Source organism: Pseudonaja textilis, chromosome 12 (genome assembly GCF_049901715.1).
Source record: "Pseudonaja textilis isolate UNSWEBS1 chromosome 12, rPseTex1.2, whole genome shotgun sequence".
NCBI lineage: Eukaryota > Metazoa > Chordata > Lepidosauria > Squamata > Elapidae > Pseudonaja > Pseudonaja textilis.
Genome location: NC_142001.1, coordinates 11,103,635 through 11,156,730, shown reverse-complemented (window position 1 = coordinate 11,156,730; position 53,096 = coordinate 11,103,635). Strand labels below are relative to the sequence as shown.

General features: G+C 42.6%; 1 protein-coding gene across 1 annotated transcript; it reads left to right on the top strand.

The window, feature by feature from the left end:
• The first annotated feature begins 1,727 nt into the window (after nt 1-1,727).
• On the top strand, nt 1,728-52,653 carry F8 (coagulation factor VIII). The gene is made up of 26 exons (XM_026702991.2): nt 1,728-2,033; nt 10,351-10,451; nt 11,503-11,625; nt 13,058-13,270; nt 13,932-14,003; nt 14,665-14,769; nt 15,552-15,773; nt 17,108-17,375; nt 18,538-18,709; nt 22,467-22,560; nt 24,402-24,613; nt 25,832-25,982; nt 27,497-27,706; nt 28,553-30,881; nt 32,058-32,223; nt 33,277-33,489; nt 34,514-34,742; nt 36,721-36,903; nt 37,826-37,942; nt 39,611-39,682; nt 40,799-40,884; nt 42,243-42,398; nt 46,303-46,447; nt 47,619-47,767; nt 49,594-49,770; nt 51,196-52,653. The coding sequence occupies exons 1-26, from the start codon at nt 1,903-1,905 to the stop codon at nt 51,352-51,354; spliced, it is 6,255 nt and encodes a 2,084-aa protein (XP_026558776.1). The 5' UTR covers nt 1,728-1,902; the 3' UTR covers nt 51,355-52,653.
• The last annotated feature ends 443 nt before the right edge of the window (nt 52,654-53,096 follow it).

Sequence of the window (53,096 nt, the reverse complement as noted above, 5' to 3'; positions counted from 1 at the left end):
ATTTTTCTTCTCTTTTCTTGTTCTGCACCCCAAATTGAGGTGCTCCCTTGAGCCCCCACTTTTTTCTTAATTTTTCATTTCTCTTTCTCTGTATTTTATCTTTTGTTGAAACTTAATAAAGTCACATTTTTAAAAAGAGAGAACATTCCTCAGCCTAACCCTAATTCCCAAGACAGCTAAGTCTGCATTTAAAACAGTAGAGATACATGACATAATCTCCAATTTTAATTATGAGTAAAGGCAGAGACTTGTATTAAAGAATGCATTGTTTACTGGCTGAGGAACTCTGAGAGTTGATGTCTACAAGTCGTAAATTGCCAAGGTTAGAGATGCTCAACACTGAGAATTGTTGCATTTTCATTTGCTATTATGGATCCCCTCCTGAGCATTGAGGTCAATGAAATAATCTCCAAGATTCCTTCTTGATCTGTGATTCCCTAAGGTTGTCCTTACAAGAGTTGGTGCAGTTCATTTGCTCTCATTGACCCAGAAGATCTATTCTGTGATGACGATCATAATATCTACGATTTGAATATTGCCTTTCCCTGCATATTTAAATGGTGCATTACCTTATCTTGCACCTTATTACAACTGAAAACACATTTCATCAGAAGTGCCATGTTATTTTAATATAAATGTAGATGATCGCTTTTGATACCATTAAAAAGTACCGTTTGTTCATCTATCAAAGAACAGGAGCACGGAACAAACCGACCTACACAGACGCAACCCAACATTTTCGCCTGCAGTTGATTTTACAGAATGATTAAAGCCCCATAAATCCCAAAACTTTTGAAAATGATTTTATCTCGCCCCGGTGCTCATGTTTCATAAGGGAGTAACTCAAATATGAAATATCAATTTAACCTTGGCAGACAGATAGAATGCCTACATTTTGAAGTACAAGATAACTAATTTGATCTATCGGACGCAAAAAGAAAACTCAAAAGGGTTGTGGGCTTCCAGAACTCATCTGCAAATGTGATTCCTAACCTGCTCCAAAAAGAGTTTTTATCTTAAGATACAGACTAACAGAGTTGGAAGGGACCTTGTAGGTCATCTAGTCCAACCCCCTGTCCAAGCACACCCTGCACCATTTCTGACAGATGGCAGACCAGTCTCTTCTTGAAAGCCTCCAATGGTGAAGCTTCCACAACTTCCAAAGGCAACTTCAGTTCCATGGGTTGATAGTTTCTCACTGTCAGAAAATCTCTCCTTATTTCTAGGTTGAATCTCTCCTTGATCAGTTTCCATCCATTCTTCCTTGTCTGGCCTTTGAGTGCCTTGGAAAATAGCTTGACCCCCTTCCTCCTCTCTGTGGCATCCCCTCAAATATTGAAGCACTGCTATACTGTCTCCCCTGGTCCTTCTCTTCACTAGACTAGCCAGGCCCAGTTCCTGCAACTGATCATTGTATGTTTTAACCTCCAGTCCCCGAATCATCCTGGTTGTTCTTCTCTTCACTTTTTCTAGACCCTTGACATCTTTTTCATAGTGTGGTGGCCAAAACTGGATGCAGCATTCTAGGTGTGGTCTTACTAAGGCTTGATGGAGTGACGTTAGTACCTCCCTTGGTCTTGATTATATCCCTCTGTTAATGCAATTTCGGATTGCACTGACAAGATGCTTCTAAGAGTTGGAAACCTGCAGTGAACAAGAGGTTAAACTTTCCTTGGTTGCTTTTCCTTTTCCCCTCTCTCATCCTGTTTCTCCCCACCCTGCTGTTCACTCATAACTTCCAGCACACTGATAGCGTGTGTGAAAACATGTTTCTCTCTCCAGTGGCAGGTCAGAAGACCTACTGGTGTTTCACAGCAACCTGAGGATGGAGTTTGCTGAATAAGTCCTTCTTCTCCAGGATTTCCCTCTGAATCAGACACCATTGGCAGATGTTGGTAGACCATGTGGAAGTTGCTTTCACTCAGACTTATTTTGCTGGGCTGCATCTTTCAGGAAAGCATTGGCATCACCAGACGATATTACATTGGAGCAGTGGAGAAGGAATGGAACTATAGGCCCACCAGACAGAATGGGTAATAATACAGCAACAATATGTTATCTACTAAAGGTTTGGGGACTGTAGTTTCAGTGCGGAGTAGAGTTGGGAGGTCCTGCAGAACTTGGGAACATCAACTTTCATCTCCACTAACCAATTCTACCTGTGTCAAAAGATTGTGGTTCCAGTTGCCTCGAGGATTATAGAGAGAGGTTACGGTTTGATGATATGGTATTATGTTATAGTTTTGTGCGTTTCTATCCTTAATTTGTACCACTTGGCTCCTCCTGTTCAGTTTCTGCTTCTAATCTCCTTAGCCCTGCTTGACTCCTTTCTGCTGGATGCCCCAAGAGTGAAGGGAAAGGAAACATTTATTTAATGAAGTGTTGGCAGCCTGCTTGGCATTGTGTTCAGCAAGTCACAATCTTGAAGCCTTTCTAGGTACCAGCCGCAGATGATGAAGAACCACTTGGTCAAATAAAATGGAAAAGGGATGGAAGGAGCAGGGTGATTCATGGAAGAAGGTTTGCTTCAAGTGGCTACTATTCAGTTTTACTTTTTGGAAAGGGAGCAGAGTACAATGATAGGTGGACTTTTTGGATGTAGGAGGTCCTGGGTTCTACCCATGACATTTCCAATTAAGATAGCTCAGCGGGTGATGGGGAAAATGTCAACTGGAGGCACAAGAGAGCTGTTAATGCCGTTAGCTTATATGATGCGCTCAAGATGTTCCTATGGGAGTAATAGCCTAATGAACATGTGGATGATGAAGAAGAACACATGCTGGTCTAGAGGAACCAGCAATTTGTGCTTCTTTTGTGGGATTTTCTTGAGGTCCCATCTCATAATGTTGTGGTCAAGAGGGGAAAAACAGAATAGAATTAGATCTGGATTTTTCCAGTTCAATTCAGAATAGAACTAGAAGGGACCATGGAGGTCTTCTAGTCCATCCCCTGCTCAAGCAGGAGATCCTATACCCTTTCAGACAAGTGGCTTCCAGTCTCTTCTTAAAAACCTCCAGTGATGAAGCACCCACCACTTCTGAAAGCAAGTTGTTCTCATTGTTAGAAAGTTTCTCCTTAATTCCAGGTTGCTTCTCTCCTTGATAAGTTTCCATCCATTGATTTATTTTTTGTCCTGCCCTCTAATTTAATTCAAGTTAATTTAAGTTAATTAGCTTCTCCTTTTAACTTCACAATAACATTGTGAGGTTGTTCTCATGAATCGTTCAAAATCACCCAATAAATTTTGCAGTTGAAGAAGGATTTAAACCTAGATCTCAACAGAATGTCTGTAGTTCAGGGTTGAACTGTGGAATTCTTCATGTTCTCCGAGTTTAGTTATTTGCTTGCAGATGTTTCATTGGCCAATTAGGTAAGAGTTTTAGGGCACCAAGAAATCCAGAAATTGAAATCCCTACCTTGTTCCAGCTTTGGTTCCTGTTATGGTCCATTCAGCTCCTCAATTACTATTCTGCATGAGAATAAAGCACAGGCCATTGCTTCTAACATGCTCATCCTCTTCAATTTTCATAGCAGTTTTGAAAAAAAAAAGTATTGCATGATTCAAACTAATTAATTAATACCCCAAGAATCGCCATCCTTAAAATATCAATGAATTACCTAATTTTGCTATATTGTGCATATTTTTTATTTATTTATGGTGTACAGTAATGTATTGCATGCACACATTTTTGGTATTCAGTAATGTATTACAGTAATGTATTACATGCATTACTTAGGATCCAAACCTGAAGAACAGAAAAATTATTTTTAAGAAAATACCAGAAATAAAAATGCTGAAAGTCAGTTGATGACAGATATTTAATGAAATAAAGCTTTACTTCCATGATCTACAACTTACGAGGTTTTCTGGGGCCAATCATAAATAGTGTTAGAATGAATAGCCCTTTGGAGACTGTACTATAAGTCGGTGGTCCCCAACTGAGCACAAGAATTACTCTGAGTTAAGGACACTGAAGGAAGGTTGATCAGTACATCAAATATTCTATGTTTCCTTTAATTCATCTCAAGAATATCTGCAAGAGAGCAAGAATGATGCCAAGAACATTATCTAGAGCTATCTAAACTCATCAGGGTCTAGTTCTGAAGTTCTTGTCCAGAATGGTATAAGGTCTCAAGCCTAAGCAGAGAGCTGGAGTAGATGATAAATTCCTCGTGTGTCCAATCACACTTGGTCAATAAAAAAATTCTAATTCTAATTCTAATGACTTTAAGGTTCCTGTTATCCTGTATTGCGATCCCCACTTGGTGACCCGGCTGGTGGCGGGGGGGGGGTGCAAATGGAGAGGGGAACCAAGCTGGCAAGTTGAGCTATATGTGTGTGCGCACACTCTGCACTGATGTTCACACAGACCTGTTCTGAATAGGCTACAGCCTGGTCGTGGGCTGTGGCCCAAGGCTTGGGGACCCCTTCTGTAAGATTTTTCTGAAGTAGACCACATGATCGTACAAATAAATTAGGTTTTGTAATTTGTCAGACGGAAAACTTTACGTTCAGTCAAAAAGAGTCCAGAAAGATGGAATGCAGATGTGACTACACTTAATCCAGGATGTTGTTTAAGGGACCATGACAGAATATGTTGCTGCTGGGTTTACAGGTTCCAAATATCTATAAAGAAATAACCTCCAACTCGGTTGTTCTATTCTATTCTATACAGTCACTAGAAGCTTTCAAGAAGAGACTGGGCTGCTGTCTGTCAGAAATGATGTGGAGCCTCTTGCTTGGGCAGTGGGGTTGAACTAGATGACCTACAAGGTCCCTTCCAACTATTCTATTCTATTCTATTCTATTCTATTCTATTCTATTCTATTCTATTCTATTCCATTCCATTCCATTCCATTCCATTCCTTTCCAACAAGGGTTCATATATCACCACAGGGTGATATATGAATCCTTGCACACCACAGGGCTATGTCTGCTTGCAAATGCGAAGAAGCAGGGGTGGGGATTCAACCAGTGTAACAACCAGTTCGGTGAGCGTGCGCACCTTTTGCGCACACGCAGCATTTACAACTCATCTACTGCTGCAAGCCCTGTGTGTAAAACAGCTTACACACTGCAATCTGCTGTACTACGCAAAGCAGCTGAGCTGGAAAACCCAGAAATAAGCACAGACTAGAGCCAGGGCAGGTGGGTAGGCCCAACAGCTGATTGTCAGAGCAAACTGGTTTGTTCACAGCTGATCTTCAGAACTACCAATTCATTCTACCGAACTGGTAGAATCCCACCCGTGCAAAGAAGTCTATGGAGATTCTCTTGTCTATAGAGATCTTCAAAATATTTTAGGGCAATCTTTTTTTTCTCTTCTTTATTATTTTGTAGTATTCCTAATTCATCATGAAGCTGCTGTATTATTATTATTATTATTTTTCAATTTATAGGCCAGCCATTTCCCCGGCTTATTTGCATTTTCAAAATAATTTTGTTTCATAAATTTAAAATCCCTAACAATATCAATAGGTTTAATTTGTGCTTGGCCAAATTCATTTGTTCCTTAATTTGATTACTCCCTGTTTTTGTTTTTGTTTTTTTGCATTAATTTTTCTAAATCTCCAATCTCTAATTGTAATGTATTTTGCTGCTCCCGTTTCTCCTTGTTTCTTTTTGCAATGTAAGATATTGTTACCCCTCTGGTATATGCTTTCATCATGTCCCATAGGATTTGCAAATATGTTTGTTGTTTTTTATTTATATCAAAAAATATTGTCAATTCATTTGAATTTTTTAAAATAAATTCTTCTAGTAATATCTGTTCAATGTCCATCTTTTTCTTTTCTATTTCTGGCCTCTCCAACTTACTTTAATGGGGTCATGGTCAGCCCAGGTGTTTGGGAAAATTTCAATTTTTGAATATTTCTTTACCTAAGTCAATATTTGTCCATACCATATCAAATCTTGAATAAGATGTATGTGGATTTGAGTAAGTATGTAAATTTTTGTTCCATGGGGTTTAATGTTCTGCATAATCTATTTGGTGCAATTCCTCCATCTTATCAAAAAATGTTTGTGGCAGTATATTCCTTTTTGTCATTTTTTTAATTATCACAGACATAGTCTTTTATAGTCTCTGCTATTCCATTATAGTCTCCGACTATGCATATATCTTTCTGACCTGTCTCAACAATTCTTTCATGAAGTTTTTTGTAGAATTCTTTTTGGTTTTTGTTAGGTGCATATATATTTACTAGTAGCATCTGTCTTTGTCCTATTTTTATCTCTTGTATTAATATTCTACCCTTAATGTCTGCATAAATTTGCTTTGCTTCTATCATTTCTCTGATATATATCACCACCACCCCCTTTTTTCTTCTTCTACGGAGATTCTTAGTCATCCAGGCCCTGGTTGTCCCAGAGTTGCTTTTTTTTCAAGAGGCAACTGTACTTTCTCATTTTTCTTTGAAGACATTTCGCTTCTCATCCAAGAAGCTTCTTCAGCTTCTCTCAGAAATGTCTTCTGCTCTCAGAGATTTGGGACAAAATGCAAAGAAGGTATCTGGAAAAGTGAAGAGATTAAACAAAGCCAAGTCCAGAATTAAGGGATAACAGCTCATCCAGAGGAGGGGTGAGAAATCAACCTACAAAAGGGATAATACTTTTGGACCAAGTGAAATAGTACCAAAACCTTGAAGAGGGTTTTTTGTATTATGTTGAATTACAACAACAACCAAACATTTTGCAGCATGGTAGAAAAGAGATAGTATGACATGGTTTCAGAAAAACAGAAACTATTATTTAAGAATAGAAGTAATTTTATGGTATCACTACAATCGATGCTCTCTCTTCCCCCCCCCTCCAAAAAAAAAAAACACATTATGCAACTGTTCTTCACCCGATTGTACCCAAATTGCCAAGGACTTCCTTCTACAGGGATCACCCATTCTTCTCCCCAAAGGTCACCATTCTGTTTCCTAGCCAGAAAAGACCAAATTGTGATCGGGAACTTGTACACAATGGCATGTAGTGTTATTTCTGGCCTCGATACGGAATTTTGCAGACCGACCACAACAAATCCTGCCAAATGCTCCAATCACTCAAAACGTCCTCTCTTTTTTTGCAGGTTGGCTTTTTCGGAAATGATTACTATTTTGACTTTGGAAAGTCTTAACTGGAGCTTTGGAATCTGCCCTTCCGTATATTCCCCTTGTACTCTGGACTCTGGGCTCTTTTAGTTGTGCTTTTGTGGTGCTGCTTAAATTAAAATCTGGTCTGTTTCTAAATTCTAAAAGAAGGAAATCCTTTTGTTTCAAGCAAAACTACGTTTTTGGGGGTGGGGAAGGAGGTACTTCTATAAGATTACCTGGCCTGATTCCCCCCAATCCCCCAGTTCAATTGTCTCGAATTCTCGGAGACTACCTGGAAAAATCAAAAAATCCCTGCAGTTTTCTTGGCAAAGCTTTCCGGACATGCTTGGCCTTTGCCTCCGGCTTTCTAGGGCCCAGGGAAAGTGACTGGCCCAAAGACACCCACCTGGCTTTGTGCCTAAGACAGAACTAGAACTCAAAGTCTCTTGGCTTCTAACTTGGTGTTAACCACGACATCAACCTGGTTCTCCCTGTGCTGATTTAAAAGTCCTGATATGAAACTCAAAAACTGCAGCTCCCCTTTATTTGTTTTGCCGTTGCTCCTAACTGCCCGGATTTCCTTGGCTGATCTGAGTCATCCTAGAGAGAAACTCTTGGAAACTTGCCTGACCTCTGATAGCTACCGGCCCTCCAGTGTTTCTAATACTACCAGTAACAAGGTAGACATGCTGGGGTCTGTTATCTGCTTCCTTCCTACATGCCCTCCCGGGTACAATAAATGTTGGAAAGCAGAGCATGACAAAATCCTACGTCAACTATGGAGAAATGTTAGAAAGCATGTTTTTAAAAGTATCTATAAAAGAGAAGATTTGTAGCTGAGGGATGAAATGAGAGGTCTTTGATGCTCCCTGAACTTCGGTTGTTTTCTTGAAGATGTTTCATAACCCATCTAAGCAGTGGTGGGATTCAATTTTTTTTACTACCAGGTCTGTGGGTTTGGCATGGCTTGGTGGCTGTGGCTTGGTGGGGGTGGCAGGGGAAGGATATTGTAAAATCCCCATTCCCTCCCCATGCCGCTAACCTGCTTTCCAGCTCAGTTCTCCTGTGCAGGGCAACCAAAGAAGACCCAGCCGATCAGCTGGAACTCAATGGGAGGCAGAGTATCAGAGGTGGTGTTCAGCAGGTTCTGACCTGTCCTGGAGAACCGGTAGCAGAAATTTTGAGTAGTTTGGAGAACCAGCAAATACCACCTCTGACTGGAGATTTTACAGTATCCTTCCCCTGCCATGCCCACCAAGCCACGGCCAAAGAACCGGTAGTAAAAATATTTGAATCCCACCACTGCAGAGAATAGATGGGGTTGGCGGGGCCAGTCAGAGGTGGTATTTGCCGGTTCTCTGAATGATTCAAAATTTCCACTACCAGTTCTCCAGAACTGGTCAGAACCTGCTGAATGCCACCTCTGCATCTAAGTAACACCATCAGTGCTAAAAGAGAGTGTGGTTTGTGGAATGATGGAGGAGCAACGGGAGGAGGGTAGTGGTTATCTAGTTGGGTCATGAAACGCCTTCAAGAAAACCACCAAGGACCCCTCATTAACAAAAAACAGTATTCGGGTGAAGTGTTTCACCTGGCCATCTACCCTTGGCATGGTACGCTCCAAACAATGCACCTGAAACAGTTGAGTTTCTTGAGGTAGTGTAATTTCCAATGGGCTGGAGATTACAGGAGAGGTAAAAGGAGAGCCCTCAAACCTGGACCATTTCCCTAAATGCCCCAATAATGCTACCAGGGTGTGGTTGCAAAGCCTATTTGCAAATCCTAAATTTGAGATGTCCTATAACCATGATGGCAGACCTATGGTATGTATGTGTGCCACTTTTGGCACATACATGCCATAGGTGGCACACAGAGCCCTCTCTGTGGGCATGCGAGCCATCACTCCAGCTAAGCCTTGCCATGCATGCATGTGCGTGCCTTCTGCTGGCCAGTTGATTTTCAGGTCTCTGCTGTGCATGCGTGGGAGGTGGCACAATTGCACAGGGTATGCACATGTATGCATGAGGGTAGGGTTAGGAATGTGCGTATATTGCATTTCGGGGGTGCGCATGTGCTTTGGGCACTCAGTGCCAAAAAGGTTAGTCATCACTGTCCTATAACTTTACGTCACTGTAGGTAGCGGCACCTAGTTGACCTGGGCTAGTTTTGGGGAAAAAATGAAACTGGAATTAGTCTTGCTAGGTATTGAATCAACACCCATGAATCTGGATTAAGTGGAGGCAAGGAAGCATTCCAAAAGAAAGCAATACTTTCCTACTATTGCCAGAAAAAACTCCAGGATTGTGACTATGGAGCAGAAACCAGACAAAGCAACATGAAAGAGACATTGCTTTGATATGTCTTTGTGCTATACATCAACTTTCTCCTTTTTCTCTTCCCAGCTTTTTCAACCTTCCCAAACTGGGTGTTATACCCCACACTGCAAACCTGGGACTGTTGGGTAATGATGGGTGAGGATTGAGTTGAAGTCCCTAGTGTCAGACATGACTGGACAAGGAAATGTTTACTTTTAGTATAAGTTTAGTCTGGCAAGATTCTGTCTATTGGTGCGAGCCTTTAAATAACTGATCTTTGGCTAGATTGTTCTATATCATTCTTGGGTTTGACAGAATTAGGATGGTTTAAATGGCTTTGTAAGATGAGTTAGGGATTAATCTCAGGATACTAGGAAGCTGAAATGAGCAGTGATTTGAATCCATTGTGATCAACGCCAATCTCGGATACTTGGGACCTGTCCTGGATATCTTGAGAATACTATTGTGGAAGATGCTCCAAGCCACAACTCTGGTGGGTCCTCATCACATAGGAACAGCTGCACACAGAGATGGGGGCATTTGGTTTTAGTTTAAGCTAACTCTCAGCAAAGCAAGAACACAACAAGGCACCCAAAGGCCAGACAAGGAATAATGGATGGAACTTGATCAAGGAGAGATTCAACCTAGAAATTTTCTGACAGTGAGAACAATCAAGCAATGGAACAGAAGTTGCCTTCAGAAGTTGTGGGAGCTTCATCACTGGAGGCCTTCAAGCAAAGACTGGACTGCCATTTGTCAGAAATGGTGTAGGGTCTCCTGCTTGGGTTGGACTAGATGACCTAAAAGGTCCCTTCCAACTCTGTTAATCTGTAAATTAATAAACTTGGGGCGTTCCACTGTGACTGTTAATCTGTTCCTCATAACCATGTAGGATTTGAAATGCAGACCCTAGTCTCAATTTTCTTCTTTGACTAACTCTTTTTTAATTTCTCAGATTGTCTTCCTCCACCCCAGGCCCTCCATATAAGAAGGCGATTTATTTGGAATATACAGATTCTACGTTCAGAGAAGTAAAACCCAAACCTGCTTGGATGGGTAAGCTAGGGAGTCTGTTTTTTTTTTTTTTTTTTTGCTTACAAGATTCTCAGCTCAATTGGGGAATCTTACTGGAGTTATTCCTGCACTTAAAAATGTCTTAAGTTGTTTGATTGCTATAATGCAGAGTCCATGCAACTTTTTAGAAGACTATTCAGGAAGCAGAATTGCATGTGCAAAATACATTATTTTATTTACTAACTGGGAAGAGGTGGGGCGAACATCTTGATAATTGTTAGTGAAACAGCTACATTAGCTTCAGGTGTATTTACCGATGTGTTGCCACACGTTAAAAGCAATGAAATAACAAACAACAAATCCTCTACATTAATAATGCGTATTTGCTTACCAATATAAGGAAATTAAAAGAGCAAGAGAAGCCTGGAAAATCATGTATGCCTTGTTTACCTAGGTTTGTAAATGAGAACAAGCTACATATGTACTTGAGGAAGATTTATCACAGGAAAAGAAATTCAATCAGCAGATGATGATGTAATAGTAGCTGTGAACCTATAATAGTGGTGTGTGAATCAAAGGTTTTCAAGTATTTGTAAATAATGAAAGAGCAGGTCACTTTCACCCAAAGAAATCCAAACCCATCCTTGGAATTTCTCCCTGCTCAGTGTCAGAGGGGATGGAGGAGAGATCTAGATCCCAATTCCCATCTCATCTTTCCAGTGGTGGCATTCAAAATTTTTTACTACTATTTCTGTGGGCATGGCTTGGTAGGCATAGCTTGGTGGGCATGGCAAGGGAAGGATACTGTAAAATCTCCATTCCCTCTCCATCCCACTTACTTGCTTTCCAGCTCCGTTCTCCTGTGCAGGGCAACTAAAGAAGACCCAGCCAATCAGCTGGGACTCGGGAGGCAGAGAATAGATGGGGTTGGCGGGGGCCAGTCAGAGGTGGCGTTTGCCGGTTCTCCGAACTACTCAAAATGTCTGCTACCAGTTCTCCAGAACTGGTCAGAACTGGCTGAATTCCAGCTCTGCATCTTTCCTTTGCAATCAGCAGAAGTTCAGCCTGTACCAATTTTTCTTCTTTTCATCAGGTCTTTTGGGGCCCATCGTCCAAGCCGAAATCTATGACAAGGTGATCGTGACCTTTAAGAATATGGCTTCCCGTCCCTTCAATATCCATGCCAAAGGTGTATCTTACTGGAAAGCTTCTGAAGGTGAGAGCAACACCCCAATTGTCCCTCCTGCATGCTCTTCAAATTCTTTCCACTGTTGGCTAGAGGCGTGGTGGTGCAAGGGTTAGAATGCAGTACTGCAGGCTAATTCTGCTGACTGCCGGCTGCCAACAGTTTGGCAGTTCGAATCCCACCAGGCTCAAGGTTGACTCAACCTTCCATCCTTCCAAGGTCAGTAAAATAAGGACCCAGCTTGTTTGGAGACAAGAGGCTGATTCTATAAACCACTTAAAGAGGACTGTAAAGCATGGATGACAGTGCTTCTACAGAGAAATTATTGCGTCTGTCATCTGCACCTCTATAACTGTCTGGTTTGGTTCTGCAACCCAACAAGACAGACACAGACTCCAACAAATAATTAGGACTGCAGAAAAAAACAATTGCTACCAACCTGCCTTCCATTGAGCACCTGTATACTGCACAAGTCAAAAAGAGGGCTGTGAAAATATCTACAGACCCCACACATCCTGGACGTAAACTGTTCCATCTCCTACCTTCAAAATGACGCTATAGAGCCCTGCACACCAGAACAACTAGACACAAAGACAGTTTGTTCCCGGATGCCATCACTCTGCTAAACAAATAATTCCCTCAACACTGTCCAACTATTTACAAAGTCTGCACTATTACTACTATTAATCTTCTCATCACGCCTTATCACCCATCCACTCCCACTTGTAACTGTATGACTGTAACTTTGTTGCTTGTATCCAGGGGTGGGATTCAAATTTTTTAACAACCAGTTCTGTGGGTGTGGCTTGGTGGGCGTAGCTTGGTGGTCATGTTATTGGCTGGGTGTGACCAACTCAATGTCATTCACATCGAGGCATGCATGTCCTCGCCTGGCCTCTCGTGACTGTGGGGATGCTGCAACAGTTGTAAGTGTGAAAAAAGGTCATAAGTCACTTTTTTCAGTGCCATTGTAACTTTGAATGGTCACTCCACACAAACAAAGTACCAGCAAAGGAGGGAAAAATAACTCCAGAGAAATTCCTGAGACAGGAAGTCTAGTCCTGCCAAGAATGGAATAAGGGTTAACGGAGAGGCAGTTTCTGTAAGCAACACCAGAATGTTTCCTTCCTGCCTTCCTTACAGGATTAGGCCAGTAATTTCTTCTAACAACCGGTTCTCCAAACTGCTTAGAATGTTAACAACCAGTTCTAGCAAATAGGTGTGAACTGGTAGAATCCCACCCCTGCTCGTATCCTTATGATTTATATTGACTGTTTCCTAGTATGATTGGATTGCTTATTGTACCTTATGACTACCATTAAGTGCTGTACCTTCTGATTCTTGACTCTTGACGAATGTATCTTTTCTTTTATGTACACTGAGAGCATTTGCACCAAGGCATATTCCTTGTGTGTCCAATCACCCTCAGCCAATAGAGAATTCTATTCTTATATGCTTTCAGGAGCAGGCTATGAAGATCTGACCAGCCAGCTAGAGAAAGAAGACGATGCTGTGGAACCTGGTCACACCCATGTCTATGTGTGGGAGATCTTAGAAGATCAAGGGCCAACCGGATCGGACACACACTGTTTAACTTATGCCTACTCCTCTCACGTGGACAGTGTCAAGGATATTAATTCTGGATTGATTGGACCACTGTTGGTCTGTAAGCCAGGTGAGATCAGGTTCTAGAAGTAAACCATCTTCTTGAGAGTCTATTGAAGATTTTCAATCATCCAGGTCACGGTTAAAAAAGCACCTTTGGGACATCTTGAGAACTACTTATCCATATTCCGGACTTTCTTCAGATTCACATGGACCTGCTAGCATTCATCAAGTCATTTTTAGTCCCTATATTCATACCAGATTCACTTGCAAACCCAATGTGGGCACTTCAAAAATCTTGTTTTCTTTCTGGAAAAGCAAGATAATCCTTTGTATGACATTCCAAATATCCTCCTACCATAACACCTGGCATTTAGACAGCATTTTTTCCTGAAACATTCCAGTTTAATCCCATGTATTACCTCATGCATGATTTTAGTTATGATAGCACTGTGAAATTAGGGGAAAACATCATTATTGCACAGAGCATAATATAGAGTGTGTAAGGACTGAGAAATAAAACTACTCCATGAACTTGTAAGTCCTTCCAAAGTCCAGCTACCTGAGTATAACATGGATGAGCCTTTAGGTGATGTAGTAGAAGACAGTTAAGATCTTTTAGGATTCCTGTTTTGCCCCAGTTTAGAAAATTGCCATTTGGTTTAAAAAAATCTGTGGAAAGTCTTTGTGTCATTTTGTTTTGATGGTTCTACAGCGTTTCTCCTTTGCAGGAGCTTTGATGAGTATGAAATCCAGGGGAAAAATACAAGAATTTGTGCTGCTGTTTTCTGTATTTGATGAAGGTAAGAGAAGAATGAGGGGGAAGGAGAGAAAAGAATATGCTTATGCTCACCCTGTATTTGTGTTTTTATTCTATTGAATAAAGTCATCAGCGGTTAATACACCTTTCTGTAGGATTTAGGCTTCGCTTGTTCCCGATTCTTCATGTCCAACCAATATTCTAGATTGGAGTCTCCAGCCTTGGCAACTTTAAAACTTGTGGACTTCAACTCCCAGAATTAAGTGGGAGTTGAAGTCCACAAGTCTTAAAGTTGTCAAGGTTGAGACCCCTGTTCTAGATAGCATCTCTTGGTTATTTGCATACTGTGCTATCTAATTTAGCAGATTCCAAGGGGATTCTTATTTCATTTTTATTTTAGTTTAGGACTGGCTTCTACACTATATAAGGGTGCAGAACTGGACAGAAAAACAGGATACCAATTACATGGTTTATGGCCAAGGTCTGTTTGTCTTCCAAAACTAATTCCTCCTGCCCTGTAGGAAACTGGTGATAAGTTCTACCTGAAAAGGTTTAACGTGGGGTCTAATTCTGATTTTCCTAAAATGGGCCTGTAGGGCAGAAACAGTGGATAATGGTGGGCTCTTTTCTTGACAATTTGGAGTTCCTTGAATTAAACTCAATAACTTGCATCCTTCTCTCTCCCTCTTCAATGCCTCCATCAGACAAGAGCTGGTATTCTCCTTCTCACATCAGAGGAAACTCACAGTCTCCGCTGACTCAACATCAGTTTCATACCATCAATGGGTTCAGTCATTCTTCTCTGCCTGGTAAGAGTCTGGCAAAAAGGACAGAACATTTGATAAACCATGTTAGCCAATACATGACATTGGAGATAGGCCATATATATGTGATGGATGATAGATAGATAGATAGATAGATAGATAGATAGATAGATAGATAGATAGATAGATAGATAAGGTAGGTAGGTAGGTAGGTAGGTAGGTAGATATAGATAGATAGAGTAGATTGATCAAACATGGAATATTTCTATTTCTCACAACTTGAAGAATTTTTTGGTCTTTGTCTGTCTGATATAACTGGAAGTCATCTCTGGGATTGCTCAAAGAACCATTCGGATCATGTCACTTAATAACAATCAACTGAATGAACTAGAAATAAAATGAATGAATAAAATAATAAGAAAACACAACTCTTCCAAAGATGCTTTCCGTTCTTCATTTTTTGTGACTGTCCGTCTTCGTTTATCACTCTTGAACATTTATTTTGCAAGTTTTGCTCTAAGTATTCACATTCGTTTACATTTCTACCAACGCATGCATTTTCCATTTGCCCTAATATAATGCATTTTGTCACACTATTTCTAGGAGCAAATGCATTGATTCCCAATATATTTATATCACCATTAATCATCCTTATTATTAGCAAATTGCAGGGCATAATACTGTGAAGGGCAAGTTTTGAGTGCTAATTTGAATTTGGATTCCTTGCTTGGTTTGAAAATACGAAGTTGGAAGCTTGCACTCCTGCACGTTGCCTTGAGTATTACTAAGCATCTCACCCAAAACGTTGTTCTTTTCTTTACCTGCAGATCTCAGGCTGTGTGAGAAGAGGCCTGTCTATTGGTATGTCATTAGCCTGGGCAGCCAGCCTGAAGTTCACTCCATACTTTTTGAGGGTCACAGTTTTCTGGTGAGAGAACATCGCCTTGCCACTCTGGATATCTCCCCCGCCATTTTCCTCACAGCTGAGACAACACCCAGAACCAACGGCACATTTCGGATGTTCTGCCAGATTCCATCACATCAGCGAGGTACCTGTTTTAAGAAATTAAACAACATGATTGATGGCATCAGAGCGGCACAGTGGCCTAGGGGTGGAGCTCTCACCTCACAATCAGGAGGTTGTGAGTGTTCTGACCCAGGCTTCGTCAAACTTAACAAAACACAAATTGAATTTAAATCAAAACCTATTTTAATGCGACACGCACAGTCTTTGGGACCCTGCAAGGCATCCTACCCCAAGAGGCTGTGCCAGTGCAACAAGTCTCACAAAGACTCATTTCTGGCAGATCTGGGGGGAGAGAAAGAAAACTGCTGCTTCTACTGCTTTCCTTGCATGAAGCCAAAAGTCTCTCTCTCTTTCTCTCTCTCTCTTTCTCTCTCTCTCTCTCTCTCTCCCGAGAACAGAGCTGGAAACAGTGCAATCCCAAATAATGAATGATCAATTGGTAGGAAAACCAGATGGGGAATTTTCCTGCAGACTTTTTGGGGGATTTTCCCAGGGTCTCTGGTCCATGGGATTTAAAATGATGAGCTTGGTGGTCCCTGGTGGTTGGCAACCCCTGCTGTAGAATACTTGCCAACAAACAGATTTCCAATTAAGGCTTAACATAAACCAACCCAAAAACTCGGAAAAAAACGACCAGAGTACAGAGCTTCAAGATGGACTTGGAGATTACTGAACTGCTTTGCTTCCTGCAAAGCTCTTCGTCATTGAGGTCTGACTTTTATCCCTTAGGGGAGGGGCAATCACCTCCCAGCCTTACTCCTGAGTCACTCCTGCTTCAGCTACTCTCACCTTCTAGCAGCCCTGTGCACATGCACACTGGGAACAGGCTCCCCGGGGTCCTCTGCTTCACTGTTGCCAGTTTCCTAAGGCTCTGAAGGCAGCACCCCACTCCTAGATGGTCCTGGCCGCATCTCTGCATCGGACGCAGGACCCTTGTCTGAATCCTCTCCAGACTTCCTGACTGGTCCCTTTTTGTCCTCACTGTCCGATACCTCTGCCGACCTCACTGGCTACCGGCAAACCACAACAGTGAGTTTGATCCTAGGTAGAGGCAGATATTTCTCTCTCTGGGCACAATGAGAATATATCTGCTGGGGGAAAAAACCTCTACATTAGCAACAGGAAGGGCATCCGGTCAGTAAACACTCAGCCCCATTCAGTTAACCAGACTCTACTCCACAAGGGATTATGGGGTCTTTAAAAGAAGATGATGATAGATGGTGTCAAAGATACAGAACGAGACTCTATCATTTTCCATTTAACATAAACATAGGTGTGCCATCACTGCACTAAACCTTGCTTCCAACAAAAAGAAAGTGAAACTTGGCTAACATCTGGTTTATTGTTGACTTTCAGCTGGCATGGAAGCCTTAATCCAAGTGGAAGTTTGTCCAGAACTTATTGAGAAGAAGCTGAGGCAAGCAGAGCCGTCATCAAGTGAGGACTATTATGATGAATATGAGGAAGAGGATATGGAAAGCACAGTGATAGACTTGGATGAATTTTCACCAAGGATTGTTGGGCGTTCTCGGGCCAAAAGACTACCTCAGATTTGGACGCATTATATTGCTGCGGAGGAAGGTGATTGGGACTACGCCCCAGTGAAGCCCACTCACCTGGACAGGTAAATCACCTCAAGCAGTTATGATGTTTCTATCAAGCCTTTTGTGAAGGGCAAACTCAGAAACAAGGAAGACTTTTTATCAATAGTAAAGTATACTCTTTAAAGAACTATTGTAATTCTGCAACTCAACTTATACCTAGCATAACTAAGATGGAATAAATCTTTGTCAGACTTCTATCTTTCTTGGGTTAACTTTTGCAAGAGTCCCGTTTCCTTCCTGATAGTTATAGGATCTGCTAGAAATTCCTTTAATTCATAAGGAAAGTCTTGTTGTTGCCCGCCAGCAGCCGGCAGAGCTGGCAGCAGATTTGGACAATAAGGCGGTTGGGGAAGAACATGAGCCAGTCCTGGAGTTTGGGGAAGACTCTGATGAGGGTCTGCATCGGAGGCAGAGAGGGGGCCAGGGCCGTCCGACAGTTATCCGCTCCCTTTGGAGTTGGAGATCAGTGGGGCAGAAAACAGCTGGAGCCTGTTCCCAGTGAGTGCATGCACAGAGCTGCCAGAAGAAGGGAAGAGTTAAGGAACAAGGGTCGGTTTGGGAGTAAAGCCACAGGTGGATGGTAAATGGACAGTAAGAGGTGGTGTTTAGCAGGTTCTCACCAGTTCTGGAGAACCAGTACCAGAAACTTTGAATAGTTCGGAGAACCGGCGGTAACCTTCCCCCAAGAGTGGGATGGAATGGGGATTTTACAATATCCTTCCCCTGGAGTGGGGTGGAAATGGAGATTTTTCAGTATCCTTCTCCTGCCATGCCCACTAAGCCACGCCCACAGAATCTGTAGTAAACAATTTTGAATCCCACCACTGGATCAAACACAACTCTAATGCGTCCCTCAATTAAATTGAGTTTGACACCCCTGCATGAGAGACTTTGCTGCTTCTGTGAAAAGAAGTGGAAAAGGAAGTGCTAATTCTTTAATCTAACACGATGACTTTAGGAGGAGGGATCAGGTTACAGCAGGATGGAAAACACCAAATTGGAAAATTATGGTCTGGGAGCAACGCAAGCAATATACGAAACATTTCATTTAAACACCTTAGCATTTCAACGATGCTATAAATAATCGATAAATAGGCATTTGATTAATTAGGGAATTGTGAAACCATTACCGACCTAACATTCTCTTGCGTTCTACCCCTGGTGTTCTCTTCTCCTCCGCAGCACTTATAGCAAATCTCTGGAAAGTGGCCCCCAGAGGATCGGGTCCAAGTACAAGAAAGCAATGTTTGTGGAATACGAGGATGGGGCTTTCAACAAGCGAAAGGCACCCAAAGCAGATCATTTGGGCCTCCTGGGACCAGTCCTGCAAGGAGAAGTTGGTGACGAGTTTGTTGTAAGTTGATTAGATGCGCAATAGAGAAATATTGGTGCCATGTAGACATGTCCTCTTGGCTCAGTCTGGGAATCCTTTGGCTCTTGAATGACCATGGAACCCTGGGCTTGGAATGGATGGGATCTTGAAAGGAACCCTCAGATCATTCCAGATCAAGGACTGTCCAATCTTTTCTTGGAAGCCTCCAGTTGATGGAATATCCATGACTTCAGAAGGTTGGGCTCTTCCATTGTCTAGTAGACAGTCTTTGGTGAGCAGCCAAGGCTCCACGATCAAAACTACAGAAGGATCCTTGTGTAGTTTCCTTATCAACCAGGATGATTAGGGGACTGGAGACTAAAACATATGAAGAACAGCTGCAGGAACTGGGCATGGCTAGTCTAGCAAAGAGAAGGACCAGGGGAGACAGGATAGCAGGGCTCCAATATTGGAGGGGCTGCCACAGAGAGGAGGAAGGGGTCAAGCTATTTTCTAAAGCACCCAAAGGCCAGACAAGGAATAATGGATGGAAACTGAACCAGGAGACATTCAACCTGGAAATAAGGAGGAATTTTCTGATAGTGAAAACAATCAACCCATGGAACAGAAGTTGTCTTTGGGAATTATGGGAGCGCTATCACTTGAGACTTTCAAGAAAAGATTGGACTCCCATCAGTCACAAATGGTGTAGGGTCTCCTGCTTGGGCAAGGGTTTGGACTAGATGACCTACAAGGTCCCTTCCAACTCTGATTATCTGTTATCTGTTAAAAAATTTAATGAATTCTATCAGAAATGTTCAGTTCATTTAGTTATTCTTTGATCTGCATATGTGGGACTGATTGGGGTAGATTGTAGGGATGACACCAAAATCTAATTTCATCATATTTTATCTAAATCTTAAACTATTGCATTTTATTCCAATTTCCTTTTAGACTGTAGTTTATTCCAATTTCATTTTAAATTGTATTTTATCCAATTCCATTTTAAATGGCTTTTATCAAATTTGAGAAATAATTTGTTTCTGGGACTTTGATATGGCCCTAGGGCTAATAAATAAAATTAATGAATAATTATCTTTGGGGTGGAAAACATTTGAGGATTATCAGTGGTCTTTAACCATTAAGTTGACTTGGGCATCCTTTGAAATTGATTCCAAAGAATCATTTTGGACCTCTCGTGCATACAACCTCACAGGGATATTCATGAAAGTTGAGAGCCAAGAGTAGAAACACAGGTAGTCTTTGACTTACAAGAGTTCATTTAGTGACCCTTCAAAGTTACAATGGCACTGAAAAAAGCTATTTATGACCATTGCAACATCGCCATGATCACGTGATTTACAAATGCTTGACAAGGGATTGACATTTATGATGGTTGGAGTATCCTGGGGCCCCGTTTGCAACCTTCTGACAAGCAAAGTCAATGTGGAAACCAGATTCACTTAATGACTGTGTTACTAATTTAAGAACCTCAATGATCCGCTTAACAAAAATGGCAAGAAAAGTCGTAAAATGGGGCAGAACTCACTTAACAACATCAATTTTGGGTTCAGTTGTAGTCCTGAGGACTACTTGTATATCCTATTAAACAGATGAAAAAGGAGGCAAATTGACACCACAAAGACTTTGCTATGACTAAGTTCCTACGCATTTCAAAGCAATACCTCTTCATTAAGAGGCTAAAACATTAAAATAGCACAGGATACTAAACATTATAAGAGTGAATAGGATGCTGGAACAATGCCCATTCAGTAATCTGAATCAATAAAAAATGTGTTCACCAAAGGTTTGATCTACCCACATTTTTTTAGTCAGTTGGATCAAAGACTTTTTACACCAATGTTCTGCTTTTTCCCACCAATTCATTAAAGCATCTCATTTCCCCACCCAATAGAGCATATCAATCTTGATATTGACCGCACCAGGTCTGCCTGAGTTAATTAGCAGTAAATTGATTGGTTTCATTGACTGTAAACTCTATCAAGTTTGAAGGAAATGAGTAATTGATCAATAATTGCATTGCATAAATAAACAAGCAAACCAACCGAGCAAGCTGTTTTCAAGAATCCATGAAAGTTTGAATAGAAGGAGGTCAGCTCCTTAAGAAATTCACTCAATTTACCCTGTTTCCCCCAAAATATGACCTACCCTGAAAGTAAGTCCTAGCTTGATTTTTACACGTGCACCTAATATAAGCCCTACCCCCTCCAAAATAAGCCCTAATTAAGATCCTGCCCACTCCAGAGTGCACGGGTACAAATTAAGCTAGAGTGAGGATGGAGAGGTGGTGGACCTGCCCTACTATTTACCTTTGGACAGTTGTAGCCAGGCCTCACACACCCCGACAACTGCCTTGCCGGCCCATTTGATCTGCAGCCAGCAAGGCTGGCAAGGCTTTCCTGAAGGCCTCTGGAGCCGAGAACAAAGCTCTGGATTGATCCAGCGCTGTGTTCTCAGCTCCAGAGGCCTTCAGGAAAGAAGGCTGCAGAAGAAGAAGATCCTGAAGGCCCCTGACAGCGAAAAGGAGTCCAGGGGTGACGCACGCAAGTGAGGTTAGTCAGTGGGTGATATCCCCCCAAAATAAGACCTGGTGCCTTTTTTGGTAGCAAAAAATATATAAGACAGGGTCTTATTTTGGGGGAAACTCTGGTAATGAAGATGATTCTGAAGTCTGAGAAAAAATTTTTAATGAAAGGTGGTGTGTTCACATTCATTTGTTAAAAATGTAACTATCTATGGAGATTCTCAGTCGACCAGTTGACTAGGTTCAACCATGATCTCTTTCTCTTTCTTTCCAACAAGCATTCATATATGCACATTGTAGGCCCATGTCTGCTTACAAATGCAAAGAAATCTATGGAGATTTTCAGTCATCCAGGTCATTCGTTGTCCCAAAGTCATCCAGGTCATTGAACTTTCTGTTTTTTTCTTTGAAGACGTTTTGCTTCTCATCCAAGAAGCTTCTTCAGCTCTGACTGGCTGGTTGGGGAGTGGAAAATTGCAGACCACAGAAAAAATTGCAGACTACAGGAACCATTTGCACTTCAGTTTGAGATGCAGAAGAATGCAAATGACCAGCTGTCTGCAAGGAGTATAAATCCTCAAATTCCCCGCTATCCAGTCAGAACTGAAGAAGCTTCTTGGATAAGAAGCAAAATGTCTTCAAAGAAAAAACAGAAAGTTCAGCACCTTTGTTAGATGATTCGGGAGCCCCTTCTTCAAGAAGATAAAAGCCAGCTGTGAAAGGAATGTACTTTGCAGAAGGCAAAGACGTTTTGAAACTCCAGCCTCGTGGACATTCCAGTATCCTGAGTTTGCATTTGAAGATTCTTATTTTGCAAATTATTTCTTGTCTGTTATCTTTTGGCAAGTCTCGCACAGTTTAGCAAGGCTTGTGCTTATCACAGCTAATTATTTTTGCAGAAGCATTACAAGGTTTCTGTTCCCTTTGGATTGTGTTTGATTTGTTGAAAAAGGGTGTAGGTCAGAACACTATCTAGCAGTTCAAAAGCAGGTAAAATATGCAAGTAGAAAAATAGTGACCACTTTGGTGGGAAGGTGACAGCATTCTATGCACCTTCGGCATTTAGTCATGCTGGCCACATGACCACGGAGATGTCTTCAGACAGCGCTGGCTCTTTGGCTTTGTAACGGAGATGATCACCGCCCCCTAGAGCCAGAAATGACTAGAACAAGGGGAACCTTTACTTTACCTTTTATTGTTCCACATCTGGAATGCTGCAAAGACTGAATGGAATATCAAACTGTCTCGTTTCAGATTGTGTTTAAGAATTTGGCCAGCCGGCCATACAACATTTATCCTCACGGAATCACCAATGTCACTTCATTCCATCCTATCGGAAGTCTCCGACGTAAGACGGTTGGAAGGGGGGAATCACTTGGGAAGTGGCTGTGGAAGGGCGGTGGGGACGATTCTCGTGCTGCATTCACATGTAATCTGAAAGTAGGGTGAGGGAGGGAGGAGTCAAACAAGCCAAGCTGGTTTGCAGATCAGGCTGAGCCTTCAAAGCTGGTCTGAAGATTGTATTCTGAGTTCAATCAAACACCATGATAAATGAAGCGTAGGGAATGGTACAGTGGTTTAGAGGTGGAGCTCTCGCCTCAGGAGGCTGTGAGTTTGATCCTAGGTAGAGGCAGATATTTCTCTCTCTGGCCACACTGAGAACATATCTGCTGAACAAAACTCTGCATTGGCAGCAGGAAGAGCATCCGGCCAGTAAAACACTCTGCTAGCTCCATTCAGTTGCTCAGACTCCACCCCAGAAGGGATTATAGGGTGATTAAATGAAGATGATGATGATAAATTGAGCATCTGCAGCTAATCTAAGAGGCCAACATTATTTGCTTAATGTTACATCATCTATTCTGTCTGCTAAAAGAAGGAGAAAACAGGAATAGTGCCTCTTCTGGTTCGTATCTGCTGCTTCCAATCAGAGCTGACCCCAGTTTTCAAACTAGTTTTGTTTCTTTCAAAAATTAGGAATGCGTTTATTTGAATATCAAGCTTGAAACTGCAGATTAGACCAGCCTCATTTAGTTTGTGATGAGTTTTAAAGTCTATGGATAGTCCTCGACTTATAACATTCAGCGACCGTTCAAAGTTGCAACGGTACTGGGAAATGTGACTTATGACCTTCGCAACATCCTCATGATAATGCGACCAAAATTCAGGTGCTTGATAATTGGCTCGTATTTATGACGGTTGCAGAGTCCCTGGGGATCATGGGGTCCCCTGCTGCGACCTTTTGACAAGCGAAGTCGATGGGGGAAGCCAGATGCACTTAACAAGCATGTGACTAACCTAACAACTGCAATGGTTCATTTAACAACTGTGCCAAGAAAGGTTGTTAAATGTAGCAGGTCTCACTTAACAAATGTCTCACTTAACCACAGAAATATTTGGCTCCCATTGTGGTCGTAAGTCGAGGACTACCTATAGTATGATTCTTGGAATAAGGACAGATTTTCATTAAAATTCATTTTTTTTGCCCTTTTCTTCATTCCAGAGTGTTTTTTGCAGAAAGTAGCTCTGCTCTCTTCCAATCAAACCATTTCCCCCATTTGTTCTGTCCTAAGGGGATAAAATCTGTCTTCCACACGTTTTGTTTTCTCTGTCTGTTTGTTTGTTTCTTTCTTTCTTTCTTTCTTTCTTTCTTTCTTTCTTTCTTTCTTTCTTTCTTTCTTTCTTTCTTTCTTTCTTTCTTTCTCTGTGTGTCTGCTTATGAACAAAATTACTATCTAGCTTTCTAAAAACCATTGCTGCCCTCTTGTGGAATTGTAGAAGGCTATGGGAGCAAATTTATTTGTTGAACTTCTATAGCTGCCTATCTCAGATGCTGTATGTGCATATATACCTTATCACCTAATATGAGAGTGTTTAAAGTTTTATTTTGGTATGATACATTCCAGTGGGCTTTCTAAAGCCATAATTTGTGGCTTAGCATAGTGCAGGGGATCTTCAAACTTGACAGCTTTTAAGACTTGTGGACTTCAACTCCCAGAATTCCTCCTCCAGTCATGTTAGCTCAGGAATTCTGGGAGTTGAAGTCCACAAGTCTTACACTTGCCAAGTTTGAAGACCCTTGGCATAGTGTCTTGTCCAGGCCACCGTGCCTTAGTTGTGCAACAAACGTAGCTGCAGCAAACCAGTAGGAAATTAAACCGTATGATTCTGTGGTTTGTTTCTTCCTAGATCAGAATATGAAGGTGGTACCGATACGACCCAAACAGGTGTTCACGTACAGGTGGAAGATAATGCCAGAGGATGGGCCGACCAGATCTGATCCCAGTTGCCTGACTCGCTACTATTACAGCTCAATCAAACCGGCTAAAGACTTAGCATCTGGGCTTATTGGACCCCTCCTGATCTGTTTCAAAGAAAGCATGGATCTGAGAGGCAATCAGGTTTGTTGATAACAGAAACAACTGGGGTGTTCACCACACATTATGACTGGATGTAGTAGGTTTGATAATGCTTCTCTCGAGAATTGAGAATTGGAAGCCCTCAAGGGTTAAGATGTAGATCTTGGTCCCATCCACGTGGGGTTACTTCAAGTAAATGTTGTAGCTTTTTTTCCAGATGTTTAAGCATCTTATAAGCAGGGTATCTGGTGCTACATTTTCGCCAGGTTTCCAAGGTTGGTGTAACGGCTAAAGGATTGGATTGGGATTCAGTCATGGAGGTTCACCGGGTGATTTTATGATTATCAAAGACAGCCTACCTATTCCACATGATCCAGTGGCCTGAGCCCAGCTCTGGTGGCCTAGAAGTGGAGCTCTCACCTTATAATCAGGAGGCTGTGAGTTCGATCCTGGGTAGAGGCTAATATTTGGAAGAGACTCTCCTCCTTGAGCTGGGGGTTGAATCAGATCAGTGGTGGCTAAACATTTTGGGCTCCTGCCAGCAGAAGAAAATGTGCATGCTCTTCCATGGCCCCTGCACATGCACACACAATTCCCCTGCTGCTGCCACCCCCTTACCTGCACTGTGCCTCACAGCTGATTTTCAGCCAGTTTGAGGCCTTTTTCAGCCTCCCAGAAGCTTGAAAAAAGCCTCTGCAGGCTTTGCAGACTGGATAATAGGCCCATTTCACTTCCAAACTATACCTAGAATAGAACTGGAAATGAGGTGGGGAATATTTCATAAGAGTAGCGAATAAATATAATCAGCATGGTGATGCTTCACAACAGTAAAGCTGTGATCTTTTGCATCTACTAAAATCTCTCAATCTCTCCAGAGTGAGCCCCACATCCAATATGTTTTGATCACCTGATGCCACTTGACTATCAACAATGGTAAAGTAAGATACGTCCCTTAGAACTACTGTTCTTTCGGTTGCAAAGAGGATTGTTCCCAAGGTTATTGGTCCTTCAATGAGGTCAATTTTGGGGAGAAGAAAATACAGTTTTACCAGCAACTAATTCTCTAGAAACATTTGATCCATAGCCTGGCATTATTCAAAGAGCAGAGACATCCCTGTTATCATTTTGAAAGATAGTGGCAATCTTACGATCAGCAAATACATTTTTGGATCATTGGTCTTTCCTGGTCCAGTATCTTAATCTCTAGTTCCCTCACCCAAATTCTGACCCACTAATCCCCTACTTTTGTCATCCCTTCAGATGATTGCCGATGAAGCGAGATTTGTGCTGTTTTCTGTCTTTAATGAAAATTGGAGCTGGTACTTGTCAGAGAATGTCAAGCGATATTGTTCCGATGCAGCCAACATTAAGCCTCAAGACCCTGAATTCTATGCATCCAACGTCATGTACAGTGAGTAGCTCCAGATTTTTTAAAAAGGTGGCATGAAGAACAGTGAAAGGAAGTTAAGATGTTACGTGTGCCTTTCTTACACATAGCTGAAGCTGTTGTGGAAGATCTAATAATGCTACTTGATTGCTTATTGTACCCTATGACTATCATTAAGTGTCATACTTTATGATTTTTGACTCTTGATGAATGTATCTTTTCTTTTTATGTATACTGAGAGTATTTACACCAAGACAAATTCCTTGTATGTCCAATCACACTTGGCCAATAAATATTTCTATTCTATTCTATTCTATTCTATTCTATTCTATTCTATTCTATTCTGTTCTGTTCTATTCTATTCTATTCTATTCTATTCTATTCTATTCTATTCTATTCTATTCTATTCTATTCTATTCATGTTCTGAAGGAGCTTCTTGGATGTATTCTGTATAACCCACCTCAACTTCATTGGGAAAAGATGAGATATAACATGGTAATTATGCTGATAATCATGATCAATAATCAGATGAGCTTTCCCCGGATCTAGACCCACTTCTTTAGATGCATCTGGACTTCGCAGAGGTCGTGCTGGATGGATGTAATGAGATTGTAGTCCAGCCTTTGATGACATGGTTTTTCCACATATCTTGGATCAATTCCCCAAGGGCAGCGGCCCCAACCTTTTGGGCACCAGGAACTGGTTCCATGGAGAGAGTTTTTTCCAGGGACCAGAGCGGGCATAGTTTCACATGCTGTCTGTGTTCTGACCAAGGCTTCCTGTGACCGTAATTAAGCACACACTTAGTCCAAACTCTTGTTTCATTTCAAGGCTGGGAATTATCTGCATTCCCAGCTCGTAATGAGTCCCAAACAGTCCCTCGAGATAAGCACCCACCTTTATCTCCTTTGAATTGCTGCCAACAACTAAAATGCCAAATTAATTGTAAAAAACCAACTGAAGTACAAAGTCCACATAGAGCTTCAAGGATTAATCCAAATAGAGTGAATGACTTTGCTTCCTGCAAAGGTTTCTCTACCTTTGCCTTTCCTTTATACCTTAGGGGAGGGGCAATCACCTCCAAGCCTTACTCCCGAGTCGCCCCTTCTGCTTCAGCTGCTCTCACCTTCTAGCAGCTCTGCACACATGCACACTGGGAACAGGCTCCCCTTGTTCCTTGGCCTCGCTGCTGCCAGACTCCTGTGGCACCGGAGTCAGCACCCCACTCCAAGATGGTCCTGGCCCCATCTCCGCATTGGAAGCGGGACTCTCATCTGGGTCCTCTCCAGACTCCCAGACTGGTCCCCATTCTCTCCCACTGTCTGATTCCGCTGCCGTCTGCAGTGGCTGCCGGCGAACCACAACGGCCTGCATCCCCAGATGGAGCTTGGCTTGTTTGCACAGCCCTGTTTCTGGCATACCGTGGCCCAGGGCTGGTTCACAGACTGGGGGTTGGAAATCCTGCTTTAGGATGCTACCGAGTATCGAAATTCTTTGGGCTTCATCATTAGTATTTTTTCCCTCACTCTTCTTCCAGGTATCAATGGGTATGTCTTTAATAATCTTCAAATGAAACTCTGCCAGAACCAGGTGGTCTATTGGTATGTCCTAAACGTGGGTGCCCAGAGCGAGATCATCTCTGTCTTCTTCTCCGGAAACACTTTTAAGCACAACACTGTCTCTGAGGAGGTCCTGGCAATCTACCCCTTCACTGGAGAGACGGTTATCATGTCCATGGACAATCCAGGTAAGGTTGACGTCCATTGTTCTTTGAAAAACCTGGTGCCTTCAGGGGTTGATGAACTAGAATTCCCACCTTCCCTGATTGTTGACAACAGGGAAGATGTTGCTACAAATTGGAATCCAACAGGTGTCCTCTTGATACTCGGGGTGAAAATGTACCAGTTATAAACCAATAATATCATTAAGTCCCTTCATCCAAATCCCAGATATAAAAGAGGACACAGTTAAAAAAAACTTCTCCTGGAAAGAAAGTAGCCCAACTTTTAGATATTTCCTAAAATCCGACAGTTAAGAGTTATAGCTAGCAGAAAGTGCAACCAATGCTGAGCGATACAAAATAAGGAGATCTTTAGGGCTGATTTTAGAATTGGGGAAAAAATGGGAGTAATTGAAAATGTTATTAATGATGAAATGATGGACATTTCAATTCAGTCTGAGATAGACAAAAAAACAAGCTAGTTTGCATTCAATGACAAAGGGATTTAAATAGTTCTCAGAATCACTTTAATGGGCTCACTATTCCATTTTCATAATGCTCTTACCTCCTTGACAACAAAAAGATTGACCAATGAGATTCATTATGAATCTTTATTTCTTGTGTTGCTAGAAATTTGACAGGTGCACCCCTGTTTGAGGGCTGAAGGCCATTCTTGGTTTCTGACTGGCATATCAGAGGTCATACTCCCTGACTTAAACCTTTTCTCCAGTTGCAACAATTTGGTAATAACCTTTGAAGGTTTCGTCACGGTTTCCAGATCATACTAAGTCAGATACCAGGTCCTAGATAATGCATCTCTGATATAATGTGTATGTTGTTTAAGTCTTTGGTTTTTCCTTTTCTCTGAGACAGGCAAATGGATGCTGGGATGCTTGAATCCTAATTTTCGAAAACAAGGTATGAGAGCTAAGTTAAGTATTTTCGTATGTCACGAAGAAGAGCACGTTGGCAAGGACTATGAAGATTACTATGATGAAGGCATTCCATCAGATTATATCGGTGAAGCCAATACCCTACAGGCAAGAGGTTTCTCCAAGACAAGTAGACATCTCCAACAATGCCCAAATGCTACCTCACTTTCAGAAGATGGAAGGATGAAGTGCCTTGAGCAATCTAACCATCTTCTCAAAAAAAACCACAACAAGAATTCCACTGACCCCCTCATCTCTCCTGGGGAACCCTTAACCTTGGATGAACCCTTGTTTGACATGTTGCCCATGGATGCTTTCTCCATTGAAGAACAACCTCTACCGAAGCAAAGTTTTGAAGAACGTTCTCCTTCAGAAAACTCACCACTCGCACAGGAAATATCACTTCATAATAACCTTTCGTTAGCAAGTTCAGCCAATCTAGATAGAAAAGCTCTTGACGCAGGAATTCATAGGCCAACTAATGGTCCCGGAAACTCTACATCTGTAAGTGAACTTCTTTCTCTTGGTAACAATGATATTCATACAGTGCCCCACAATGAAGCAATCAATGCAAAACCTCTGAGGAAGACTCCGCAGGGTAATGAGAGCAAGAAGATTATGGAGCTCAAGATAAATCGAACGGTTGGATTGCCAAATCTTTTGAAGGGACAAAATCCCTTAGTTCCAAAGAGAGAGGAGGCGATGAGTTCAGATAAATGGATTGATATTATGGACAGGTCTCTCCATGATAATGATATTGAAAATGACTATGACAGATTCTCTATAAATCTCTCTTCTACTAACACTGGAAGAGATAGCTTGCCACTCCCAGGAGATTTTCAAGAAACAAACCAAGATAAGCATCTCTCAGGAAAAGAATCTTTGCCCAAATTCAAAGCTGCATCCAGTAAGACCAGTGTTACAAATTCCCATAGAGTCCTGAATGTATTTGTGGAGCAAAACGTTACGCAAAATAGGTCAATTTTAAGGATTCCCCAGGTAAATTTATCTGGGAAAGGAGATATTTTACACCTAGAAGGAACCTCTCCATCACAGCCAGCTGGCCTGGGGAAGAATATAAGTTCTAACCCAGAAAAGAACCAGTCAAAACCAAACCAAGAGAGCCCAGAAATGACAACATATGGGACAAAGTCAATGGCCTGTCAACAGCATTCCCATGGTTGTAGGAGGCACTTGAGAGAGAGGTCTGCAAAATCCCAGGAAGTCCTGTTGGATGAAATAGCTGCTAGAACAGATTCCAAAGCTAAAACTTCTAGAGAGAGCGATGAAAGAGTTCAGCCATTGCTCAGCTTCCTCAAGACAAGCGATAAGACTGAGTCTTTTATAACAGGACCTCCCTTAACAGGTAGAGCTAAAGGAGATCATCCGATAACAAATGATGAAAGAACCACAGCTTCATATTCTTCTCTATGGAACATCATCCAATATAATCTAAGCTTATCCCCTGCAATAAACAATGTATTCAATACCACTGCGACTCCTCATCATGTTATGACAGAAACAAGAGACCATAATATGGAAACAAAGCAAGGGCTGACTTCAAATGTTTTTGCAGAAGGAAATATTTCAGAAATCAACTTACTTTCTCTGAAAAACACAGAACCAGCACGCACATCTGGCCCATTTAGCTCTCCCAAAGATGCACCAATTATGAGACAAGCTGGACCAGAAACTCTTTTGCAGTCACACTTAAGGAAGCCTAATGGAGATCAAGAACAAACATTAAGAAACGAATCTTTGAAAGCTACTATTAAGAGAGAGGAGGCGAAAATCTTGCTGCAACAAACTCCATCAGCAAACGATAGGTTTTCTCAAGAGCTTCCATCATCCAACCAGAGCGTTCAAGGGCAGCTGTTGAAGGACATCAATAGCTCCAAAGAAATGAATGGGTTTAATGATGAACAAAGCGAAACTCCCAGCTTAAAAGATGAATCAGCAGTATTCAAAGGAAAGGAAGAAGTGGGAATCCCACTCAGCAAAGATTCGGGGGCCGAGTTTCATGTGAAGGTCTCCAGAACCTCCTTAGATGTCAACCCACCAGCGGGAGAAAACTTCTCAAGACCTATGAAAGAGAAATTCGACTATGATGAATATAGCAATGCAGAGGAGTCCAAGGAGGAGTTCGATATCTATGAAGATGAACAAGATCCCCGGATGTTCACTGGGAAAATCCGTCCATATTACATTGCTGCAGTTGAGGTGACATGGGATTACGGTGGCTCTATTCCCTCCCCATATCTGAGAGACAGGTAAGTTTTTCCCATCCCTTTGCCCAAATTACTCAGGTCATTCAGTGGGCTCTGTGGCTAAATTAAAACCCTGTTTTTATTTGTTAGTTCAAAGTCAATATTAATATTATTTAAATAACAGAATAACAGAGTTGGAAGAGATCTTGGAGGTCAGCCTCCTGTTTAAGCAGGAAACCCTATACCATTGATGGCTAACCTTTTTGGGCTCCTGTGCTGAAAATTGCGCATGCACTCGCGTGGCAGCACCCAGAAAGCAGTGTGTGCCCCGCCCCACGCCCCCTGTGCATGTGCGTGCCATTCCCCCCCCATGCCACCCCCTTACCTGCAACACACATGCGCGTACCTCCCAGCTGATTTTCAGCCGCTTGAGGCCTTTTTCGGTCTCCCAGAGGCTTGAGGGAAGCCTCTGTAGCCTTTGGAGACGGAAAAATGGGCCCGTTTTTCAGCCTCCAAAGGCTGCAGAAGTTTCCTTTGAGCCTCTGAGAGGGCGAAAAAGGCCTCAATGGGTCAAAAATCAGCTGGGAGGCACGCGCATGTGCAGTGCAGGTAAGTTTGGGTGGGGCTTGCATGTCCGCACAAATGGCTCTGTAAGCCACCTGTGGCATGCGTGGTTTGCCATCACGGCCCTATACCATTTCAGACAAATTGTAATCCAGACCCTTCTTAAAAACCTCCAGTGTTGGAGGCACTCACTTTCTGGAGGCAAGCCATTCCACTGATTAATTGTTCTCACTGTCAGGAAATGTTTTTGTTAGAGCAATATTGCCACTTGATTGTCGAAAGAGAACAGAGTCCGAAATAACAGTTATGACTGAATTCATGGGTGGAGTTCAATACTCATTTTATACTCTTTGCCATTGAACTATTGCTGTGGTTCAGAACCGTAGAACCGCTGCCATGTTTTGTAAATAGAAACATTCACCAAAGATTTGAGAAAAGACAGTTTGCTCAATGCTAGCCAAGAGCTGTAATTAACCAAGCAGCATAACTAAAACATACTTCCAGAAAGCATAAGAAGAACTCATTGCAGTGAGTTGGGATGTGGGACTAACAAGACTAACAAGAGAGAAAGGATGGAGAAATATTACAGATTACATGCAATTTTAGCCCATCTAGCTCTAGATACAAATAAAAGGTTTTATTTCATCACGTCAATTGCTTGTGTTCTATGCGCAGTGATCCGAGGACCAACTGGAGAAAGCTCTCTAGAAGTTATAAGAAAGTTGTTTTCCAAGAATATTTTGACAGCAGTTTTACACGACAGATAGTCCGTGGAGAGCTAGATGAACATTTGGGTATTCTGGGACCATTCATCCGTGGACAGGTTGAAGATACAATTGTGGTGAGATATAGATCTGTGGGTGGAAAATATTAGCGGGTCAAATCTCCGATAATTAAAGTGGACTTTTTATTTATTTATAAAAAAGGAATATTTTGTCATTTAAATCCCTCATCTATGTTTGCCACATTGAAGTCTCTAGCCTATCTTCTTTGCAATCTCCAACTCAGCCATTTTGAGACTGTCAAGGTGAAAATCACAGCAGTTCTAAGATGAAAATATTGGATCATTATCTGACCACCTCAGGATAAGTTGTGGGATAAAAGATGGCTCTAATTCCTTGTTCTCTTTTTCTTCTTTCTCTAAAGGTGAACCAGCCAACGTAGACATAACAGGTTTTTTTTGTGCGAGCAATGTCGGAACCCGAGGGTTGGTTTGTTCTGCTCGTCTGGTGTGTAACTCACATCCAAAATACGATAAATGAAACCAGCTCTTTGAAGGTTCTAAATAAATCACACCTCCTTGGTTTTATTTGCTTGTTTCCACTCACCACAATCCTAAGGCTCTGCAGTAATAAAAATAAAACACCCATAGCTTAAATTAAAACAATAATCAATAAATCATTCAAAACACAGCTACAGTTACAATCATTCTGGACATTATGGTCACCAAAAAACTTCTGGGAAAATTCTGTTTCTAATGGCTTCCTAAAGGTAAAGACCAACCGTGCTTCAAGTGGCTTTTGTTGATAGTTTTCACCATTAAGATTTCCAAGGATCTAGAAAACAGCAATAGCCACTTAGACTTATATACCACTTCATAGTACTTTTTTACAGCCCGCTCTAAACAATTTACAGAGCCAGCATTTTGCCCCCAACAATTTGGGTCCTCTTTTTACCAACCTTAGAAGGATGGAAGGCTGAGTTGACCTTGAACTGATCAGGATCAAACTACTGACAGTGAGCAGCGAGTTAGCCTGCAATACCACATTCTGACCACTGCGCCACCATGGCTCCTAGAATAAAGAAGGAAGGTTTAGGATCTCCCATAGCTCAAAGTCTGTGCGTTCTTCACCCTTCTCCTAATTCTACTTCGCGTATTTCTCCCTCATATTAGGTGACTTTCAAGAACATGGCTTCCCGACCTTATTCTTTCCATTCTAACTTACTGCCATATGAAGGCAGTCAGGAAGATAGAGAATACGAGAGACCAGAGGCTGTTCAGCCTAACCAGGTTCGCCAGTACTCCCTCAAGGTGTTGCCTGAAATGGCTCCTAGTACCAGTGAATTCGACTGCAAAGCATGGGCCTACTTTTCCAGTGTTAACTTGGTAAATGGCGAATTCTTATTTACTACTGGGGTTACCAATATCAGATGTTTAGGGCAGTGGTGGGATTCAAAAAAATGTACTACTGTTTCTGTGGGCGTGGCTTGGTGGGCGTGGCAGAGGAAAGTTACTGCAAAATCCCCATTCCCTCCCCACCCCACTAACCTGCTTTCCAGCTCTGTTCTCCTGTGCAGGGCAACCAAAGAAGACCCAGCCAATCAGGTGGGACTCAGGAGGCAGGGAATAGATGGGGGCGAGGCCAATCAGAGGTGGGATTGGCCGGTTCTCCGAACTACTCAAAATGTCCGCTACCGGTTCTCCAGAACTGGTCAGAACTGGCTGAATACCCACCTCTGGTTTAGGGATACAGCAACCTGAAAAATCAGATCAGGAATTTGTACAGATTGAGCACCACAATCTCTGTTCGGATGAATTCTTTAAAAAAAAAATGATGTGCAAAATAAGTTAGGAAGGCTTCTGTCAAATTTAAATTTTGCTTTCCAGATAAATGACCCAAATAAGGGAGAAAAGTGCATTTTCGAAAAATATATAAATTCCAAAGGACTGTCCTTTACAATAAAAGGATGTATGGCCAGTGTACATATACGCTGGTTTGTAATAAAATAACAACTAATATAATAATAAAGCGATTTATGATGCAACTGTTTGGATTATAATAAAATGGTGGTTTATAATATAAACGGTGGGTTATTAACTAAGCCAGCTCTTTCGACAGAAATTAAAATAGCCTTGTGTTAGTTAAGCACATTATATCTCTGTTGTAAATTATACAGTTACAACTGTGAATTGTAAAGCCAGCATTAAAGCCAAATATATTAACATTCAAAGCAAATAATAAAAAGACAATTTCAAGGGTGTTTTAATGCATTTCTAATGATAAACAAACACACTCCTGTAAGCATTCCCTGGGATGTTCTGAATGAATTTTTTTTAAAAAAATAATAAGACAGTTCTAAAGCAATATTATTCTTTTTTTCTGCTTCTCTTCCTCCCTCTTCTGTTTCAGGAAAAAGACTTGCATTCCGGGCTTATTGGACCTCTGATTATTTGCCAGGCTGGGGTTCTCCGCACCACACACACCAGACAATTGTCTATTCAAGAGTTCTCCTTACTCTTCACCATCTTTGATGAAACGAAGAGTTGGTATTTTGCTGAGAACTTTGAAAGGAACTGCCCGTCTCCTTGCCGAATCCAGATGGATGATCCTGTCCTTAAAAGCAACCACACCTTCTACGGTAAGGACCTTCCTTCCATCTCTGTTCTCTCCTGCTTCTCTTTCTAGACTCCCAACTTGTTGTGGTCCACCAGTGGCCAGTGGAGCTGGTGGCAGACTCGGACAGTGAAGAGGTTGGGGAGGATCATGGGACAGTCCCAGAGTCTGGGGGATGCTCTGAAGAGGGCTCTGCATCAGAGGCAGAGATGGGGCCAGGGCCTTCTGACAGTTATCAGCTGCCTTCGGAGTTGGAGATCAGTGGGGCAGAGGAACAGCTGGAGGCCTGTTCCCAATGTGCACATGCGCAGAGCTGCCAGGAGAAAGGAAAGCTAAGGAACAAGGGTCGACTGGGGAGTAAAGCCACAGGTGGAGAGTGAATGGCGCCTCCATAGGGAATAAAAGAGGAGAGAAAGGGAAGTGGTGTTTGCAGGAGACAATTACTTCATTTAATTAGTGTGATTTGTTTGTGACTCTCAGAGACTCCTTGCCAAGTATTTCTTTGTACAAGTGTTGCACTTGGAAGCTATCGGCCTGCAAATCTTCCAGACTGATTAGGTCTGTGGTTGCAATTCACCCTTGAAAGACTGTTTGCCAGGACTTTGCTGGATATGAATGAGAGGAATTCACATTAGCCTAATAAAAAAGGGTTTTGTTGGGACGAGGAATCTGCTTCGTGATTTTGGTGAAGCCTAGGTCAGAACATAACTAACCTCCAAAATACAGGTAATCCTTGATTTACAGCAGTTCATTCAAAGGTATAATAGCTCTGAAGAAAAGTGACTCATGACCTTTTTCACACTTACGATCGTAGCAGCATCCCTAAGGTCACATGACCAACATTCAGACACTTGCCAGAGGCTCGTATTTATGACAGTTGCAGTGTCCCTGGCTCATGTGATCCCCTTTTGCGACCTTCAGACAAGCAAAGCTGATGGAGAAACCAGATTCATTCAACAACTATGTTACTGCAGTGAATTTTCATAAAATTTAGTTTGGTTTAGTTTACTTTATTGTCATTGTACTTCGTACAACAAAATCAAACACCATTCAATAGAGTTACTGCCCTGGGATAAAAGCTGTTTTTCAGCCTATTTGTCCTTGTTTTTATTATCCTGTACCATCTGCCAGATGGTAATAGTTAAAAAAAAGTGGGGAGATGGATCTTTGAGAATGGTTTGAACTTTCTTAAGGCAGTGGGAGCTATAAAGCTCTTCCAAAGAGGGGAGAGGGCAACCAATGATCCTCTGGGCAATGACGTTCACCCCCTGGAGTGCTGTCCTATCTGCCGTTGTGCAACTGGCAAACCCTACACAGGTGCAGTAAGTTAAGATACTCTCTGTGGTGCAGCGGGAGAAGGTCACCAGCAGTTTTTCATTCAGTTTTGTTTTCTGAGAAGTCTCAGGTAGTATAATCTTTGCTGGGTCCTTTTGATCAGGGCTGCAATGTGAGCACCCCAGGTCAGGTCCTCTTTTAGGGTAACACCCAGAACAGTGGTGGGATTCAACATTTTTTACTACCGGTTCCGTGAGCGTGGCTTGGTGGGGGTGGCAGGGGAAGGATACTGCAAAATCTCCAGTCAGAGGTCTCCATTTGCCGGTTCTCTGAACTACTCAAAATTTCCATTACTGGTTCTCCAGAATTGGTCAGAACCTGCTGAATACCACCTCTGACCCAGAAACTTAAAACTGGCCACTTGCTCCACTCAGTCCATCGATAAGCAAGGGCTGGATGTCTGATCTGTTCCTTCTGTAGCCCATTATAAGCTCCTTGGTCTTATTAGTGTTGAGGACCAACTTATTGTCTCTACACCATGAAAGCAACTGGTCCACCTCATCTCGGTAGGCAGACTTCTCCCCCCCACCGCCTGGAGATGAGTCCCACCACTGTTGTATCATTTGCAAATTTAGCAATAGTATTCTTCAATTGTACTTAAGACTCTAAGTTGCTAATTAAGACGGGGCTGAATTATATTTGAACTGTTCTTCGTTCTATTTTCTCAGCTATCAATGGACATGTGAGAGACACGTTGCCAGGCCTTGTGATGGGTCTACATCAACGGGTCAGGTGGTACCTGCTGAACGCAGGTGGCATTGAGGACATCCACGCTGTCCACTTCCATGGGCAGGTGTTCACTATCCGAATGGCTGAGGAGTACCGTTTGGCCATCTACAACCTCTTTCCTGGTGAGGCACAGTATGAGTGGCTGAACCTTTTGCCGGTTCGTACCTGAATTTAGTAAGAACAGTTTCTTTAACCATGGAAGGATAAACTTAGAGGTAGCCACATACATCCTCTAGTTCGTTCCTGACATGTCACTGTATTTGAAGCAGCTGTTTCTCTCAAGCTCAGCGACTTTCCAGATGCGTGGACTTCAACTCTCAGAATTCCCCAGCAGGTCATTAATTCTGGAAGTTGAACTTAACACTTGTTAAAGTTGTTGAGGTGGAGATAAACTGATTTACAGAGCTACAAATAAGCTTAAAATGAGCCAGGATTTTTTTTTTTTTGTCATCTTTGACCTCTCCTCCCTTTATTTCTGGGAGAACACAGGGATGAAAATGGATTTAACAATCATTTACTTCAACCCTTTCACAATGCAGAAATTCAATGACTAGATTACAGTATTCCTGATAAATGGTAGTCCAGTCTCTGCTTAAGCAGAACCTGATCCGTGGAATAGAAATTGCATAAATAAAACTAAACCAGTGAGGAATCCATAGTCCACTGAAGCATCATCTCCTCCTCCTCCTCCTCCTCCTCCTCCTCCTCCTCCTCCTCCTCCTCCTCCTCCTCCTCCTCCTCCTCCTCCTCCTCCTCCTCCCCTCCTCTCTCCTCCTCCTTCTTCTCCTTCTCCTCTTTCTCCTTCCTCCTCCTTTCTCCTCTTCCTCCTCCTCTTCTTCTCTTTCTCCTTCCTCCTCCTCTTCCCCCTCTCCACTCCTATGCCACCAATGATTTACAAGTATACTAGCAATCCTTAAAATCAACCTATCCTATGGGCATGGACACTAGCCTTATACAATCAGAGATTGAAATCTTGTTCCATAAAACTTAGCAGCCAGAACAAGGGATCTGTTGATTGTCTGTTATTCTTGCAACTTCGGGCAGGTGCCTTTGAGACTGTGGAAATGAAACCATCTCATCCCGGGATCTGGCGAGTGGAGTGTGTGGTGAGTGAACACGAACAGGCAGGAATGAGTGCCCTCTTCCTCGTGTACAACAAAGGTGAGAAACGGAGCATCTTTAGGGAGGTCCTCGACAACAGCTTCAAGTCACAGCCACTTGAAGTTGTATCTAACCTAAAAAAAGGGGGGACTTACATCCAGGAGTGGGATTCAAAAATCCCAGCAATCGGTTCACTGCCGAAACTGTTGGGTTGGCATGGCCATGGTGAGTGTGGCCTACGGGAACTTTCCAAGGTGATTTTCACCTTCCCAAGGGTTCAGAGGTTTCCCTCGGGCCTCTGGGAGGGCAAAGACAGCCTCCCCCAGGCTCTGGAGGCCTTCTGGAAGCTGGACAAGGGCCCATTTTGCGACTTCCGGTAGTCCCAAAAGGGCCATTTTCCCACTCCCAGAGCCTCCGTGCAGATCCTGCACTTACCTGCATCAAAAATGGGTCACGTGGAGACTCCGGGGAGGGGAGGGGTGAGTAGGGCCAGCTGGTCAGTTCAAAATACTGGTTCAGCAAACCACATGCAAATTTAACCTCCGGTTCACACGAACCGATCCGAACCGATAGAATCCTACCCCTGTTGATGTCCTGAAAGTTATAATGGTTGCGCCCCACATGGTCATGTGATCACGGTCAGGTTGTCAGGCACTGGCAACCTGCCCATACAGGTGCTCCTTGGCTTACAACAGTTCATTTAGTGACCAAAGTTATAACGAGATTGGAAAAAGTGACATGACCATTTTTTGCACTTACACAACCATTGATTGCAGCATCCCCAGGGTCATATGATTTACATTTGGATCCTTGGCAATATTTATGACGGTTGCGGTGTCCTGGGGTCATGTAGTCCCTTTTTGTGACCTTCTGGCCAGCACAGTCAACGAGGAAGCCATGTGACTAACTCAACAACTGCAGTAATTCACTTAACAAATATGACCAGAAAAGTCATTAAAAGGCACAAAACGAATTTCTTACTCAGCATCATAAATTTTGGGCTCAATTGTGCTCGTAAGTCGAGGACTACCAGTATTCATGACGGTATGCAACATCTCATGGCCACGTGGCCATTGTTAATGACATTGTTGCCAATAACTGGCAGTTCCTTCTGGCTTTTGGCATAACCACATCCACAGAGAACCATCGGTTTGCTTAAGGACCACAGCATTCGCTTAAGAACCATGCTGCGTGCTCATTTTACTTCTGCCGCAATGGCTTAAGGTGTCAGGATTGCAGCAATTGCCCTAATTTAATCACGATCCTCGAGCCAAACTTCAAAAAACTTCAAAGGATTCATTAGAGGTGACATACTGGCAATGCCCTGTATGAAGCCAACTCTGGCCTATATAATTTACAGTCATCTGTGACCCTGTTTTTCCCCCCGGATGTGTCATCAATCAGATTCTCCAATTGATGAGCACATTCACAGGGCTGGGTGTCATCATTCATGTTCTCCAATTCAATATATTCACAGGCAAAAACTCTGGTATTTTAGTTACAGTCTTTTAAAGATAAAGAGTTGGAATGTTCGCTTTCAAACTGCTGCACTGATTCTCCAGATTTCCTTTCTCTCCTCCCTGTTTTTAATGGCAACTACTAAAACAGGCACAGGAATGTTTTATGAGTTGACATAAGGTCTGCCACAAAAAAGAACTCAAAAATCGGGTCTATCGTGTGATCAACGGTCATTTTTATTGCCGTATTTTTTTAACCCTTTGGTTTCAGATTGCCAGAGTCCTCTGGGCTTAGCTTCAGGATATATTGCTGATTCTCAGATCACGGCTTCAGAACACTCTGGTGAGAATTGGAATTTTGGTTTCTTCCCTGATTGGATCCTGGTTTTCTTCTATTTTGGGGAGGGGTTCTGTTAAGAAAGAAGGGGGATTTTGTGTAGACATGGTCAGTCAGAATAGAGCTGGAAGGGACCTTGGAGGTCTTCTAGTCCATCCCCTGCTCAAGCAGGAGATCCTATACCATTTCGGACAAGCGGCAATCCAGTCTTTTCTTAAAAACCTCCCGTGATGAAGCCCCTACAACTTCGGAAGGCAAGCTATTCCACTGGTTAATTGTCTAGGAATATTTTATTGTGAAAAAGGAGCACTGCGGTGGCCTAGAGGTGGAGCTCTCACCTCACAATCAGGAGGCTGTGAGTTTGATCCTAAGTAGAGGCAGATATTTCTCTCTCAGGGCACAATGAGAATGTATCTGCTGATACAAAACTCTGCTTTGGTGATAGGAAGGGCATCCGGCCAGTAAACACTCTGCTCTGTTCAGTTGCCCAGACTGTCCAGTTGCCTGGTTTATGGAATCATTAAAAGAAGAAGATCGTGATTTTATTGTGAAAAAGACTAACAAATATTCAATGAAATCATAACATTATTTGCAATTATATACATTCTTGGATGGTTGCTTCTATCACCAGTCCATCTATCCATCTATTTTAATATAAGTAGTTTGGGGAAGACAAAATATTATTGCAGTGTTGTGGTTAGCCGGCAGCAGGTGCAGATGGCTGAGGAGAGCAATGACTCTGATGAGGGGCCAGAACCATCAGGGAGTGGACTGCCGCCTTCAGGGATTGTGGGGGCTGGCAGCCGTGACGAGGAGTTTCCCGAGGAGCCTGTGCCAAGTGCGCATCAGCGCAGGATGACTCATAGAAGAGAAGCAGCACAGGCAACTTGGGAGTAAGGATGCAACATAATGGCCCCTCCCTCCAGGGAATATAAGCCTGGTTTCAAAAGGTTTTTGCCTTTGCAAAAGGCAAAAACACTCTAAGGACCCAGCATTGTGTGTGGAGACTCTGACTTCTCTGAAGAATTCTGTCAAGGTTTTTCTGGTTGGATTAATTGGCTGCGAGGAACAACTTGCCAAATCTTCACGTTCTACTCTCTTGTCTTTTTCCTTTGGTCCAAGGTGGATGGGTCCCCAGTCTGGCCAGGTTGGACAACTCTGGCTCAATCAATGCTTGGAGGAGTGAGCAAAAGAACTCCTGGATCCAGGTAAGCTTGACCAATAGGATGGAGAGGTTCTACAGGTAAATAACAAACAAGCATTATAAGATGCATGATTATCAACTCCTCTTCTTCTTTTGGACAATAGAGAAAGTGAAAGTAATTCACTAAAGTGACCTTGTAATACACAAGAACTAGAACTTGTCACGCTATTTAAGATTAGCAGCTTTATTGCGCTTGAAAATTTTCAAGCTAGATTAGGTCTAATATATCTGAATAGCAATGATTCCTCTGCCACCATTTGAAACGACAGTCACCCTTTAAATTCCCTACGGTGATCTTAAGTGGTGATATTTGGTCTTAAAGGGAGGTAAGGTGACAGGTGGTTCATGTATCCTACCATGTAGTACGTGTACTAGGAGGGAAGCCCAAGAACTAGATCAGCAGTAGGTTCTTTGAAGGTAGTAGGACAGCTCCTAAGGAGACCAGTGGCAGTACGAATGTTGGTCAACAGCCATTTCTGTTTAATGGACAAATGTCCTTTTGACATAGGCAAAATGGACAGCTTCCAGATAGTTATCCTTATATAAACCTTCTTCTTCTCCTCAGAATCTTCTAGAAGACCTTGTGTCCTATCTTATCATTTCCCAATGCATGAGAAGCAATGCATTTGAGTTCTGTAGCTAAGCCCTTCCCTTCCCTATGCATTCTGTCGATTTCTCATCCTTCGAGACAGAAAAGTTGAAAATGCCATCATCAGTCTTGCTTTTCTAGTTTGCTTTGTGAACCGAGGAAGCTACTGTTTACTAGTAACAAGGGAGAATATTTGTAGCTTCAGGGTTGACCTGAGGGGTCCTGAGCCTGGTTGTTTTCTTGCAGATGTTTCGTTATACGACTAACAGAGTGGGTATTCAGCAGGTTCAGTTCTGGAGAACCAGTAGCAGAACTTTTGAGTAGAGGTGGCAAATGCCATCTCTGACTGGAGATTTTACAGTATGCTTCCCCTGCTATGCCCACCAAGCCACATCCATGGAACCGGTAGCAAAAAAAATTAAATCCCACCACTGCCAACTAGGTAACGCCATCAGTGTTGACAGCAGGGATAATGCAGAGCATTGATGAGGTTAATTAGTTTGGGTAATGAAACATCTGCAAGCTCAGAGAATACCAAGGACCCCTTATTTTTTTTACTAGCTTAGGCCATTGATATATTTAGCTGTGGTCCATTTGGTTCCATCTGCCAATAACTTTCTACTATGGTAGCCTTTTTCAATGTGTGGTGAGTCCATGATTGCTGTGTTGAATTTGGAACTCTGGGAGGTGCCCTCCTAAACATCTGGAAGGTGAGGAAAGATGCTTTATAGAAACTTTGCTTTCCTAAAGAAAAGAGTGTTCTTGTTGTCCAGGTGGACTTGCTCCAATCCAAGATCATCCATGGAATCAAGACCCAAGGAGCTCGGCAGAAATTAACCAACTATTACATCTCCCAGTTTCAAATCTTCTACAGTCTGGATGGAGAGACTTGGAAGAGTTATAAAGGCAATTCTACCAACTCTCAAATGGTAATTTTTTTTTGGTTAGCGATTCTCTTGTAATCAGAAACCAGAAAGATGTTTGAAAATGTACTAATACAGTTGAGAATGCAAACCATCATTTCATGCTAGAAGGCATGTTCTGTTGTGGTCCACTGGAAGCCTGCAGAGCTGGCAGCAGAGTTGGACAGTGCGGAGGAACATGGCCCAGTCCGGGAGTCTGGGGAGGGCTCGGTCGAGGGTCCTGCATCCAACACAGAGATGGGGCCGGGGCCATCTGGAAATTATGTGCTGACTCTGGAGCCTCCAGAATCTGATTGCAGCGAGGCAGAGGAGCCTGTTCCCAGTGTGCGCTTGCGCAGAGCTGCCAAAAGGCAAGAATAGTTAAGACAAAAGGGGCAACTCGGGAGTAAGGCTTGGAGATGATTGGCCCCTCCCATAAGACATAAAGGAGGAGCAAAGGGACATGAGCCTTTGCAGGAAGCAACTTTGTTCATTCTGGTTGGTTTAAAATCTGTAGCTCCATGTTGACTTTGTGCTCCGTTTGGCCTTGTAGAGCTAATTGGCAATTTAGTTGTTGGCAGCCTTTCAAGGGAGATAAAGGTGGGTGCTTATCAGCCTTATCCCGAAAGACTGTGGCAGACTTCTGTTGGACTATTTGTTTGGGACTCATTACGGGCTGTGAATGCATATAATTCACAGCCGTTAAAATAATTTTAAAAAAGGCTTTTGGGAACAGCGTGTGATTGCTACTGTCTCAGGAAGCCTTGGTCAGAACATGTTCAAGAGGGTCAACCCGTAAATAAAAACAGCAGTACGCTTCAGACATGTTGAGTCTGCAAATCTTTAAATTTGCTATGTGCAGAGTTGAAGTTTAGAGCTGGTTTCCACTTTTAGTTATCTCCTGGTGATTGCAATAATAACAATGGATTTAATATATCTGGGATGGAAAAGGCTGCATTAAATCTGAGGTTGCAGTTGCCAAATAATTCTTCAATATGAGAAAACCAAAAACATTATAATTGGAGTAGAAAAAAAGGCTAAATAGAGGATTACTTGTGCCTGAGAAAGAATGCAAGAATAGCTATGTTCCCGTCTTTCTTAAGCACCACAAAAGGAGAACAAAGCAAGAACATAACACAGCATTTCGAATATTAGGCATATCGCTGAAAAGAATCCAGTGTGTATTAATGCAGAATGTGGATTTGCTTGGCACAAGGACTTCAGGAGCTTTTACAGCTCAGATTATACTTGCTGATAAATGGGATGCATACATGAATGACTGACAGGAGGTGGCAGTGCTGTAATCTATAGAAGGACTATTAGGTTCTGTAACAGCTTTTTTGCTTATGCCAGATGTGTTGTAAACTCACAAGGTTCTTCCTCCCTCCCCCGCCATGTATATGTATACATTCGAATTAGACTGTGATGTTTCTCTGTGTCATATACAGTATGTGTGTGTACATGGGGTATATGCATAATGGTTATATTTTGAGAGCTGAATTCAGTGAAATTTTATTTTAGCGTATGCTGACTAGTGTACATTCAAAGTGACAATAACATTTCTATTCTATTCTATTCTATTCTATTCTATTCTATTCTATTCTATTCTATTCTATTCTATTCTATTCCATTCCATTCCATTCCATTCCATTTCTAATTCTCTTCTCTTCTGCTCTACTCTATTTTACTCTACTCTACTCTTCTCTATTCCTAATTCTATTCTATTCTACATTTAAAGAAAAGGGTATATAGGTACGGTAACATGCACATTCTTCATTTTGAAAGCCTTCCTATTTTCTAAAAGGTTGGTTTTTAACCATGATCTGTTGAGCAAGCAGTTGAATCCAAACCAAGTTAAAGCCCTATTGCATTGTATGAATCCTATTTTAGCATCCCAAATCCACTCACACACTGTTGAAAGAAACAGGAAGAGATCCCTGAAGGATTGTTGGGCTATGAGTAACTCCCGGTGGATCCCTCCTTGGCTTTGGTTAACTTATATGGGAAGCACAATTCTATTCTATTCCCCATTCTATTCTGTTCTGTTCTATTTCTTCATTTGGGTTATATATAATCTGCTAGGCAGTTAATAATAAGATAAGACACCACAACAAAACATCCACCATAAGGCAAATTAAGAAAGATGCATGCAATATTTGAACAAACAACAATATTGATAACCCAGTAACAATCACAGCCTGGGGTTCAATTAACAATTAACAATGAGAAAACCTTCATGGGGTTGGTTTGATCAGCAAAAGCTCCCTGGAACAATGCACATTTTAGCATCTTCTGGAAAGAAGTCAAACCAGGGCGAATTATTCAGCTGAGCTTTCACTGTGGCTAGAAAGAAGCTAAGCAGGGCTTGACCTGGTTAAGATTCGGATGGGCATAAAAATATTGGGGCATGGGCTAGATGGAGAAATCAAAAACTCAGTTCAGAGAATGTTGTGGAAAAGCTCTTCCATGTTGCAACTGAGAAAACTTTGGAGCTCTGTCTCTGAAGTCTTTTAGATTTGATTTCTAATAAATGAACTCAAAACAGGTAATAAATCTATACCTATAAAAGTGAAATACCACACAAAATCTCCAGAACTGTAAAGCCTACAAACTTGAAATTTGGCACGTATGTTCCTCTTGCGTTCTAGGTGCTGACTAAGAAAGGACTTTTTTTAAAATGACCATCAGAGCATTAGTATTTTGTATATTATTATTAACACGCTCTGATGCTAAGGAGCTCTACTCCCCCTTCCCACCTGAAAAGAAATCTGTTCCAAATGCAAAACACAAGCAGAGGATAGAAGTTTCACAGCACCAAGCAGCTTTAGTCCAGAACAGTTGAGCTAAGCCACGCCCAGGCTCCTTGCTGTCTCCTTGCTCACAAACAGCAAATACTGTTTCAGTCTCCAAACAGTCTTCAACTCTCTCACACATTGACAGGACTTTAGCCAGATGAATACCGATGGATGCTGGTAGGTAGAGGCAGAATTTTTTCCCCCTTATTTTCCACCCCAAAAACTAAGCCTGACCACATAGTTTCGTAGCGAAGCACGGGGATCGAGCTAGTTTCTAATAAATGAACTCAAAACAGGTAATAAATATAAACAAGGAACATTTAGAGAGTTGGCGTTTCTCTTAATCCATCCTGGAGATGTTGAGGCCCAAACATGGATTGGGCTGTTTGCAAATCAGGTTTCTTTTTTAATGTTCAGTCATGTCTTTTGGAGACTACCTAGACAAATCCCTGCAGTTTTCTTGCCAAGGTTTTCAGAAGTAGTTGATAACGGTTTAGGGCTGAGAGAAAAGGACTGGCCCAAGGACACCCAGCCATCAGGTGCAAGAAAGCCAGGATTTCTAGATTAAGTTCAAAAGGAGCACAAGTTTATTTCATGTTACCTATACACAACTTCCAACCCTGTTAATCTGTTAAATCTGTTACTAACAATCTAGATGGAAGTACCAATGGAATCCAGTCAAGGGGGCTGGACATAGATCTTGTGAATCCAAACTGATGGCGTGTTTGATCCCATCCTTGGGCTCAGCCTGATTATCTCTTACACCAGCTGGCCCCTAATAACAGCTCTTGTCCTCTTTTGCATCATCATCATCATCATCATCATCTTCGTTTAATGGCCGCATAATCCCTTGCGGGGTAGAATATGGGCAAACTAAATGGAGCTAGCAGAGTGTTTACCGGCCGGATGCCCTTCCTGTGCCGGATGCCCTTCCTCTCACCGGTGTGGAGTTTTGTTCAGCAGATATATTCTCAACAGACCCAGAGAGAGATAAATATCTGCCTCTATCTAGGATCGAACTCACAGCCTCCTGATTGTGAGGCGAGAGCTGTACCTCTAGGCTACCGTACCACTCTTCTTGTCCTCCTTTGCATGTCCCAATGGAAACAGAGCCGCTTTTCGCTTCTTGCCTGCAGATATTCTCCGGAAACGTGGATGGAGTGAGCGTGAAGGACAATGCCTTCGATCCTCCCATTGTAGCCCGTTATCTCCGTCTCCACCCAACGCATTTCAACTTTCGCAACACCTTGAGGATGGAGTTGCTAGGCTGCGACCTGAACAGTATGGAACAAGAACTTTCCTTCTTTTTGCCATTCGTCGGATGGTGGGGTGGTTGAGGCAGTGGGGTCTCAGAAACTACCAGGATGCCATGCAACACCACCAAACCTGCCACACATGTCTCTGCGCACATACGCACAATCGCACATCTATGGTAGCTTGAGTTTGACACCCCTGGGGGTAGTAGACATATTGCCTACCATGGACTGGTCATCCCAATGAGAACGTTTAAGGTCCATATCAGAGGTGTTCAAACTTGACCCCTTTAAGACTTGTGGACTTCAACTCCCAGAATTCCTCCTCCAGTCATGTTAATTCAGGAATTCTGGGAGGTGAAGTCCACAACTCTTAAACTTGCCAAGTTTGAAGACCCTCCACATCAAGCACTTTTCTCACCCGGAGAGAGACATACAGCTACTGAAGTTGCTTAAAATGCCACAAAGAGACGTTTCTCCCTAACCAATATAATCTGCAATTCTGTCATTTGTTATTCTTGTATTCATTAGATTTGCAAAAGTCAGCTTTGCTACCTTTCCTATAGGAGCAAAAACCTGCTTAGTAGTTTCTTTCCCCATTTTTCACCAAAGCAATAACTCTTTGAGGTGCTTTGGACTAAGAGAGGAAGACAGGCCCTAAGTCTCCAGGGATCTTCCGTGGCTAAGGTTGGACTTCAAGCTAAGTCCCAGTTCAATGTCTTAATCACTCCATCTCACTGACTCTACAAGTGTACAACTGTACTTGGGAGAAAGGTCCATGTGTTGACTGCTGAGCAAACAAATACAAGATTGCATGGTTAATAAGAAGATAAATGACTAACTTTGTAATGGGTAAAAAAAAAATAGTATGATTTTAAAAATCTGGGGAAAAATTCACTGCTAACCAGGTCCCCACGAGGAAGGCAACAAGGATGCTTTGATCAAAAGCAGTTGGATGCAATGTATACAATTGAATGCCATTCGAGGAATGAAGATCCGGCACAAGGGATAGAGGTAGAGAAACGAGGCTACTGAAGTTAAACGGACAAGAGTGGACAACCATTTGACCACAGATAGTATAAGGTCTCCTGCCTTGAGAAGGTCTTGGGCTGGAAGAACTCCAAGGCCTCTTCCAGGGCTACGATTCTATGTTCTAAATGTGGGTTACTACTACGGTTGTCTCTTTTCTTTCCCTTTAGGCTGTTCCATGCCGCTAGGAATGGAGAGCAAATCCATTCTTAATGAACAGATTACTGCCTCCTCTTGGGCTGACAATGTGTTTGCTACTTGGTCTCCCTTTCTGGCCCGGCTCAATTTGAAAGGAAGAATAAATGCATGGAGACCAGAGGTAAATTGAAGGTCTACAGCAGTGTTTTTCAAGCATGGCAGCTTTAAAATGGGGGGACTTCAACTCCCAGAATTCAATTCCCTTCTCTGTTAGCCTTGCTTCCTGAAAACCTCTAGTTTCTCATTGTATGCACCGTGTCTTCCGTTATTTTGGCTCCTTTCATTCCAGCTGCAATGTTGGCTTTGCCCAACTTCCCCTCTAGCCTATCTTTAAAGGCTCCCCTCGCACACACGTGCTAGTCGTTTCCAGCTCTAGGGGGCGGTGCTCATCTCCATTACAAAGTCCGAAGACGTCTCCGTGGTCATGTGGCCAGCAGGACTAAATGCCCAGGGCGCACGGAATGCGGTTACCTTCCCACCAAAGGGGTCCTTATTTTTCTATTTGCACTTTTTACGTGTTTCGAACTGCTAGGTTGGCAGAAGTTGGGACAAGTAACGGGAACTCACTCCGTTACACGACGCTAGGGATTCGAACTGCCGAACTGCCGACCTTTCTGATCGACAAGCTCAGCGTCTTAGCCACTGAACCACTTAGCCACTGAGCCACTATTTTTAAATGAGTCTTTAAAAGATGTCTGTTTTGTCCCAGGTCTTGGATAAATGTCTAGTTGGGCCTTTTTCATCGGATGGAGCAACCATTTTGCGGTATTTGCTGCGTCCAGATGTCCGTTGCTTTTTTTTATATTGTACAGGTAGTCCTTGACTTTCAAGCACAATTGAGCTCCAAATTTCTGTTGCTAATCAAGACATTTGTTAAGTGAGCTTTGTCCCATTTTACGACCTTTCTTGCCACAAGCATTAAGTGAATCGTTGCAGTTGTTAAGTTAGTGACGTCGTTTAATCTGGCTTTTCCCCCATTGACTTTGCCTGTCAGGAGGTCCCAAAAGTTGATCCCATGACCCCGGGACACAGCAATGGTCATAAACATGAAGCCGTTGCTGAGCATCTGAATTTTGATCAGGTGACACGGGGGATGCTGCAACAGTGGTTAAGTGTGAGTCACTTTTTTCAGTGCTGTTCTAAATTTGAAAGTCACGAAGTGACCTTTTTTGTAAGTTGATTCTTTTAACCTGCATTCTTTTAACACAATCCGTGATTGGGAAAAGAAAGTAGAAAGGCTGAAATTTCGTTTTCCAAGGATGGAGCGTGTTGTGGCCTGTGGGCCACTGCTGAATCAGAGGAGGAGGAGGAGGAGGCGTGGGAGTCAGGGTCTGCATCAAGGCAAACTGGGAGCTCCAAGGGGGAAGAGGAAATGGAGCTGGCAGACAGAGAGAGAGAGAGAGAGAGGTGTGTGTGTGCCTGGGCTATCTGTCAGCCCTTAGATGGAGAGTCAAGAGCCCCCAGGTCTGGAGGTGGCTGATGAGGAAGAGGAGGAACAGCTGGGTCCAGTGCCTGACATGCAGCTGCGCAGAAGGGAGAGGAGAGGAGAGCAGTGGAAACCTATGGGCTGGTCCTTGGGACAGAAGAATCAGGTCCGGAGGTGGCTGATGAGGAAGAGGAGGAACAGCTGGGTCCAGAGCCTGATGTGGGATTTACAGAAGGCAGAGGAGAGGAGAGCAGTAGAAATCTATGGGCCAGTCCTTGGGACGGAAGAGCCACCACTGCTAGCGAAGCCCCACCCTAACTCTGGGGATAAAACGCAGGAGGTAGAGATGAATTAGTGTGGCAGACAACTATTTATCTCTCTGACGGACAGATTTGTTAGCCTGCGAGAGAAACTTTTCGCTGGAGCTGCCAGCGCTCCTAATAAAGGCATCTTTTGAGTTTGTTGTGTTTGTGGAGCTGGGTCAGAATAGAGCGACTGTAATTTCCGTCTCTTTCCCCCAGGTTGACAGCACAACTGAGTGGCTTCAGGTAAACTTTAAGAAGATCGTACGGGTGACAGGATTGATAACTCAAGGCGCCAAATCTGCCTTCACCCATATGTTTGTAAAGGAGTTCAGTCTTTCCACCAGCATAGATGGCCAAAACTGGATATCCGTCCTTCAACACGGGGAGAAACAGGTTGGTACCATTTCTTCCTACAGGGAGTCCTCGACTTATCACCACAATTGAGCCCAAAATGTATGTTGCTCTGTGAACCATGTGTTAAGTGAGCTGTGCTGGACTTTTGCTTCTTTTGTTTCGATAGGACTAAATGTTCCCTCGTTGGGGAATGCTCTCCTTATGGTCTAATCAGTGTTTCTCAACCTTGGTAGCTTTAAGGTGTGTCAATTTCACCCTCCAGAATTCCTGAGCCGGTTATACAGGTAGTCCTCAACTTACGATCACAACTGAGCCCAAGCTTTCTGTTTGTTCTGACCTAGGCTTCCTTAGGAAGCATAAAACACTATCTTAGTCCCGGCAAAAACCTCTTTTATTTCCACGGCTGTGAATTACGTTCATTCACAGCCTGCCAGGCTTCACAAATGGTCTTTCAGGGGAATGTTTATAAGCATCCACCTTATTGCACTTGAAATGCTGCCAGAGAACGAATTGCCAGACAGAGGGCAAGTCCAAACTGGACACAGAGTCAAACGGAACTTTTCAAAGCTTGAATCGACCAGACGAACTAATTGCTTCCTGCAAAAGCTCACATCCCGTTCGCTCCTCTTTTATGTCCTATGGGAGGGGCCAATCATCTTTCTCCTGAGTCGATCCTGCTTTGTCAATTGTTCTTGTCTTCTGGTAGTCTTGCGCATGCGCAGGCTGGGAACCAGTTCCAGAAATTCCCCCATCTCACTTCTGTCTGAGTCTGAAGGCAGCTGATAACTGCCAGCCTGCCCTGGCTGCATCTGTGCCTCTGATGCAGAGCCCTCATCCGAGCCTTCCTCAGCCTCCAGGATTGGCCCAGGTTCCTCCCCAACCTCCTCACTACTGTCCGACTCTGCTGCCACCTCCGTCAGCCCCCGATGGGCCACAACACTGTTGCTAAGGGAGACCGTTGCTATAAGTAACCATTTTCCCATTTTACAACCTTTTTTGCCACCATTGTTCAGTGAAGCACCGAAACAGCTAAATTAGGAACACGGGTGGTTAAGGGAATCTGGTTAGGGTTATCCCCATTGACTTTGCATGTCGGACGGTTGCAAAAAATTAAATTATATTCCTTTTCTTACTCAATCTACTTCAATCAACCATGGTATATTATACTATTATCACATATTTCGATGTCTTACTCTTCTGCCTAGCCATTCATAGAATAAATTCCAAATTTTATAATAATCTTTTTCTTCCTGTTCTCTAATTGCCATTGTCAATCGACTCATTTCTGCACCTTCCATTATGTTCTTCATTGTTTCCTCTTCCGTCGGGATTTTCTCATTTTTCCATTTGGTGCAAAGATGAACTGTTGTAAGTTGAGGACTTATCTGTAGTCCATTTTGTTTTTTCCTGACCAGTGAAAAGGGTCTGAGAAAAGTGACAGTTACCGTCCTCTCATTTTTGCAGGTTTTCCAGGGAAATCACGATTATTTCCAGCCCGTGATGAACTTTCTGGATGTCCCGTTCTTTGCCAAATATTTGAGGATACACCCACTCAAGTGGAACAAACATATTGCCCTGAGGATGGAGGTGTTGGGTTGCGACAACGAGCAGACAGACTCCTAGTCAAGATCAAACCGTCTTTGGCTTTTTCCGCAAACGCTCAAACGAGTAGAATATTCTCCTGTCCAGCCCACCGCAACGCTGTACATATATCATCATAAAATATACTTCCATTATTCTTGTGTTTTTTGCCAATGGTGTTTGGCTGCATAAGGAGCAAAGTGAAGGCTCTGCAACATGTTGCAATGGTATATATAGCCCGTGACATGTGTCAAGTGTGGGTTTTGTTAGGATCGTATTCTGGAATTGAGGAACAGCAGTATATCTTCGCTCGCAAACTTTGTGCGGGATTTCTTAGAGGCCAGGACATTAGCTGCATGAATTCCTATGATGGGCTTTGCATTTTTTGGTGGTGGGAGGGAGGATTTGAAACGAGCACTTTCTTCCCCACGGTCACTGTTCTCATGATGGTTCATCAAGAGTGGTTTTTAAGAAGAAATTAAGACAGTCACTTGTCTCAAATTGTATCGGGCCTCCTGCTTGAGCAGGGGTCAGATTAGAAGACCTCTGAGGTCCCTTCCAGCTCTGTTCTGATTGGTTGGTGGTCTTCCCAAAGATACCACTGATATCTAAAGAAGAAGCTAGTACTATCAGCAACATCTCCTACTGATCAAGGAAAGAGGAAATGTTTCGTTTTGGGAAACCTGAGCATAGATCTTAATTGTTGAGTATTTGCTAGCCTCCAACATTTTGAAGAAGCTACAGAGAGCTCCTGGAAAGCAAATTAACCTGCAGAGGCCCAAAACATCCAGTCAACCTTTCTTGAAGTCAACCATAGATTTATCCTTTTACTAGAACCAGCCATGGCTTGACGTTGGACTACAAAAAAGTCTTGTAGGTTGTGATGGGTCGGAATTGTCATCTGTCAAATCAAAAAGGCTGTTCAATTAAAAAAATTGTTTACTGCTACTCTTTAATTCAGGGATCCCCAAACTTGGCAGCTTGTGGACTTCAACTCCCAGCTATGCTGGCTGGAGAATTCTGGGAGTTGAAGTCCACAAGTTTTAAAGTTGCCATGTTTGGAGACCTCTGCTTTAATTCATCCTTACTAGTAGGTATCTCCATATCTGAGGTGGTCAAGCTACCAGTAAATGTCTTTTGCTTCTAGCAATTGTCTAAAGGGAGGTGTCGCTATTTTGTTCAGTCTTGTCCCCAAAGCCTGACAAGCAAAATCCAATACAGGTGGGCCCTTCAGGTGTTACCCTAACTGCATATTCAGTATTTGCATATCATTTGCTCGACGTAGACATGAAAGTAGCTGAAGAATACAGCTATGTAATTAAAGAATGTTTATCTCCTGAAGAACTGTACTTTCTTCCCTTGTTTTTCTTGATGCCTCAGCACAAAGTCTTTTCAGTAGACTAAGTCAGCATTAATACTACTAATAATTAATTACCCAGTGAGGAATGCATCTTCCCCCATGGTAGGTTTTAAGGTTTCTAAATGCAACCTCAGAATTAGTCAGGAAGAGCTTGGTTTATTATTTTATTTCATGGGGGCTTCGTCTTTCCAAGTGCATTCTTTCCAGTCCAACATAAAGGTAGAAGTAAAGGTCCCCTAACACATACATGCTAATCATTTTCAGCTTTAGGGGGCAGTGCTCATCTCCGTTACAAAGCCAAAGAGCCAGCGCTGTCTAAAGACATCTCTGTGGTCATGTGGCCGGCAGGACTAAACACCCAAAGTGCATGGAACGCTATTACCTTCCCACCAAAGGGGTCCCTATTTTTCTACTTGCATTTTTT

What these genes read in the sequence shown, in the direction of transcription:
- F8 (XM_026702991.2), top strand. Translation starts at nt 1,903, where the DNA reads ATGTGGAAGTTGCTTTCACTCAGACTTATTTTGCTGGGCTGCATCTTT. An exon ending in CAGTCATTCTTCTCTGCCTG is followed by an intron (nt 14,770 to 15,551) that starts GTAAGAGTCTGG and finishes CTTTACCTGCAG; the next exon opens with ATCTCAGGCTGTGTGAGAAG. An exon ending in AAAAGAACTCCTGGATCCAG is followed by an intron (nt 40,885 to 42,242) that starts GTAAGCTTGACC and finishes CTTGTTGTCCAG; the next exon opens with GTGGACTTGCTCCAATCCAA.